The sequence below is a fragment of the Sciurus vulgaris genome (assembly GCF_902686455.1).
Source record: "Sciurus vulgaris genome assembly, chromosome: 15".
Taxonomy (NCBI): domain Eukaryota; kingdom Metazoa; phylum Chordata; class Mammalia; order Rodentia; family Sciuridae; genus Sciurus; species Sciurus vulgaris.
This window is the reverse complement of record NC_136476.1, coordinates 77,179,207-77,239,563: the sequence shown is the minus strand read 5'-3', so window position 1 is coordinate 77,239,563 and position 60,357 is coordinate 77,179,207. Positions and strand designations below refer to the sequence as shown.

At 51.1% G+C, this 60,357-nt stretch overlaps 1 protein-coding gene across 4 annotated transcripts; it reads right to left on the bottom strand.

The window, feature by feature from the left end:
* Positions 1-6,825: 6,825 nt before the first annotated feature.
* GSN (gelsolin) lies at positions 6,826-59,934 on the bottom strand. 4 transcript variants are annotated; one of them, XM_079113774.1, is made up of 18 exons: positions 59,862-59,934; positions 48,438-48,510; positions 31,320-31,524; positions 30,581-30,735; positions 24,244-24,405; positions 21,774-21,923; positions 20,648-20,737; positions 20,207-20,339; positions 18,903-18,991; positions 18,527-18,742; positions 16,878-17,011; positions 13,482-13,572; positions 11,577-11,747; positions 10,822-10,996; positions 9,860-9,984; positions 9,686-9,763; positions 8,041-8,101; positions 6,826-7,227 (listed from the first exon to the last, which is right to left on the bottom strand). In XM_079113774.1, exons 3-18 carry the CDS (start codon positions 31,513-31,515, stop codon positions 7,058-7,060), a joined length of 2,196 nt encoding a protein of 731 aa, XP_078969900.1. In that variant the 5' UTR covers positions 31,516-31,524; positions 48,438-48,510; positions 59,862-59,934; the 3' UTR covers positions 6,826-7,057. The 4 variants fall into 4 exon arrangements, with proteins under 4 accessions (XP_078969900.1, XP_078969898.1, XP_078969897.1 ...); XM_079113772.1 differs by lacking the exons at positions 48,438-48,510; positions 59,862-59,934 and adding an exon at positions 44,868-44,924; XM_079113771.1 differs by lacking the exons at positions 48,438-48,510; positions 59,862-59,934 and adding an exon at positions 32,995-33,160.
* Positions 59,935-60,357: the final 423 nt, after the last annotated feature.

Here is a 60,357-nt window from a genome sequence, read left to right as displayed (position 1 = left end):
CTGATTGGGAGGTCATGTGGCCCAGAGTTGCAAATCTCCTTAGAGAAGCTCTCCCAGCCTGGGTTCAGGCTGACTCAGGGCAAAAGCCAAATATTGGTTTTCTTGGCCCCTGTATTTCTCACTCTCTAAGTTTGATCTTAAACATCCAGCAAGCCAGTCTCACCAGTCATAAAGTAAAAATACTGGGCTTTAACTTTAGTGTTTATGACTTTACAGTTATTTACCCCCTTTTATTTAATTGGGGTCTATATTATTTTATCTGTCCTATAGGTGATAGCTTATTATCTCAAATTAAGTTAGGTTATTTGTTCTTTTGTTTGTTTGTTGCAGTGCTGGGGATTGAACCCAGGGCCTTGTGCATGTGAAGCAAGCACTCTGCCAACTGAGCTATATCCCCAGCCCTAGGTCATTTTTTCTTGAAGTCATACTTCTGCAAAACATTAATCAGGCAACAGTTATAGAGTTGAGAGCTTGCTGCAGTGACAGAAGTCGTATGAGTTCCACTCTCTGGCCACGAGAAGTCATTATCTAACTTATATGGGGGTCAGACTGTGTGGTAATAGAAAAGGAGCCTGCAAAGTATGAGATCTGGAGTCAAATGGAGAGGCCAAATGTTTCTAAGGAGACAGCCAAGGGGGTGGGAGTCGCAGAGAATTTTAGATTGGGCAGAGCCCATGGCTAAGAGTTCTCAGGAGCCTGGAGAAGGGAAACAGGGGAAGAAGGGGTGTCCCCACAACCTCTCTGATTTCCCACATAGGAGAAGACCATAAGTGATGGTTGTTACCATCCCTGACAGGTCTGCAGTCGAAGCTGAGGGAGACCCTGATTCAGCGCTGGGGTTTTCCTAGAGGCAGAAAAGAGTGCAGGGCCTCCGTAGAACAGCTCTGAGGACTCACCGCCAGTAGAAGGAAGGCTGTCCAGAGTCGAATTCTGTGGTGGGCGAGGAGGTCGGCAATGGAAGAGGCAGAGACACCCCGTAGTGGATATTGGCCAGGGAGGAGGGGGCACGGTCAGGGCGGCTCAGATCCCCATGAGGGGAGAGCCAGCAGGCAATGACCATGGATCCCAGGTTTCATCCCAGAAAGACTTTCCTACACAGAAACATTTTCTTCTCCCTTCTACTAAATATATTTTTGTAAGTAGAACCTTTTATTTTTCAGTATTCTAATTGAAACACAGTTGAAATTTTTGGATCCCTTTGTGTATAGAATTATACCTGTTAGAACTTAACAGTAAGCATTTTAACTTTGTAAATTAATCAGATGTCTCTAACACATTTGAGTAATCCCATACATGTCAAATCTACTGATTTTACTGTAAACACCAAGATATCAGACAAGTGTATTGAATAGTATCTGCTGTCTCTTTCCTGGGGAAGAAAAGTCCTAGAAACAATTGATATTAGACATTTTATAGATATTAATTTGACCACCTGGGGGCTTGTGAGGTAAGTAATTTCAAAGACATTTTACTTTCATCTGCTTACCCAATTTAAATTGAACCTTTTAAATCACATGAATTAAGATATCTGGATCCATTTTTTAAATTTTAATTTTATGAGTACTATATTTGGATGCACATATATACACAGACAACATGATATCAGACAATAGTATATACACATAACACAAAAGCAAAGGCCTTGTAGCTTTCATCTCCATTGCAATGTAACAAATGTCCAAAAATATCTCTACAGTTGAATAAAAATAGAACTGATCAAAAAAATCATTAACCTAGGTAAGTAGGATCAAAATCATGAGCTCAAAAAACATAGCATTTAAGAAAAACAAGAGTCCTAGAAGAAAAAGTGATAATGGCCATTAATTATAACACTAGAGAGTAAGAAAGGGAAAGGCAGGGAGAGGGGGTGAGAGGGAAAGAGAGAGAGAGAGAAAGACAGAGGGTGTTCTGTGTTGCAGTCCAGGAGAAGTTTAAAATGGACACTTTTTTCTTCAGTCTGAGCAGTAGGTCCCTAACTGCAGTCTACATTCCAATGTGGGCTTCAGCAAGGCTAGGAAGGGGAAATTGCCTAGGGCTTTTTAACCCTTTTTCCTGGTTGGTAATCAGGTCAGGTTTGGATGTAGAAAATTATGAAAGATTATTTCCCACTACTTTTGAGGAATGGGGCTGCTCTATCATACTCCTTACTGTGACATGCCACTGGCTGTTGGGCTGGTTGGGGTTACTCCCTCCACACTGGCCACCTCCCATAGGGGGACTGGAATATGTGTCCAGGACCTCATGGCAGGAGGACTGGGTGGGCTTGGCAGGGGAATGGAAGCAGAAACAGAATGGGGCAAAGGAGATAGAGGAGCAGGGGCTGGAGGGGCCTCTGCTGCAGGGGACCAGTATGGGGGTGGTTTTTTAGCTGAGTCAAAGTCGGAGGAGGGATTAAGATGGGGAGAAGAAGACAAAGGGAGGTGTTCAGGTTTGCAGGAAGAGCAAAGAAGCGCAAGGAAGAAAAGACTTAAAGATAAGGAATCCCTTTCCGTGTGCCTGCTCGCTCACAGAAGTTGTATGCCATTATGTGGCCATTTTGGATTGATTATCTAAAAGATAAGTTTTGGTGGTTTTTAGGCTGGTGGTCAGGTGAAGGGGTTTAAGATTGTCTAGTAGACAACCCAATGGTGAATCTACCAGAATGGAGGACCCAGATCCCATGGTGGGGACTGATACAGCCAAGTCAGTGTCCAGGGCATCCCGAGGTCACAGACTAGTTGGCTGGAGACGAGAAAGCAGCATGGTGATGGGGTCATCACCTGACCATCAATGTGTGCCGCACAAAAGCCGAGAGAGTTGAGGACCTGACGTCAGGATTTTCCAGAGCGAGCGTGAAGAGGAGCCTCAACACTGAGAGAGAATCTTCACCACAAAGATCGGGGACCCACCCGCCAGATAAGGTCAACTAAGGGGGCCAGCCATAGCTGTAAACGTCGTGGCTAGGGGAACCCCCACTCCTCAAGCGCCTCGAGGGCACCAGACCATGAACAGTCGCATCTCAGGTCAGCAGAGGAATGTTGAAGCCGACGCAGGGGAAGACTGCCAATCTGAAGCCGGTGGTGAATGTGGAGAGCGTCCGGAGGAATGGAGGATGAGACCAGCATCTCGGGCTCTGGGGCGACAGATGGGATTCCACCAGCCTAAATGGCGGTAGAAGAGCCCATCCGAGTCATGGCACCAATGAAAGCACCCAGAAATAACTCCAGACGCCGGAACTCACACAAGAGATTTTATTAAGCAGACAGACAGAGTGTCTTCCTATAGGGTGAGAGAGAGAGAGAGAGAGAGAGAGAGAGAGCAAGCAAAAGAGTGAGGAGGAGAGAGAGTGAAAGCCAGGAGGGGAGAGAGAGCAATAATATTCTTTATTTTCGGCATCAGGGTCCAAAATGTCTCCAATAAAATAGCTGTCTGCCCAGCATCCATTTACCTCTTCTTCCTTCTTAGGAGCCATGACTTTCTTCAGGTGTCCCTGCTCCTCTTAGAGCCATCTCCTCGGAAGAGGCGTTCTAGCAGCTGGGATGAATCGGCCCATGGATAACTCCTCATTTCTGACCCTGGTCAGTCACATGACCCAATGTGGACTCTTGAGGACTTGGGAGTGGCTCCTCTTCCCTTTCTGGGAACAATTCTAGAGACATCCGTTCCCTTTTCCTCTGGGCATTGCCATGCATATCAGGAGCCAGATATTTCACTACCAGACTGGGGAGGGCTGAGCCAGGAGAATCAACAGGAAGCCGAGACCCACTGGCTCGAGTCAACCATGAAGGCCCACGAAGGTTCCCTAAACCTTGGACTACCTTGTATGTGAGCACGGTGGTGTGCTCATGGTTTAATTTGGTTTGAGTTGGTTCCCCATTGCTTACAGCATAATGCATCCTATTTGACTGACAGCACCCAGGGCCTTTACCTCCATAAATGTATACTATGGGCAACACTTTTTAAATTTTTCATTTTTGAGCACTTACTCTGGTTATAAACTGTGTCAAGCATTTCCTGCTATATCTTTATAAAAATTCTCAGTGGCTAGACACTGTTCTTATTTTCGTTTTGCATCTAAGACAACAGTGAAGATCTTAAGATCACATTGCTAGTAAGTGGTAGAGCTCAAATTAGCACCCAGGCCTGACTTCAAGCCCAGCTATTACCCACTACAGTATGTCACCTCCCAGGAAGTAACAGATTAATTTAATATTACCATTTTGCAAATGGGGAATTATGGGTTCAGGAAAAAAACTTTTTTTGATGCTAGGGATTGAAACCCAAGCCTCAAAAATGCTAAACATGACTGTACCACTGAACTATACCCCCAGCTCAGGTAGTTTTTAATTAATTTCTAGTGACTTGCACAAAATAAGTACAAAGTAAATATCTGCTGAACTGACTTGCCCAAGATCCACCCAGGATCCTTCAAGGTCTGGCCTCTTTCTAAGAGATTCCTTTTGGGCACCTGTCCTGGGATTTCATAGAGACTTCTCTGTTGTGGGATAGTCTGAAATGACGGTGACTTCTCAGTTCTGGGACAGCCAAAGTCTAAAATTATTAGGAAGAGAAAATATGTGGTTGAAGTGAAACTGTTACTGATTCACTCTTTGCTCAGGAAAACCAGGAAGTCAGAGCAATTCAGTGGCCCCAGGCAATTTCCCTTCTCAGAGCATGGCACCGCTCTCCAGAGGCCACAGCCACGCCTCGCACGCCAGCATAGACCAGAAGAACTCTCAGGCGTGTCCACCTGCAGTGTGACCTCCTGTGAACTTCCAGGAAGTACAGTGGCTTTGTCTGACAGATCTCCACCTGCCTCTAGTGAATCCTTAGAAGTTTAGGCTGGTAACTGCTGATTTTGTTCCAGGACTTTACACTTGTCAGGTTGATTGCTTTGACCACTTGAAAGCAAGCTTTTGTGGGTAGTAGACGTCACAGGATCATGTCCAAACCCATTGATGTGGCATTTAAGGGCCCACTCACCAGTGGCTCAGCTCCAAAACCTAGCACTCCCCAGCATCCACTCCAGCCACACCGCTGTCTGTCCCTGAGCACACCCATTCTCCTTCCTAGGCTCTGTCCCTGCTGTACCCTCTGCCCATGAGGACTTGCCAATCCCCACGTTTCACCCGGAACATTCCTTCTCCACTACCCTTGTCATTTCTGTGATGAATCAGCATCTCTGGAGATAGGGCCCCTGGGGAATCATACTTTTAAAAAGCTCCCTGGATAATTCCAGGGCTCAACCAGCTTTGGAAACACCCGTGTAAACACACACACACACACACACACACACACATACACACACTCTTCCCAACACATAACCCTCACTCTGGTTTCTGTTCTTCTACAGCCCCACATAAAGGAGTTTCACTCCATAACTTGGATGGGGACAGGGTGCAGGGAGCTGGCATGGAACGGGAGCGGGTAACATGGTGCAGAGTCCTGAATGAAGGAGGGGTGAGAACAGGTTCTGTCCTCCAGCAGGTTCCTTGGGCTGGTTTGGAACCTCCATGGGGAAAAGGTTTTGAAGCCGTTCATGAAAATGTTTAAGAGGGACTTTTGACAGGCGGAGCATGGACACAGATTCAAACCCAAGGGATCACACAGGGCACTGAGGAATCCATCCCTCTCCCACGCCTCCAAAGTCTGCAAACTTGGGCATATCCAGAGGCAGCTCCAGCAGAGATTTCTCCAAACAGCTTTGGGGCAGCAGAATGAAGCTGTGGGAACCAGCAGTGGAGAGGTAGGTCCATAGGATGTGACAACTAAGACGATGCACCTTGCCCAATTTCTACAACAGAATGTAACTAAGGGCCCCAGATGCTGGCTTCAAAGTATCCCCACAGCTGCCCCAAAGCCATGCCCCTCAATGACAGGACACAGTGGGGACACAAGACACACCTGCTTGTGAGAGACATGCAACTCCTTCCTTGACTGACTTTGACTCTGGCCCAAAACATGTTGAATGAAGCAGATATTTGTACACTTATGTTCACAGCAGCATTAGCGCAACAGCTGAAAGGTGGAAATAACTCAAACGCGTCCCTTGGCGGATGCGTGGATAAACCAGATGAGGCATATCTAAACAATGGAATATTATCCAGCCACATAAAGGAATGAAACATTGGCACATGCTCCAACGCAGATGGATTTTGAAAATGCTATTCTAAATGAAACAAGTAAGGTACAGATAGCAGCTATCGTGTGACTCCACACAGACAGGGCAACTTCGGAGACGAAGTAGGACAGAGGGGGTCGAGAGGGCATGGAGAATTATCATCTAATTAATGTGCAAGGCACTTATGTTGTGGATTATGAAAAAGATGTGGGTACCGATAGTGTGATAACTACTCCAAATTATTTAGTATGTAATACCACTAAATTGTACACTTACAAATGGTCGAAATGATAAACACTCTGCTACATACAGTAAGCGACAATAAAAAACAACAAAAATAGGACCATATCATTAAAGAACACTTTAACTTTGGCTCAGAACTGCCTGAAAGTTTTGCCAAACCTTCCGGATGGTCAGGAAGGATGCTTCTGCCCAGCCCACTCTCATCTCCACCTAGGTCAGACTTGCATCCAGGTCTGATGGCCCTCCCAGTCTTCCTGTGTAGCATTCCCCCCAGGACAGTCTGAGCACATCTCATCTCAGATGAGCATCTGCTTCTTGGAGGACCAGGATTAGTACCCAGGGTGGATGTAGCTCATCTACTGGTTCACAGGCACATGCAAAAGTGCCTTTCTCAGAACTAGTAGGGACACAGGCAGGAAGACACTCTTGCTATCAGGTATGTTGGGGCTGTTGCACAAGCAGAACAGTTAAGGCATATGAAATTAACACACTTCAAAAAGCTTTTATTGAATTTAATTTTCAAAGCACAGATATTTGAGAAAATTCTGCAAGAACCCTGATATTTTGCAGGGCTGTTTTTGTCTACTGTAAAAAAAAAGAAAGAAAAAAAAAAATACCACCCGCACACACATCTGGCTCACTGTAAGATCACTTTGGGAGACAGACAGTTCTAAAAGGCACTGAATAAGTGACCCTGATGGGTCTTGTCGCTCCTCAGGCGGCCAGCTCAGCCAGGGCCCTGTCCAAGGGGTCCACAGACCAGTAGTTGTCATCCCAGCCAAGGAACCAGCCCACAAATGAGGGGGGCTCAAAACCTTGCTTCACAACGGTGATGGGGGTCCGCCTGTCCCGATTAGCAGGGTCCGTCTCGATGTACCGCTTAGCTGCAGACACACAGGTGGGAAAAAGAACCCCCAAGAATTCTTAGTGCCTCCCCCACCAGGGAGAGGGTAGTTCAGGACACGAGTTGCCACAAAACTCTCGGCCCTTCCTAGGGTATGTCACTTGGAAGATATGAAAGAACCTGTTTTTAGGTTCCCAGTCCCTAAATCAGCTCCATTAAACTAGTAGGGATCTGCTTTCTAACATCAGAACCCTGTCACATCCAGTTTTCAAGCATCCTGGAAACTGGATGCAGCTTCTCCTCTGGTCCTTCCTTCTCCTGGTTTTCCCTGAAGCTTCCTGAAGCAACTCAACTGTTTTCTCACAGCCTGCTATATAATATGGTTCTGGAAGGCCCTCTACAGCCCATGCAATACTTGGTCTGTAGCGTGGCACTATTGGAAGGGGAGGACATGGGGCTTTTTGAGAAGTCTTCTAGTCACTGGAAGGGGACAATGGGACCTTGCTGGCTCCTCTTTCTCTGAGTCCTAGTCCAGAGGTGAATGGCTTTGCTCTGCCACGTGTTCCAACCATGGTGCACTGCCTCACCACAGGCCCAAATGACACAGAGTCAACTGATCAGGCACTGAAACCTCCAAAACCATAAGCCAAACTAAATCTTTTTCTCTTTACAAGATGATTATCTCAGATATTTCTAACAGTAACAGAGAGCTGACCAACACACCACCTGAGGCAGGGCTTATGGGGGCCTGACTGTGGAGGAGGGAGTGGTCACCCCATGATGCTAACTTCCAGACCCACGCCAGAAGCTGTGCCCACCACCCCACGGCCAAAGACCACACAGACATCCTCACCAGATGTCAAGGCTTCTGTCTTTTCCTCTTCTTGGGAGTCCTTTCCAACCCAGACAAAGACCTGGAGGTATGAAATGGAAAGGACATGAGCGTACTGACCAAATCCCTGCTGGAGGAGGAACGGGGAGGCGCCACGTGCTGAACAAGACAGAGCCCTCGGCTAACTAACAGAGCCCATGGCTGGAAGGATGTGGAACAGAGGTCACAAAGTGGTAACCTACAAATGCACTGGCCCAGCTGCCAATCCACGTAATATCTTCTTCCACAAATTTAATAACCAATGATGACATCTAGATTCCCAACTTCTCTTAAGAAATTAGAGGATCCAGCAGCCGTGGGTGTTCACCTTCACTTGGATGAAGCTGGGCAGATCCAGTTTGCCTCAGACTCCACCACTCCTCAAGACTCCCTACCCCAGATTGACCGGGTACCATCAGACATTGAGTTGGAGACCCCTCTCAAAAAGTTCATGAACAATTCCTTTAAAAGCATTTATTTGTTCAACAAATGAGCAGCCAAACACATTCTTACTCATTTATTCATCCAGCATATATACATTGAAAGTCTACTATGTGCCTATCTCTGTCTTGGTCAACATGGGTCTAAGACTTGGGATAAAAACAGCTACCATTACCACCATTTTGTGCCTTCTGACAAATTTTGTTTCACATAAAAATCTATCAGCTGAGTTTTATGTGTCATCTGTAATATCACTTCCAAGAGCACCTGCCATTGATAAAATGGCACTGGACAATAAGATGCCAGACTTGACTGCTCTTTACTATCAGTGTGTTGTCTCCTAAAGTGGAAGCCCCTCCAAAGCAGGCACTCTGTCCACCTGGCTCATCACAGGATTCCCAGCACTCAGCTTTCTGCCTGGAAAACCATGGTGCTGAATGAAAGCTGGCTGAGTGAATAATAAACAGAGGGACAAACTGATTAAGTAGCCCACGGATCAATCAATGACATTTTGGTGCTGACCCTCCCAGCTAGGAACCCAAGAAGCAGCCCTGTGGCAGGGCAGGGGAGGCTCATGCCCTGGGGGCCGGCCACTCTGCAACCCCGAGGGTTCTGGGAGAAGGCGATCTGATGGGAGGGGTTAGAGACCTGTGAGGGCAAGGGAACACCGCTCCACTCAGTCCTCCCTCCCCAGCATCCAACACACAAGGCACCAGGCACAAATCAGGGGCTCGATGGGTATGGGAGGGAAGGAAGGAAGGAAGGAAGGAAGGAAGGGAGGGAGGGAGGGAGGGCCTTTTCACATCTGAGTCTGGCTCACCAGCCTCCTCTGTGAGAAGAAGCAGAGCCCAGAGCCCTTTAAAACAGAAAGAGGGGCACTTGCCATCCCCCGGGTGACCCAGGAGCTCAGCCTTCCTCACCAGCAGGCTTAGGTAAGTGCTTACCCGCTGTGAGGGGAGGGGGCGCGCCCAGCCGGCCCAGTCTGCACTGACTGGTGCTCTGCAGTCCTCAAGGGAGGACCCTCACTCCCATTTACAGTAGAGGAAACAGGCTCAGCGGGGAAACAACCGGGGACATTTCTGAGAACACTTGGTGCTGCCTCTTTGCAGGCATCTGGCAACTGCTCTTAGAGCTGGAAGTCCAGCTTCTCCCACTGCCTCTGGCCTTCACCTTGCTTCTCACTCACCTGGTCCCAGGTGTCCAGGAGCATGACGTCATCAGTAGCCAGGTCTTCCTGCATGAGCTCGCCAGGAACCTCTTCGATCTGGGAAGGACAGAGGGAGGTTCAGGGTGGAAGGGCTCGGCACCCCCCCTTTCCCCCAGAGGGAGCTGCGGGGCTGCTGCCCAGGCAGGGGCTCACCACAAAGCGGCCGATCTTGTTGGAGCAGGCAAAGAGGCGAGGAGGGTGAGCGTCCATCTTCTTGTCCTTCAGACGCGGGGATGTGCGGTAGGTGGCCTTCCCGCCCAGGGCCTCCCAGAAGCTGTCTGTGAGGGGAGGCCACAGTGGTTGCTGGGGGAGGCCACTGTCACACCAGCACATTTCCCCAGACCCGGTGGCAAGTGCTACCAGACCCCTACCGACTGCTCCGCAGCCCCAACTCCACCTAAAATCCCAGGGGCCGAGGGGAGGGGACCTGGGGGAGTCTGAAGATGATGAAAGGGAGGCCCTCAGAGGGTAGTCCTGGCAGCAGGCACGGCAGCACGGCAGCACTGCAGGACGGGATAATCATCACCTCTCAACAAAGGAGGCAGTGGAGGCTCAGAGGTCAAGCGACTCAGCCAAGGCACACAGCTGGTACACAGCAAACCAGGGTGCAAATCTGTTCTGACCTCCGTCTCCATGTTCTTTCCACTACACCTGCTCAGTCTCTGCCTGCTCTTTCACAAGAAAATACTGACACTTAAACTCACTAAAATAAAATATACACCAAAGTTTGGTTCCTCATTCCCAGAAAAAGGAAGATGTTCTTGACCTATGTTCAGCAAACAAAGGAGGCTGGTGGTGAGTCTGCCCGGGCATATTCTAAGGCTGAGGAGAGACAGCTGTGCCCCTCAGGCCAGCAGCCCTGCCTAGGTCTCCCGAGGCTTCCAGGGAAGTGACCTCCTCCTCCAGCAGCCCTCCCAGACTGCCCTCACCTGCGCTGTGCTCTCCTGTCTTTAACTCCTGGAGAGCACCCTCTCCCTGACCACGGCCCACATTTTAATCCAATTGCTTCTCTTTAACGCATGCCAGAGGATGGGCACTGGGGACAGGTAGGAAGATAGCGCCCTTGGCAGTAGGAAGGAGGGAGAGCTGACAGCGGCAGACCCCGTGCTTCCTACCTGGCTCGCTGCCTTCTGCCACCTGCACGGGCTGGGCCCGCAGCACCCTCAGCAGCTCCTGGGCCCCCGTCTTCTCAGCATCACTGGCTCCTGCACCCACCCACAGGTAGGCAGCCGAGGGCGTTTTCAGGACAAAGGCATCATTGGAGTTCAGCGCACCAGCCTTGGGCATCACCTGTGAGAAAAGCGCTCACCCCGTCAGGAACCAGATACAAAGCCCCAGGTCCCTCCTCACAGCCCAAGAGACCCTGCAAAGCGACCAGCACGTAGGTGGGGACGTGGAAAACACCCCAGCATAGCTGAGCGCACAAACTTTGGATACTGAGGGGTGTCGCTGACTCCTGTGAGTCTCTAATGCACAGTGATGAGCCAAGATGATTCTAGAATTTTGGGCTCCATTAACAGAGGTTGAGTGCTCAAAACAAAGGAAGTGATGGAGCACCCCTCTTCTCCAGGGCTCAGACCACATTAGAGAATTATGTCCGGGTCATTGCCTTCCACCGTGAAAGGGACAGCGCCATTGGAATGGAATCAGGAACAGTGTCCAGTTGTGCAGGGAGCGAGCAGTGTTACGGAAGATGTGCAGGGGCCCCTGGGTGTCCTTGAAACAGGCGGACATCTAAGACAGTCCTGCTGCCAGCATAGGAAGGCACAACCCCGCGCCCAGTCCCACCCACTCCTGGGCCTGCAGATCTGCCCATCAAGCCTGGGAGGCTCCAGGGAATCCCTCCCGGGATCCAGGACCTGGGCATTACCTCAACAGCCCGGGTGGCTCCAGCACTGCTGGACCGGACCTGGAAGAGGCGGGTACTGGCGGGGGCAGTCTGCCCACCCTCGCGGGAGGTGCCACCCTTGTAGATGATCATGGGCTTCCCGCCAAATAGGCTCATGAGATGGGCAGGCTCCTTGCCCTGGACCACACGGCTCTGGAGGGAGACAGGAGAGCAAGTCAGGAAAAGGGGGCAGTGCAATCAGTCCTTCTGTGTGGCATTGCACCCACACACCCACCCCAAACAGGGCCACCACACAGCCTCTGAACGTGACCCTGGGCAGGAAACCCGGGGTTGCAGGAAGGCTGGAGACAGTGCTATTTCCTGAGGTCCCCTGGGCGCTGCCTCGGCTGCTCCCCCTCTCCACCCCCATGAGGACTTGCCTTGCTGACCCTGAGTCTAGTCCAAGAACCAGGGGAGCCCGTGTCTGCAGATATTCCCTTAAATGGAAGCTTAAGGATTGGTGGTGGACATTCTTACAGAAGGGTGACGTCAGTTCCTGACACACAAGCCAGAGCAAAGGAGGCCGTCCAGATCTGGAGAGACCCCTCCTACACACAGGGCTGGGTGGTGGACAGGAGCTACACCAAGATCTGTCTCATCTGCTTCTGCCATGTGTCTTCCCTCGCTTCAAACCCAGGTGTGGTCCCTGCTAACTAAATCCAGGCAACCACTTGCCATGGCTGGGCTGGAGTTCATGTCAAGGCCCACCTGAGGGAGCACCTGGGCACCTGAGGGAGCACCTGGGCACCATCTCAACCTCCAGGCTTCTTCCTCTCCAAATGGTGCCCAGAGTTACTGCCAACACCGTTGTTGGGATGAATGAGCAAAGGCAGTGACCCTCTCATTGTCTGGCACCCAGACTGTCCCAGTCATCAGGAAGCTGACCCTGATTCAAATGCAGAGCCCCACCCACCCCCAGGGCAGGATGGAGGCAGCAGAACTCTTGTCAGCTTCTCCCATGACTTCTTCAGCCTGGCTCGTGGCCTTCCAGGGCTCAGTCAGCAGCCAGAGCAACCTTTTAACCAGAAATCCCTTCACCCAAAGGGAACTTCACCATTTGACAACTCCCCGCTACTCTCTGGGTCAAGGTCAGCATCCATCACTGTGGCCTCCATGTGATCCAGCCCCTCTGACCATCTCTCCAGCCTCAAGTCACAGTACACCCCTCCCCTTGATGCCATCACTGCCTCCACCTCAGGGCCTTTGCATATGTTCCTCTCTCCACCTGGAACGCGCTTCCCTTCACTCCTGGCTGGCCAACTCCGACTTGACTGTTAGGCCCCACCTGAAGAGTGCCTTCCCAAGGGCGGGAGGATGGCTTCTCAAATCTCATTACATCTTTCTGGACATTCATGTCCTTATACTTACCACGCATGTACACAGGAAGGGCCCTATGTGTCGGGCATGACTCTAACTGCTTTACAAATGTTCACTCTTACTCCTCAACCACAGGAATCCTTTGAGGTGGGTACCGCGATCGCCCCCATTTGGAGAACACAGAGGCACAGAGAGGCTAAGCGACTTGGCCAATGTGGCCCAGAGATGAAGTCAGCGTTCAAACCCACGTGGGCTGCTCCACACCCATCTTCTTCCTGCTCAGCCACACGGCCTGTCCCAATACTCCCACAGTGTCCTATCATTCTGCTGGCTGCACAGTCATGGTGTATGGTCCACACACCCATCCGTGTGCATGTGTGCCGAGTGTCTACCTCCCCCTGGACTGTAAGGCCCACCAGGGCAGGCATGTCCCTGGCTGCAGGGGTGATGTCAGGCAGGTGGAAGCCCTCCATAAATATCTGTTGCATGAATGGATGGATAGACAGTCAAGTGAGTGACCAGAAGGACAAGGTCCAGGCCACAGCCCAGAGAGGGAATGGGCTGGCTCACCTGGACAGGGGTTCCTCCCAGCTCCTCATCCAGCTGAGCAGAGAGGATGGCAGATGCAGCAACCTCATCCTGGGTAGACTGGGCGCCCTGCCTGTAGAAGGAAGTGAGACTCAGCACTGAGCTTTGCACAGAGCCCTGCCTTGAGAAACCCACAAATCTCCACATCACAGGGGGCAGAAGCGAGTTAAAGAAAGGGGCTCTCTCAAGAGAAACCAGGGCCAGGAGCCAAACCAAGACTGCCTGCTCTTGGCTTAGCACTGGTCTTACACAGATCTGAGTACAATGAATGGACTTCCTTATCCTAAATGTGCCCCACAGGGGCCTGGCTGGGTCATCCTGTGCTGGACAACGCAGGTGCTCTGAGACTCAAATCTGAGATACAGAAGAGTGGCCAAGAACATTTCACTATGTGGAAAGGCAGGTCAGAGAACAGCAAGCAGACATGAGCCCAGTTGTAGGAAAAGACGTCAGTCGATTCAGCCTGATGTGGACACAGGCAGAGAGGTCTGATGGATGGCCACCAAAAGATCGGTGATGACTGTCGTGAGAGGGGACAGTTAGGGGTGGCTGGGCTTTCTATCCCACCTCTTCCTGTGCTGCCTAAATGTCCCATTACCAATATATGTTATTCAAATAAGCAAAATCTGACAAATCAGTGTGCTACCACAGCTAATTGTTTTAAAAAGCTTTCTTAAGACTTTATACCATGTGCATTTAATATCTATTTTTAAATTTTTTAAGCTGCTTTCAAAAGTGAGAAGTTGTCTTATAGATTCATTCTATAAGATAACTGCCTGACGACATTCCTCAAAAATGTCAAGGTTGTAAAAGAAAATAAAACGGGGAGAAAGTGCCACAGATTCCAGGAGTCTGAGACAAGGGGCAAAGGCCATGTGGGATACTAGGTTAGATCCTGGACCAGAGAAAGGACACGAGTGGGAAAGCTGGGGAAGTACCAGGAAAGCCCACAGAAAGCAGGAGGCATTGTAACAATGGTAGGTTCCTGCGTGATGGTTATCTAGGACGTGACCCCAGGGGAACCTGGGTCCTGGTGTATAAGAACTGTCGGCAATTTTTGCAACTTCTCTGCAAGTCTAAAATTGTTTCAAAATAAAAAGAAGAATTACAAAATCCAATAATCAAATAAAAAGTCTGAGGCTAAGGCTGGGATTATGGCTGAGTGGTAGAGCGCTTGCCTGGCATGTGTGAGGCACTGGGTTCAATTCTCAGCACTATGTATAAATAAGTAAATAAAAAATAAAGGTCCATTGACAAATAATAAAAAATATTTTTTAAAAAGTCTGAGGCTATATATAAAGCCAAACACAATTTGCAGAATCTTGTTTTATTTTTGTTTTTTGGTTATTTTTGGTTTTTTTGTTTCGGCTTGGTTTTTGGTACTGGGGATGGGGCCACATCTAACCCAGGATCTCACCCAGGATCCCACCTGGCATTTACTCCTTGTCTCAGGATGGGGCTCTTGCACATACCAGGCAAGAGCTCTACCACTGAGCCACATCCCAGCCCCAAACACAAATTTAAAGAACACTGAGACATCAGGTTATAAACTATCAGGTTGATAAGCATCTAAAAATTTGACAACACAGTCCAGCGGTGTGGATACAGGAACAGGGTCTGTCACGTATTGCTGGTGGGAATGCGAAAAGCCACAATCATGCTCAAGGGAAACTGGTTGCATCTATCAAAGTGACAGATGCATTGACTCTTTGACCCAGAACCCCGCTTCTGGGAACTCTCTCTAGAGGGACTTCTCTACACATTCCACATGATGTTTGTTTAAGATTACTAATCTCAGAGATGCTTGTAATAGCTAAAGACTGGAAGCAAACCAAGTATGCATCAGCAGGAAGTGGGTTAAATCAGCCACAGCGCCGCCACCCAAAGAAGAGGAAGCTATGTAATGACATTGACTGGTCTCCAGAAAGAACTGAGTCAAAAAAGCAAAGTGTAGAACAATAAACATAGTACGTGGGGAAGGAAATCAGGAATATGGAGTTGCATTTGTTTACGTTTGCATTAAAGAACTACTGGAAGAATACGCAAGAAATTACCGGAAGTGGTTACTCAGGCAGGAGGGGGTCTGGTGAATGGGGTAGAGAAGGACAGAGGTGTGGATGAGATGGCTCAATAACACCTCTTTATCATTTTGATTTTGGAACTGACACAGAAGGGGACCCCTATAAAAACAGGACCCTCAGGATAAGGATAAATACCTCTCAAGGGAAAAGAGGCGGCCAGGCCCACTCTCAGTCTCCAGGGTCTGACAGCCATTCTAGAGAACGAGGAGCTAACAGTGAGCCGGCCTGCCAGGCCACGGGGCTGAGAGGATTCACTCGCCAGGGGATGGCGGCCGGGAAAGGCGGCTCAGCCTCCTGAGACTACGGCCAGCAGAAGCGCCAGCTCCAGCCAGCCAGGGCAGGGTCTGCACTTTTCTGAAAATAACAGCCTTGGAGACTCTCCCAGATGAGAAGGGCAACGCCAGGTGGCAAGGGGCAAATGCAGGACTCGGCAGTCACCCAAGTGACCCACAGTTGCTGTCACCTTATTAGCAAAGTAGAAGGCACATCCGGGAGAGACTTAAGATAGTAATGAGACATTGGACACCTGAGGAGGCGGGAGGAAGGGCGCAGATGCCACAGGACCCCCCCCACTCCCGCCAATGTCTGAAGGTGCCAAGAGTCCAAGCTCCTGCCTACTCCAGAGGTGCCATGAAAGCTCATCCCCTTTGCTCTTTATTGAGTCAACCTGGGATCACTGTCCCCCGTGTGCTGTCTCCCTCTGCCTTGGGCAAAGAAGTTCCTGGCCCCTTTTTCTACTGGAGCCAGCCGGACACCCTCCCTATCAGTGTGACGACCTGCTGGCTCCAGCGGAAGTCCCTTAACGAAGCCTGGCCTGCGCTGCAATTCTTTCTGGATTCAGTGTTCCTCCTCAACTCTGGACCCAGCAACTGGGTTCAATAACAGAACAATCTGAGTGTACCCTTTACTTTAAAAGGATTGCTTAAATAATTATTTTTAGTTGAAATATATAATAATTGTACTTATTTATAGGTATAGAAAACACGGAAGGGTCAACAGGAGTGTGCTCGGGACGCAGCCTGGACTGTGGGAGAAGTGTGATTTGTTTGCTTCCACCTGTTCACCACATCACTTACAATGCACGTGTCATCCTCTTTCAGTAAGAGTGAGTTAGATGCTGTTTGGAGAACGAGGACAGGTGGCACTGTGGGCTCTCCTGCAGCGGATGGCTGTCCCACCTCAGGTCCACACACCCAGACTTCCCTCCGTCCTGCTCATTCTCCCCCCCTTGCTGCCACACCCAGGGCCCAGTCAGTGACCCACACCCCCAACACAGCAGACGGCCCCAGGCCCTTACCAGTTGTAGATGATCTGTCCCTGGCGGCCACCATGGCGATAGTTGTACAGAATGATGTAGCTGTCACCTCCGTAGAACTGCCCGTACGTGGCAGGGTCCACAGGCACTTTGTTGGAGCCTTCGATTCTCCAGATCTGTCAGGGCAGAGCTGGGGTCAGATACCATGCAGCATCCCTGCCCCAACTCAGGCCATCTGGAAACCACGGCACAGAGGGCGACAGGCCAAGCTTCCACAGGTGACTCGACTTGGGCTCAGGATAAAATTAAATGATTTGCCCAAAACACAGAGTCTCCAAGGGGCGGGGCTGAGACTCTGGATCTTCAAACCACACCCCCGCCCCATGCTGGACCTCCCCCTGGTAAGGACTATCATGGCAGCTCCTGTCCTGTGTAGCCCAGTGGGGGTTAAGAGCCATGCCCAGACCCAAGATCAGGCCCCACCCCTTATAGGTCATGTGACCTTGGGCAACTTGCTGAACCTCTCTGAGCCTCAGTTTTCTCATCTGAAAAACAGGGATAATCACAGTAGCTTCCTGGAAGAATTGTGAAGCTCCAGAGTTCACTCGTGGAGGTCCAACACGGTGCCAGCAACCAGTTGACTACTCCATAGATGGCAGCTGGTCTTATGAATATAATTATTATTGTATTACTAATGTTTCTATTATCTGTATCATTATTGAATCACTGGGATTTGCAGATACCTCCAGAGACAGGGCCATCACTAAGTGACCTCAGAAAGACCCCTGCTGGCAGGTCTCTGCAGCACTTCCATAACACGACCTTTTCCAAGTGGTCGGGAGGCCCTGCAGTGCCACCTGGTGGTACAGCAGAGACACCATGTTCCTCCAATTCCTAGAAAAGGTCCTACAGTCTCAGGATCTTGGAAACTCTTGAAGGTAATGGAACAGGATTAAACCCCCACTTTATAGGCAAGAAAGTGAGGCTCCAATAGGTTAAGAACCTTGCTCCAGGTCACAGCCAGGCTGCCAGAGCTCCTTCTACTGTGCCCTGCCCCAAATATTTTCATTACATCCTCCCCAACCCACAGCAGCAGTGGATAAATAACAACACCAACGATAAAAGAGTCATAAATCAAAATGAACACCTTTGCTATTCCTGCCACAGGAATGCAGCCACAGTGGCCTGAAGTGGACTCTTCCTCACAGGCTTCCCTGAGCCCCACCCCCACCTCTCCTTTGCCATTGGGTCTCCCAAGGCTCAAGGGCATCACCTTCTCTCCCCTGAACTGTTACAATGGCATCCTGACAACTCTCTAAGTCCATTCACCAGCTTCACACCCATTTGCACAATGAGTTTCCAGAGCACAGAACTGAGCATATCTAAGTCTGCCTTTTCCAAAAGGACAAAAGAAAAAGTCCACTGGCTACAGGACCAAGTCCAGGAACCCGCACTCACAGCACCTCCCAGAGGATGCGGTCAGCACTAGCCTGGGACAGCACCCTTGTCCCCAAACAGCGAGTCCTGCCTGCAATGCCCACCACTCTCCACCCCTTCTCTCCACGGCAAACCCCTACTTGAGCCCTGATACCCAACCCAAGTGACCCTGTCCCTAAGCAAATCACCCCAGCCATGCACCCCACTGCCCTGGTGGCCTGGACCAGCCCAGCCACCTCACCCCCCAATAGCACCTGTTTCTGGCCGGTGCCATCGTCATCCATGGCGTGCTGGGCGGCCATGGCGGTGGAGGTGTGCAGCGTGGCAGCGTCGAAGGGCACACGCTCCACGTTGGCGATGTGGCTGGAGAGATAGGCCAAGCCTGGGCCGTCCGTCTGGTCTGGGTCGCGCCAGTTCTTAAAGAACTGCTTGAACAGCGGGGTCTCGCCACCCTCAGGAAGGACTGAGACCTGGGAAGGGGAAGGGGAGAGGTAGGATGTGGCTGGGTGCCTGGCAGGGGTCCTCCTGGGAGCCTCAGATACCCAGTCCACACTGAGGGTGGGACACCACTCGCTCCCCAGCGTGTATCCCCCAAAATGGACCCATCCCTCCCGGTCCCCCAAGACTCACCTGGGTCTGTTTGGGGTACTCCATCTTGGAGATGAAGTCAGAGGCCGTTTTGAGGGCAGCCTTCCTCTCCTCCGTGTTGGCCTGTTTGCCTATTGGCAGTCAGAGAAGGCAATGGAGGATTGGGATCTAGGATCCCACTACAGCCTAATGTCCAATGATCCAGAGAAACGGGTAGCCAAACTCACCTCCCTACTCTTTTTAGTCTGTGGAGAGCCAAGACGAGACACCCACCCCCCCTGCCCCAGGAGCTGAGGGCTCCCAGGGCTCCTGGGGTCCAGCTGGGACCCTGGTCAATGACAGCAATCACAAAACCACTGTGGGCCATTTACTGAGCACGTACTTTGCGCTCACAACTATACATAGATGATTTCATTCAATCCATACAACACTTCGTGCAATAAATGTCATTACTGTTGCTATTTACACATGAGAAAATTAGGGTCTTAGAGAGGCTACATGACTTGGCCAAGACCACTCAACAACTGGGAATCCTGTGATTCAGACTCCCCACCTCCATATTCCAGCCTCCCTCCACAGTGAGGGGATCTGTCCCACTCTGCAGTCTCAAGTTTATCTCAACTCCGAGGGCTCCTGGCTACTTAGTACCCAGACTTCCCATTGCCAAGGTCAAGACCAAGGTCAGCTAGTCCAGGCCCAAGGGGTCCAGAGAGTATTTATAGTAACAGCCACGAGCACGTGCTAGCTCTCTGTCCATCTACTGTCTTTCTCCTTCTGGCCTCTTCCCTGGAACTAGCCTTAGAGCTTGTGGGGAGAACACAGAGGGAGACTCTCAACATCTCAGGCCTCTCAGAAACATCTGGGCCAATGTTTCCCAAGAGCCTCCCATAAAATATTCCTTGAAGAGTTTTGTGAACTTCAAGCATGATGCTTCTCTGACAGAAATCAAGCACCTTCATGAGCAGCCCCAATGTACATCAGCACATTTAAAGTCTAACGTTTAACATTATCCAATTCCCTGTAGTCCGTGAATGTATCTGACCACAGAGCTAGACATTTTTTCTGTAATATCTACAAGACACCAAAGAACCTCTCGGAGAACTGACATTGTAACACACTTGGGAAATACTAACATGAGTTCACATAGGGAATCTGAGGCCCAGAGAGGATTAAAGAAAGCACCCAAGGTCACACAGCAAGTCAACTGCAAAGCCAGGGTAGTCAATAAGACTCCCGATTTCCACAGCACCAGGGTGTCTCCAAAATTCTGCCTTCCCAGGAGCTCCTGACAGTCATAAGAGACCAATCCGAGAGACCAGGTGAGACCGTGGCCCTGCCCCCAGTACCTTTCCAGACAAAGATCTTCCCGTCCCTGCCATGGTCCAGGATGAAGCAGTCCTCTGACCTCAAGGCCCCCTGGGCAAAGGGGTTCTCATCGGCCACGAGGGAGACTGTCATGCTGCCTGCTCCATTGGAGACCTGAGGGGACAGGGAGATGAGCAGGGCACATGAGTGTCAGCAAGAGGATGCCCCAAGCCCATACACGGAGCACTCCAAGTGATAGCCACGCGTTTGTCCTCCAGCTCTGAGCCCAGTGGGTCTTATTTTTCTTTTTCCTTTTCTGCTCTGCCAGGTCTACTGACTGACACTCGGGAGCAACATGGAAATACACAAGCGTTCCCGAGACAAGAGAAAGCAGAGCCCAGCCCCACATCACAGACCCTGCCTTGCTTAAGGTCCCACAGCAGAGGAGCTGGGAGAGCCAGGTCTCATGCTGAGGAGCTCACCTTGTAGAGCTTGGCCAGCTTGCGGTTGGCCGCATCCTCCTTGGCTGTGTCCTCAGTGCCTGCGGGCAGAGCTGGCTTGGGGCCCAGCACCTGCAGGAGATGGACAGAAAGGGTGGCCGTGAAGGAGGGCTCCTGAGAGAGCTCCCCTGGCAGGCAGGGCCACACAGGCATTCAGAGTGACCGTCCAGGTAGAGTCTGTCCCCTATAATATCCCACATCTGTTCACAGGATTCCCGTGTGAGGGGCCCAGCTGGATCTGCTTGTCAAAAGTCCTTCCCTGACTGTCTCCCTTCTTCCAGGACAGCCCTTCAGGCAGGTCCTCTGCCTTCCGTTAGTGCTGGCTGCAGCTCCTGAACACCTCTGACCACGGGCTTCAAGAGATGGCATGACAGGGCACACAGGTTATCACTCTCAGCTTATGGAAGGGGAAACTCAGGTCCAGAGAGACAACATCACTTGCCCACTTTGTGAGATGGCTAGCTAAGTCAGATTTTGGACCCTGATCCCTGCTGACTTCAGAGTCTATGTTTGCTCCTCCATTCTGGGCCTGTCTGGCCTTAACAGCCCACTTCCTGTCCTTCCCAAACCATGGCTGATGATCAGGCTCCCCTTCTCCATATAACGAACCTTCTGCTCTTTCCAAAACCTGGAACTAGATGTTCCTAGGCAAGTAGGAGCCAAAAGGGGGTGTGAAAATTGCCTCTTTTGATAAGCCACAAAACACAATGGCTGGCATATCATATCATTGACTGAACAGGCCATTAACTATCAGGAACTACCAAAGGAGGAATTTGGGGACTGGGTCTCGGTTGTCTCAGCTGACCCCCAGGAGATGCTGACAGGCTTTCCTCCCTGGCTCCTTTGGAGGACTTGGCCCTCCTCCTGGAGGGTGTGGCTCACGCTCCCAGAATGCACCACATCTATGCAATTCTCAGGGGGGTCTAGGGGTTGCCAGGGAAGCTGATCCTCCACACTCCCTGAAGGGTTCTGGCCTGGTGGACAAACAAAAGGCCTTCAGGAGGAGGGGTGCAGAGCATAGTTCCCTCACATTCCCCTCCAACGGCCTAATGTGTGAACTGAACGCACAGCAGCCCACCCCTGCCCACCCACCCGCGTCCCACAGTACCTGGAGCATGGCCTCGGGCTCTGCACCTTCCTCAGACACATGTACTTGGGCCCGGCCGCTTCGCTCATTGTCACGGATGCCCTTGGACACCTGCGTGGCCTTCAGCCTCTCAAATCGGTTGCTGTTGGAACCACACCACTGGTAGATGTTCTGTAAGACAGAGATCCCAGGAAGTCAGCACCCCAGACTTCATGTAAGCCCTGCCCGGTGGCGTGGCAAGGAGGCGGCCATGGGTGCGTGCAAGCCCACCTTGTTCTGCGCTTGCCCAGGTGAGGCTGGCAGGACACACACATGTGCACGCCCCAAGTACCTCCAGGGTGATGCTCGCACTCCAGGGTGTGGGGCTTCACGCCTGGGGATATGTGTTCTTCCTAGATACAACCACATCACCGTTATGCCATTACAGGTTACACACTAACCTGCCTGCTGCTAGGGTTTGAATATGGTTTGTCTCCTCCAAAACTCATGTTGAAATTTGATTGCCATTGTGGCAGTGTTGGGAAGGGGACCTTTAAGAGGTGACCAAGTCATTGAGAAGGATTAATTTCTTTCTCATGGGAATGTATTCATTCTTAGGAAAGCAGGCTTTTTTTTTTTTTTTTTTTTTTTTTTTTTTTTTTTTTTTGTGGTGCTGGGGATTGAACTGAACCCAGGGCCTTGTGCAAGGCAAGCACTCTACCAACTGAGCTATATCCCCAGCCCAAGCAGGCTGTTTTAAAGCAAGACTACCCCTCGTGTCTTGTCTCTTCTGCATGCTCCTGCTTGAACTTCCTGCTTCTGCCACATTACAAAGCAGCACATAGGCCCTTACCAGATGCAGCCACCAGATCTTGGACTTCTCAGGCTCCAGCACTGAGAGTCAAAATTTACTTCTTTTCTTTATAGATCAATCAGACTCAGGTATTCTGTTACAGCAGCAGAATTGAACCAAGATACCTGCTGATGGGAATATAAATTGGTCCAGCCACTTTGGAAAACCATTTGGCCATAGCTACGAAATCTCACTCTACCTCACCCTATGAGCCAACAATCCTCCTAGGAACATATCTGTCAGAACTGTACTCAAATGTCCACCAAAGGACCTGGGCAAGGATGGAGCCCAAACCAGAAACCACCCCAAGTGTCCATCAGCAACATAAAGGATAAATACATTGTGGGACACCATGCAAGTGAATCTTATATAGCAAGAAGAATAACTGCATTACAAAACGCAACAGACAGATGAATCTCACAAATGCAATGTTAAGTCAAGGAATTCAGCCATGAAAGACTGAGGTTTGCCAAATGTGTAGTTGAGAAACAAGTGAAACCAATCTATGTCTTTGAGAGAGTTCCAGATGAGGATGGCCCTGTGGGTAAAGAGCCTGGAAGATGGCAACAGAGGCCTTCCGGTGAGCTTGTTTCTCGATCTGGTGTTACGTGGGTATGTTCGTGCTGTGAAATCCACTGAGCTGGACACTCAGGACTCACACACTTTTCTGTGTCTGTTCTACTCTATTAAAAAGCTCACGCTAAGTCATGGGGGCCATCACACCACGGGCATACGTGCACATGAGTCTTGGGGCGGAATGTCCTGCAGGGTCCATTTGCAGGTTTGTGCTCACACAGATCTGTGAGGCAAGTGCGTACAAAGCATCACCCATTTATAGGGTAGTGGGGAGTGCATCCCACACTCACTGTCATAAGTGATATACATGTGCATCCATGGGTATGACACATACATGTGGACCCAGGTCTACACATGAGGGCATTTGCTACGGTGCAGATGTCCACGCTTGGTGGGCAGGAGCCTGTGCTTTTACCCATGCCTGACATATACTTTCAAGTGGGTGTTTATGTCAAAAGGTACACAAGAGTCACTCAGGAAACTGAGGCGGGGGATCGCAAGTTTAAGGTCAGCCTCACCAACTTAGTGAGACCCTGGGTTATTCAGGCATGCTGGTACATGCTTGGAATTCCAGGGACTTGGGAGGCTGAGGCAGAAGGATCGCAAATTCAAGGTCAGCCTCAGCAATTTAGCAAGCCCTAACAACTCAGTGAGATCCTGACTCAAAATAAAAAATTCCAAGAGGATGTGGCTCAGTGGTTAAGCATCTCTGGGTTCAATCCCTAGTATCAAAAAAGCAAACAAGCAAACAAAAAAGCCCCTGGGTTCAATCCCAGTATGGGTCAGGGGGAAGGTACACAAGAAATATAAACAAAAGTGTCAGGGAGTCTAGGTGTCAATCAAATTCCTGTGCAAACAAGGTGTACTCAGGTCTATGCACATGTGCCCGATGGGCTTGAGTCTACACGTGTAGGAGTCTATGCATGCTGGACACATCTGTCCATGGGTCTCTGACTACCCACAGGGCACAGGGCCTGCTGATCCCTGGGGTTTGCCCTGTTTGTGAGTGTCTTTGCACCTATTTATGAGTGTATCCATCTCCCTGGTGTCAGCAGCCCCTGGGAAGGGTGGGGCAGGACTCACGTTGCCCAGGTCCAAGATGAAGCAGTCACCATTGTTGAAGCTGTCCCAGGACACAGGCACCTCAGTGGCACGGACCACACGCCGTCCTTTGACCTGGAAGAGTCTCTGCACCACCACCTCGTTGGGCACCACATGCTTGAATCCCGATGCCACACCACCTTTCTGTTGGGGGAAGGAGGCAGCATTAATCCAGGGTCAGGGTCCAGGGAAGAAAGTAGGAAGAGCATAGAATCATGGTGAAGGGAACTCTGCCTGTACAGCATCCCGTGACAATCAGTCAATGCAGAATTCTCACATCCTATCATTTGAGACATTCTTATGCTCATTTCAGAGAAGGAAACTGAGGTTTAGAAAAGGAAAGAAATTTGCCCAAGGCCACACAGTTTTAAGTATTAAATTCCCTACACACTGTGTCCCACTGAATCTCATATTCACTCCACTAAAAGACCCCTGGAATTACTTCCCTAAATCAAAAAATTGCAAATATTCCTTTCTCAAAACCAGCATTTCCCAAGGAAAGTTCTATGACACCCAACTCCCCCATGAGACTCTGTAAGGAAAGGGTTCCATGATCAGAAAGTGTAGGGGATGGTCCTTACTCCTCACTGCTGACTGCTACACAATGCACAAGAGCTAAGCGTAGGTGCTGGCAAATCCCCTGCTTGCCTCTGGCATTCCCTGACCTGACTGAATCAAGAGCCACCTATCTCCACCACATCCTGCCTCCAGCTCAAGTGCTCTGCAAAACCTCCTTTGGGAAGCACTAAGGCACTCTAAATCCTTCCCATCCTTCAAGGATTCCTGGGAAGTGTTTGGGCACTGGCCCCGCCCACCCATCTGCCTGTACCACCCAACGTAGCCTTCAGAGGTGCTGGGGGTAAGGGATAGTTACCCTGCTGGGACAGTGCTGGGTGGCTGCAGGCATCACTGGTCTTGTAGCAGGCCTTCAGAGGGCTTTCCTGCTACAGCCCAAATGCCCCTGGCTCAGCAGAAACCCAAGGAAAACTGGCTGGGGTTTCTTCCCACCAGTTACAGATCCCAGGGCCAGAGTAAAAAAGGTCCTAAGACCGCACCCCATTTTACCACGGTGAGCTGAAGCCCAGAGAAGTGAAGTGACTTACTCATGGGCTCTCAGCAAGCCTGCGGCAGTCAAGGCTGGCAACTTTGCCTCCCGCTCCCGCTCTGATACTTCTCCCTACTCCATGCGACAAGAGGGTAGAAGCGGAAGGGCTTCCGAGAGACTGGAAATGCAGCCACCCCACCAGGTCCCCCTCTGCCTACTTCTCTCTGCAGAGATGTGCAAAGTCTGATGCAAGCCACACTCGCTGAGGGCAAGGAGGCAAAGGGAGCTGTCTGAATCAGGCCCCTGTCATTTCCACTCATAATACTGTGACATGACAATGCCCACTGTGCGGGACATTTTGCAGGCATCGTCCATGAGAGAGGTATCATGACCCCACCTCACAGAAGAGGGAAGCAGAGCCCACAAGTGAGGGGCTCGCCCCAGACTGCACTGCTGGCAGATGGAGGAGTCAGGATTCAAACCCAGCATGTAAGACCCACGTTCTTCCCCCAGCATCAGGCTTCCTGCAGCAAAGGTTGCTGGGGTCACCCAGATGGGAGGCAGGAACAAGCCCCGCTCTGAGCCATTTTTCAAGTGCCAGGAGCTGGAACGCCCCCTGGTGTCCCTTCTTGGGATCAGCACAGAGCCTTTCCACATTCCCTGGCTCGGTGGAGCTGTCAAGCCCTCAGCTGACTCTGCCTTTGTGCCTGGCTTCAAGGGCCTTGGAGGGAGCTGTGGGTGCCACTCTGTGAACGACCTCGATGTGCAGCAGGGGGAGGCTCACAGCCTCCACTCTCGACTTCACTGCCCACAACTAAGTAGCAAGCAACAACCCGTCACCTTCCCCATCATCCGAAGAAACAAGATGGGGTGCTGGGGTGCAGGGCTAGGTCTAAGGGGGCTCAGGCACTGGGTGGCACTGATGCTTGGGATCTGAGAGCAGAGCAGAGTGCCAAGGACATGGGTGGGAGCTGATGGAGGGGAGCTGGCTGGGAGCAGGTGAGGAGCAGCCAGGGAGGAGGACGCACCGCACATGACGGCTGTGCTCCACCAGGGCCAGTCCTGCCTTCCGCACACGCAAGCCCACGAGGTCACCCCATTTGCTTGTGTCACCCCATGTCACCAGCAAAGAAAAGGAGGCTCCAGGAGAGTCCAGACCAAAAGTGCTGGGGTTCCCGCTAGTTGGCAGCGGTGCTGGGTTTCACCTCTCGGCTCTCCAGTCCGGGGACAGGTCGGTGATCTGTCAGCCCAGCCCTCACCTGGAGCTCCACTCAGCTGGACATCAAGGGAGAGTGGATCTGAACGACTTTTCCAAGAGGTACAAGGACCCACCAACTTTTCCTACTGATTCCTCAGAGACAAGGAAATGAGGAGGCAAGAGGAAAGGAAGACCAGGCACTTTTTAAAAAAATACATCTCTATATAACTAAACAAATAAAAAAATTAAGTATAAAAAAATACACCCCTAAAATTCTTAACTGGATGGAGCATGCCTTTTTGTTTTTGTTACTAAAAAATTGAAAACCCTAGCAAGGCACAGTGGCGCCTGCCTGTTATCCCAGCTACATGAGAGGATGAGGCAGGAGGATAGTAAGTTTGAGGCCAACCTCAGCAACTTAGCAAAACCTTGTATCAAAACAAAAAACAAACAAAAAAAAGGATCGGGACCAGGTGTGTTGGTGCAGGCCTGTATTCCCAGCGACTCAGGAGGCTGAGGCAGGAGGATCATGAGTTCAAAGCCAGTCTCAGCAACTTAGTGAGGCCCTAAGCAACTCAGCAAGACCCTGTACCTAATAAAATATATTTTTAAAAGGGGAGGGATGTGGCTCAGTGGTTAAGTGCCCCTGGGTTCAATCCCTAGTACCAAAAAAAAACAAAAAAGGATTGGGTATATAGTTCAGTGGTAGAGAGTCCCTGGGTTTTGGTGTGTGTGTGTGTGGGGGGGGGGGGGGGTTGGCAAGATAAAAAACCTTTTTCTTAAAAAAGGAAAAGGGTTACTTTATGTCATAAATCTCAATTCTCAGGACTTCTCTGTATAAAATTTATAAAATAGAATAATACTTGATTTCTCATGATTGTGGCCATGAGTTTCCTAATTAACTCCTTTACTCTTACTGATCTAGGAAATTACACTTGGCAAGGTTAGTTAACATAAATAAATAAATGCTCTGAGAAAACACTACTGGATTTCCAAAGGTACGGGGCAGGAATTTTTTTGGAGGTTACTCCTATTTTTTTTACTATAATCTTTAGATTCATTGTTGCTTTCTATCTTTAGATTCATCTGTTGTTTCTTTTCTCATCATTAGGTGGGAAGAGATTGGTATCAAATAATTTGAAATTCAATAGGATAAACTGTTTAAAGAGTCACTTTCCACATTGAAATGATGAGACAGGTACGTTCATGGAAAGAAAGAAAAAAAAATGAACTGCCACTTGGAACATATTTACAAGAGGAAACCCGTGGGGGACTTTCACTGTCCACAACCTGTATACTTCTGTACCATTGGATATTTTGCATTAAACTTGCATCTTTCTTACCATGAGAAGGGGAAAAGCAATAGACATTTACATGGAAAAAAAAAGAAAAACAGGGTTAGGGATAAGGAGGGTGGTAAGAATGGAGGAAGAAAGGACTGTATAGAGGGAAAAGAGGGGTGGGAGGGGTGGGTGAAAGGGAAAATAATAACAGAATGAATCAAACAAGATGGCCCTATGTAAATTTATGATTTTTAATTAAAAAAAAAAAAGAGTTGGGTCAAAATACACATGCCATTTAAATTCTGAAAAATACTCCATAAAATTTTTTAAAAAACAAAAACCTCCTGTTATCTTTCCCCATTGAGTAGGGTGAATTTAACAGGTTTATAATAAACAACTTGAACTTATCCCAGTCCACATGCAAATGATATGCCACTTGGTATAGAACTTAAAAACAAAATACTTCTATTTCTTTCTTTCTGGCCAAGTATTATAGATTTTATATTTTACAGATTTTTATTTTTACTCTATATGATCAATTATCTTCTTAAAAGAGTATAATAATAAAAAGTGTTTTCACACTTAAAAAAAAATCAAACTGTTTATAAAACGACTAAAAATTTTTGGCAGGGCTGGTCCCCTCTACCTTCTAAACTCAGGCGTTCCTTTTACAGTAAAGGGGAGAAGACAGTTTCCAATGATTCTCTGCGTTTCCAACTGTGTTTCTAGGTCCAGGGGCTCCTGGCCAGGTCCTGGATGGGTTTGAACAAAGGGTTTCAAATAACCTCGCCCCAGGGGGTCCCCCCTTCTGTCTGAAGTGAAGGGAAGGGGCCCAGCAGCATGGGAAGGTGAGGGTTCTGAACCATCCTGCACTGTGCAGTGACTAAGGTTGGGGTGGGGGGCGCTGTCAGAACAGGAGGGGCCTGGCCCAGCCAGCCAGCTCCTCCCAGCAGGCCCAGTCCCCGACCTGCCCCTTCTCACACTGGAGGTCAGACTGGCTCCCAGGAAGGGGCTGTCACAGGAACAAGTCTTGCATGACAAGCCCTGCTCCTTGGGCATCCATAATTGATGAGGGACCCTGCCGAGAACCCGGGCTGGGCCTGCCAAGTGCGGGGTAGGCCTGGGGACTTGCACAGAGTAGCAAACAGGACCTGCATGGAACCTCACATTTCCACCAGGAGCCAGTGCCTTTCAGGACTGAAGTGCCAAATCTGATCCCCGGTTGGGATCCGTCTTTCTGAAGCATTCCTCAAAACAAGGTCAAGAACATCCCAGAAAATCACCTGGGGGTGGGGGCGGTGAGGGAGGCTTGTTAAACATGCAGACGCTAGCCCCATTTGAGCTAAGATGCAAGATCAGGGAATCTTGAAATGTCTGCTCTGAATCAGCTCTGTGCCAGCCCCTTCACACCTGGGTTTGAATCCCAGTGCCAGCTGTGTGACCTTGGGCAAGGAGCTTAACTTCTCTGTGCCTTCTTTTATCATTCCAAAATGGTGCTAATCTTACTAATTACCTCATAAGGTGAAACGAGTTAAATAAGTATAGTGCCCAGAAGAGTTTTGGACACATAGTAAGCAACACAAGTTCCAGTGGTAAGAACCTACCAGCTGTGGATGTGGGCAAATTAGTTCATTCCACTGAGCCCCAGTCTCTTATATATCTATGAAATGGGAATATGACAAACCACCCTAAAGGCTACAGTTAGAATTGAATGCAAAGGCCCAATACCTGGTTATGGTCATGGTTCTGATCACCCTTATTCATTTCTAAAAATCGGGGAGTAAATAAGGTGTGGTGGCCCAGGCCCGTGATTCCAGTGACTAGGGACGCTGAGAAGGAAGGAGCACAAATTCAAGGACAGTCTCAGCAACTTAGTGAGACCCGTCTGGCAATGAAAAATAAAAAGGGTCATGGATGTGGCTCAGTGGTAGAGTGCCCCGGGTTCAATCCCCCGTACAAAAACACCAACCCTGGGGAGTCCCTGACCTGCTCTGCCACATCCTCTGAGCATAAGGACTTCCATTTCTGTGACCACATGAGACCTAGTGCCTGAGAAATGGGACTAGGCAAGGCAGCTGAGCAGACACCTGCTCGTCCCTGGACGCCCTGAGGATGTGACCACCATCTGCTGCCCACCTGCATGCTCTTCCTGGCCTGCCCATCTTCTCCCTCCTGGAGAAGGGACCCGCCCTCCTCACCGAGGCACCCCAGGGCTCAGCCCAGAGCCTGACAGGATCCGGGGAACACAGGCCTGGTGGGTGTGAAGCTGGCTTCCACACTTGCTGGTTTCGTGACCGCCCTGAGCCTCAGGTGCCTCACCTGTGAAGTGGAGCTCTACTCCCAGGACGGCCACAGGGCCTAAGCCAGACGAGGGACGTTCCCGGTACAGTGCCTGCTGCACCACAGCAGAGTAAGCAGGCACCGCTGGGACAGGGACTTCAGAACTGCATGTCCCACGAATGAGCGAATGGAGGGTGTGAGGACGCCGGGCGCACACCTTGCCCGCGTTGCAGGGGGTGACCTGACACAGACAGGGCTTGACGCCTACCCTGGCACCCTGGTCATTTTAAAATAAGGAATCAAAGACTCAGAGAGAGCAAGCATGCGATCTGTCCAGGATCCCACAGCTAGCTGCAAGGGCATGGGGTCCCCAGTCAGAGCTGGATGACTCCGAAGCCTGCCTCCCACCTGCCAGCCCACCGCCCTGCGAAGCGGACAGACAGGTGAACCCGAGTGAGCCCCACCATGACCGCATTGGTCCCGGCCGCTCAAGCAAGGGAGGGCCCAACCCACCTTGTACTTCAGGCCGGACTTGAAGTAGCCGAGGAAGGTGGCCGACTCGAAGCCCTGCACCTCGCGGTGCTGCACAGCCCGGCCGTTCAGGTAGTCATCCAGCTGCACGGTGAAGATGGCGGCCGCCCCGCTCTCATCCTGGCTGCACTCGTTGCCTGACAGACAGACATCAGAGCAGCATGAGACTGGCTTCCCGAAAGCTGTTCCGGCACCCTGGGGGCAGGAGGGTGGTGCCTCCAGCATGGCCCTGGCCTCGCCACAGGATCTGGGCAAGCCTCTGCTTTCTGTGAGCCTCAGTTAGTCCACCTGTGTAATGGGGCTGGGGCCCCACACCACTGCAGAACAGATCTGCAGTCTAGAGAACCGGGCTCCTAGCTCCACAGATCAGACTGCAGGGGGTTTGACTGGATCTGGGCCAGGGAAGCTGCGGAGGGTCCTCTGTGTCCTAGTCACCCACCATAACTTCTTTTACCCTCACGGCCCTCCTTTGAGGTAGTGCAGCTGTGTATCATGTCCACGCCACAGGGACACTGGTGACTTGCCAAAGGTCAGATTACAGCTGGGGTCAGAATGTGCCCAGGCTAGCCCTGGAGTCTGGGGACACATATCTACTAGCCAAGAGCCTGCACACACTTAGCACTCGGTCATCAGCGCGACTCCCGGGTACCTCCTGGGACCACAGCTCAGAGGTCGCTGCTGTGGGGCTGGGGCTGGACAGCAGCTGGGAGGGGCGCCTCACCCAGCCAGTAGTGAAGGTCGTACTGCAGATTCCCGTTCCTCAGCTGCACCGTCTTCAGGATGACATAGGCGTCGCCAGTGAAGAAGTCGCCATAGAGGTTGGGGGGCACTGGCACCAGGTCGAACTTCTCCACGCGCCAGATCTGCAGGCCGGGCTCCTTCCCTGCCTTGAGGAACTCGGGGTGTTCCACCACCATGCTGCTGGGCTGGGGAGAGACGGGGTAGAGCCTGAGCAGGGGCACCAGTCTGGGCGGGCAGAGACCCCGGGCACGAGGGAGGGCGGGTTCCAGCACCAAGAGCGTCTCACTTGAGCCTCCCGCGGCCGGGGGACCCCTTTCTATGAGTCAGCAAACAGGGCAAGTCATAGGCTCCAAATCCTGTGCCTTGGCGAGCATCTGTCTCTCCGGCTCAGCTCCCTGATCTGCTTTTTCTGGTGATGGGAGAGGCAGAGGGCTCCACCTCCCTTCTCCCTCCCTTTTTATTGCCAATTGGCTGTGATGACAGAGGCACAGAGAGGTGAATGGACACCCAGATAGGAAACAGCAGAGAGGGACTGCCCCAGGCTACTCTGGGTCTACGGGTAGACACCCTCAGATGGTAGTGATACATCTAGGGGTCCCCAGGGGTTCAGCCTGCTCCGTTCCAGCACCATCATGGCTCTTAGAACTAAAGGGTTCTCAGAGAGCTCATTGCCCACCCCCGCTCTACAGATAGGGAAACTGAGGCCCCAAAAGGGAGGGACTAGCCCAAGGTCACATAACCTGTTTGCTTTTGCTCTTTGGAAGTGGTAAGCTTGCGCCTGTCCCATCTATCCCCATGGCACACTCAAGAAGGGACTGGATCGACAAGCCCAAGTGGCCTCCTGAGCTGTCTGCCTCCTCCCTCCTGCCCCCCAACCCCCACCCCCAAGTTCCATTTCTTGGAAAAGGCGGAGAGGATGCAGCCTGGGTCTGCAGGAGCCTGTTGGAGAGGAGGAGTCAGGGAGAGGGGGAAGGCTGTCAGGCATGCACTAGGGAGCCGGAGGGTTAGGCTGGAGTCAGGGGGTGGAAATCAGCAGGCGCAGGTCTCCTCAGGCCGGAGGGGAGATCTGGTGGAGTCAAAATCAAATGGGAGAAGTCAGAGGGACGAGACTTGGATTAGAGCTCAGGCAGAAGAGTGAGGGGTGGAACAACATAAAACCAAACAGGAGAGGAGGAGGAAGGAGGGCAGTGGAGACAGCGGAGCGGGGAGAATAAACAACAGCAATGAGGCTAAGCAGATGGAGGTGAGATCACACAAGAGGTAGGAAACTGGAGCAAGAGAGAGAGAGATCTAATGGGGAGGAATCTGAAATGGAAGAAGAAATCAAAGGAGGCAAGGAGAGAAGTCAGGCGGACAGGAGGAGAAATCAGACACGAAAAAGAGAAATCAGGCGGCAGAGATGGGTAAGAAATCAGAAGGCGACGAAGGAAAAGAACTCCGGCCAAGGGGTGGGTTAGCCTGTAGGGAGGGAAACAGCCACGGCCCCAAGGCTCCCACCCTCACCCGAGAGCCCTGGAAGCAGCGAGATACTTACAAAGCAACAAAACAGTTTTTCCATTCTAGACCTGAATTACTCCCCTTTTCCTAGCGCTGTATCTGCAAGAACTTACAATAGAGAGTTACTCCGGGAGCCCCGGGGCCCCCCGGGCACTCACCCGCGCCTCGGACGCCCGCCCCTGGGGCGGCCGCGCCTGGGCCGCCCCGCGCGATGCGGTGGCTGCGCGGACCCGCGGCGACAGCGCGCACAGCGCCAGGAGCAGCGCGCGGAGCAGCGCGGACGCGGAGCGGTGCCGAGCCATGGCGGCGACGGTGGCAGAGCACTCAGTCCGCAGCCCCAGGCCCCGGGTCGCAGACCTTAAGTAGCCGCCAGTCCATCCCGCCCAAGCAAGGGACCGCCCCTCAGGGAGGGCGCAGGGCTGGGCTGGGCCCCTGCGGGCCCGCGGGAGAGGCGGGGATCTGTTCCGGATCTTGGATACATCTGGGTTCCCACCCGGACCTACCCGATTGGGCGCGGCTGGCCCTGAACCCCAGCTCCCCGAAGAAGACCCAGCACAGGGCCTGGCATACAACCGGTGAGCTAACCAACTCAGTGTGAGCTAAATGGGTGCGCGAAAGCACCACGGAGAGCACAGCTCAGCCTCATCTTCCTGTGCAACCTGCACAAGCCCTCTCTCTTCCCTGCACCTGTTTCCAGCAAAAACAACAACACCAACGACGACGACGACATGAACTAACACTGAGCTTTCCACTGGTGCATCAGAGTGGTACCAAGGGCAGCCCATTTTACAGAAGAGGAAACTGAGTGCAGAGTGATTAAGCAACCTGCACGCAGCTAACAAATGCTACCGTCAGGCTCAGAACCCCCACCTGGGCACCACACATGCCACCAGCTCCGGGCAGGTGAAGCATGCCACACTCAGACACCTGACTAAAACTACGAACTTCTGGGCTTGCGGGTTCACTCCAAGCAGCCTTTCTTTCCATCTTTTAAAAATGCTTTTCTTTTCAAAAGTTTTATTTTGATCAAAACCTAGTCACATAGTCCTGCTAGGTTGTTCCCTCTTGACACCATTTACCTCTGTCCCTGGGTACAACCATTTCTATCCACCTTTCTTAGCTGGTGTCTCAGGGCTGGCCTTCTTGTCTCTGAATAACACACCCTTTGTGCTTCTAGAAGTTTCCCGTCCATTTGGGGCATTCCCTATGCGCTCTACCTGGGCAAGACAGGGTCTGAGTCTTCTCCCAGTCCCAGGCTCATAAGTGGGACACGGGAAATCTAGGTTTGAGTCCTGGAAGTTACTTTCTTTCTTCCATGCCTAAATCTTACACTTACGTGGGTATAGAAGTTGCTGAGGACTAAATCCATCCACGTGTAAACAGCCTGGCTTGCAGATGGGTCAATGAAAGTGTCCCTCCCCTGTCCCCAAATCTATAGTCACCCATCTCAGCTCCTTAGATGGCTTCTATCTAATCGGGTTGAAGTTTGTCTTTTCCCACCTACAATTTCCTCCCATTTAAAAGGGCACGGAGGTGGGGGGACCAGATCAAAGGTTAAGGGAACTCATAAAAGGCAACTGAGTCTCTGGGGTTATACGGAGGCTTCCTGGAGGAGGGGCTGGAATATCAGAGACAGCGGAGACTGGAAAGAAAAGGTATTCCAGGGGCAGGAACCACATGAGCAAAGGGCAGGCAAATCTGGGCCGCCTATGGTGAATGCTGAGGGTCCAGTCTGCAACGCAGGGAACAGAATGATGCTGCCGGAGAGGGTGGCAGGTGCCCAGAGGCCACACTGAAGAGTCTAGATTGTATCCAGCATATCAAGGGGTGCCTGAGGTCTCAGGGCTCCAAGGCCTAGTAAGTTCAACCCAAGCCCCGCAAAGCCTGAAGTAGGCTGCCTGGGCCTAAATTCAGAGAGTTCTTCCTTCTTCCAAGCCATCTGGAGAATTGTCAGAAACCCCACTGCTCTCAGGTGCTTGACAGAAGCATAAACCAGTTTCATCTCTCTGGATAACAATTTGATGATATGAATTCAAAATGCACAATACAACATTTCCTAAGAAATACAAACAGCAAAATATACGTGCAAGGATGTTCACTGAAGCATTGTCTGAAGAAAACTGGAAAAGACCCAAATGTCCTGGTTAAATAAATTATGGAGCTGCTATACAATGGACTACTATGCAGCTGTGAAAAAAGAATGAGCTGGATCAGACTGTGCCTGGCACATAGTAGGCACTCAATAAGCAGAAGATCTCCAGATGCAAAAAAGCAAACTATAACAATGACTAGAATGTGCTTCTCTCCTCCTTTTTATGAGTTTTTTTGTTGTTATTGTTTGTTTGAATGTTTTCTTTCTTTTTCTTTTATTGCACGGACCATTAAGAAGCCAGTAGATGCCAACCTGTCAAGGCAGTTTGCTTGTAAGAAACGAAGGGGAAGATTTTCCTCATGGACATAGCCAGGGCTGCCTGAGGCTACAGGAAATGCCCAGGTCACTGCAGTTGGCAAAGGGAACTCTTTAGGGTGATGAAAATGTTCTAATACTGAATTACAGTGAAGATTACACAACTGATTAAATCGACTACAAATCACAGAATTGTATGTGTACAGTGAATGAATTGTTATGGCACGTCAATTATACCTCCTGATACTTACTGAAAACATTGTAAAGCATCACAGTGGGGTTTGAACATTTACAAGTATATATTCAACATATTTTTTTAATATATGAAGAGCAATACCTTTTAGAATACATTTAAAGCAATACTTGCTCATTAGACAATTTTGAAAATTCAAACAAATAGGAAGGAAAAAATGTCCCTGTTTTCCCAGTCCCCAGAGTGAACTCCAGCCAGCAGCTGGCCCGGTTGAGCAGCCTTCTGGAGCAGTGTGGCCTGGACTGGCCAGTTGGTGATTAACAGAGGGGTGTTTTGGCTTGGCCTAGACCCCAGGGGTCATAGACCGCCAGCCCAGGGTCGCCGGACCCAAGTTAATGATCACAAAGGCCCTATACTTTGCCTGCCATATAGCTATGGACCTGGCTGTAGCCCTGGAGAGCTGAACTCCAAGCCCCTGTCCCTGCTTCCTGGGAGCCCAGAGCCTGAAACACTCGCTACAGGGCATGGAGAAGTGGCGGCTTTGATGTGGCAAAACTGTCCTACTTTGCTTCGGGCCTGGAATAAGATGTATGAGTTCTGGGGAGCGGGGAGTTTGCTAGGGCTAGCTCTGCCACTGACTTCCTGGGTGGCTTTGGACAAGTCCTCTCTAGGCCTCAGCATCTCCATATGCAAAAGACAGGGTAGGTCCTATGCTCAGACTCTGCCTCTTTTCTAGCCCCGGCATTCCCAGGTACTGGCTGTGCAATCATACCCAGAACCTACATGTCTCTGAGCTTCAGCGTGCCCACCTGGAAGATGGGGCACTGGACCAGGTTGCCTCTGAATCAGGTCCTTCTGAATCAGACAGCCCAGAGCCCCTGACTCGGGGTGGGGAGGCTCATGACAGCATACTCTCTCACCTCTGGGCCCAGCTGAGGCAACAGACTCAGGGAAGGACAGTCATTTGTCCAGAGTCACTCAGCTAGATGGAGGCATTGCTGAGACTCAAACACATGTCCGGCTGGCTCCAGAGCCCAGTCTGGCTGAGGGGATCAAGCAGGAGTCCCTGGAACTACCTGGCCCAAGCAGGGAGCGACAGGGCCACATGCAGATGAAGGGTTGCAGTTGCTAAACCAGTCACACCCAAGTTAAGCTGGCCACCAGGAGTGTTCAGGGCCACCGTCTCTGCCACACCTGCCAGGCCAGGGCAGGAGGCACCGCAAAAGTCCTCTACCTCTCCAGACACCCCATGTCAGTGTCCAGAACAAAGGTGTGTCCCAGGAAAATCTCCAGACCCTTGCTTGGAGATCCCCTGACCTCTGATTTTGGCTATCCCTGGATGCTCCTCAGCACCACGCAACAGCAGGTAGCTTGCCATAGCATGGAGTGTACCGCCCACATCCCTCTGGCAGGCCCTCCTTCCCCATAGGTGGACCCAGGACCTAGGCCCTCCTTCCCTCTGCACCTTCAGGCCAGTCTCTGTGTCTCTGTGGGCCTCCCAGGGCAGCTCCCAGACACCAGAGGAGGTGGCCGCCCCCTCACCCTCCACTCCCAGCCACAATGTACAAAAGGCCTTGGCCAAGCCTGGAAGACACCACCCTGTTCTTTTCTCTTCACCCCAAACACTGTTGTTCTTGCTTTCCCAGGCAGCCAGCCATTCGTGGGAAGCCCTCTCTCAGAGCTTGTTTGCTTTTGGCTCATCTCTCTGGACCTCCTTGTTCACCCGCCACTCTGGCCTGGGATTTTGCTAACAGGGACAACGGTCAGTAAACAGAGAAGCCAGTTATGAAACCCAGGGAATCTGGACAGGGCCTCAGCAAATTCTGGCTTGCCCTGTGAACTTGAAAGAACACAGGTTTTAGAATCTAGCAGACTCAGCCCCTGTGATCAAGGCCTCAGTTTCCCCAACTATAAAATGGGGAGAATGGTACTGAGCTCGTGCAGCAAGGAGAGGGCCCAAGGCATGACACACAATAGGAGTTCTTCTTCCAGAGGCCCAAGTTCAGCCCCTTGCACTGAGAAAAGCAGCACGCTGGGGCAGGAGAAAGGTTATAGATTCCACAGTGGGACTTGGGCTCAGGTCTGGGCTGTGTGACCTGGAGCAAGTTCTTTCCCTCTGTGAGCCTCAGGTCACTCATCTGTAAATAGGGACAGTGAGTCAAGCTCAGCTGCAGGGCTGTCCAGGGAACAGGCACAGCCTGCTAGAGTGCATGGCACTGAGCAGGGCTTCTTAGCAACCACGGGCATTAGTCCCTCCTGTCTTGGTGGACGATCATACCAAGAACAAGAGGGGTGATGTCTCAGAGCCAGAAAGCAAGAGCCTGGCAGAAATCTAGAACTCAGGTCTCTTTGACAACCAGGCCAGAGCCAAGGCCTGATCTGCATGTGACAGGGCTCCCTGACAGGCCAGCTGGGCATCTGGGCATCTGCCTTGGCCAAGGCCATCCTGGGTGTGGGAAACTATTGGGAAGATGGCCAGTGGGCTGGGCTAAGCCTCCATCTGGGAGGCCAACTATCCCAGGGACTGAAGCCACTGGCCCTTTCCCAGCTTCCGGAGCCAACCCCACCTAGAGCTGAGAGCCAGGACAGGACATTTGGAAAGGGCCTGGCCCCACCACTTCCTGACCCTGTGCCCTGGAAGCAGCGAGATCTGGCCATGGGTGTGAGCCTGGCACCCTTTTTGCCAGGACCCATTTTGGCAGCCAATCTCCCCTTGTCTGGGGGAGGAGCCCTGGGAGACTTGTCAGGCCAGCAGCTGGGGCTACAAATGGCTGCAAACGACTGTGTTCTGGTCCCCTGCCACTGGCACAAATACCAGTCAGCAGCAGGACAGAGAGGCCCAGAACCGCAGAAGACACGGGGTGGAAGAGGCGGGGTCCATGAGGCCCCAGCCAGAGCCAGAACGAGCAGGAGAAGCCAGGGAGGCAGCTACCCAGAGGAAGGACTTTCCAAGAGGGAGAAAAACAAAGGGAGTAGCCTTGTGTTTGTGATTTTGCAAACAGAAACATCTGGGTGTAAGTTTCTGGTCTACCACTTAGCAGTTGAGTGGCTTTGAGTAAGACACTTTGGTGCTTTGACCCTTGATTTCCTCATCTGTAAATGCCTTATTCCCAGGATTATGGTGAGAATTTAATAAGGTAAAATATGTTTGGGACTTAGCACAAGGCTTGGTGCAGATTAAGCATGTATAAAGAAAGCTGCTATTATTGTTAGGCGGTACACTTGGGTGAGTCTGTATCTCTCTGAGACTTGATTTCTTTATGCATAAAGTATGGTTAAAAATACCTTTCTTGAATGACAATTGGGAGGGTGAAATGAGACCATAAATGTGAAAGATCTTAGAACCATGCCTTTCATAAAATAGATGTTCAAAGACGCGGGTTTCCAAAAGCAAGGTCTCAATGAGACCTGTATATTTGGGTTCACAGCAGCCTCATTCACAGGAACTAAAACATGGAAGCAAGCCAAGTGTCCATGGGTGAACGAATAAGTAAGCAAAATACACCTCTATACCACAGAAGGTCACTCAGCCTTCACATCGAAGGGAATTCTGCCCGTGAATCAGCCTGGAGGACATTATGCTAAATGACATAAGCCATTCACAAGAAGACAAATGCTCATAGGAGGAACTCAGAGTAGTCAACGTTCTGGGACAGAAAGTAGTCTGATGGCTGTCAGGGGCTGTGGAAGGGGACAAAGTTTCAGTTCCACAAGAGGAAGAGTTATGGAGATGGACAATGGGGTGGGGAACTGGTGGGGGTTACACATTAACAATGTCTTTAATATCATCCAACTGTTCACTTAAAAGTGGTTAAGGTGTTAAGTTTTATGGTGTATTTTATCACAATTAAAAAATAAACTGGGAAAACATAGTAGTTCTCTTCTCTCTTCTTAGAGGTAATGAGATGTCCCAGTGGTGACCCAGCCAAGAGGACTCAGAGGACAAGCAAACCAGCCCATCTCTAAGGACCTTGGGGCCCTGGGATTCAAGGATGCTGAAAGAAACAGCAAAAGCCAATAATGTTGTGCATGGGGCCACAAGTCCCCTCCTGCCTGTCTGGGGATCAAGTTCATCCTTCACCGGGATCCACCAAGGTCAGCTGCCATCCTAGTGGAAGCAAGGATGCCTGCCATCAGATGGTGCCACATCCTCCTGCGGCAGGCTCAGATGAAGCCCTTCTCTGTCCTCGGGCCCCACACAGGCCGGGTTCCCGCACTGCTGGTTCTGGCAGGAAGCTCAAGCCCACTGGCTGGATGTCACTTTGTACCTGCAGGCAGAACTCCCTGAGAAGAACAGAGGCAGGTAGGGGGGCTGGGGTTGTGGCTCAGAGGTAGAGCACTTGCCTCGCATACATGAGGCACTGAGTTTGATCCTCAGCACCCCATCAATAAATCAAATAAAGGTATTGTGTCCATCTACAACTAAAAAAAAAAAGAGAGAGAGAAAAGAAAAGCAGGTAGGTGCAGGGAAAGGGTGGGAGATGACAGAATCCAAGAGCACAGACTGAGTCTCCTTGAGGTAGCAACACAAGAATGACCAACAGGGTGACAGCTGAATGACCTTCCCACCAAGGGACCACCAGGCCATGTCCAGGAATGAACCTGAAGAAAGCCCAAATCCCTACCACCAGGGGATGCAGGCAAGTGGCTTCTTCTGCAACACTTGAGTTTCCTTCTCTATAAAAGGCATAATGATTCCTACCCTGTGGGGTGTCTGGTAGGATGGAGTCCCTGACACTGTGCTTGGCACTGAGCAAGTGCTTGGTAACCCTGACATCCAAAGATGACCACCCTGTACCTGTCCAACCCTTGCACATGTCAGCTCAATAGCCCCCACACCTACCCTGGACCCCAGAGTCTTTGCATCCAAAGAAAGGGAGAGCTGGAGGGTTCCAGCCCAGGAACCCCAGGACCAGAGACCTGGGGTGGGGCTGGTGCTAAAGAGGGAAATCATCTCAGGAGAGGCAGCCTTGCTACTCACCCCCTCCCCTCCTTTCTGAGCTTAGCCTTCCTGCCCCACCTGAGGATCCCAGTCCTCGCATTCACTAGTTGGGTGACACTGGGCAAGGCACTCAACCTCTCTGAACTTTTGGTATCCTCAGGCACAGACTGGTCAGATCATCTCACAGGTTTGCTGGTCCTTGACACCAGTAAAAATCAATTACAAAAAACTCCATGAGACAATGAAGGTCAGAGGAAAAGTAGCAGATGGGTAGGATAAAGAAGTGTAGGATCCAAGTGCCATGTAGACAGTGATCAGATTGAACTGTATTTGGTATCTGTGCTAAATGAGATTTTAGCTGTCCTCACCACAAAATGGATAAAAATAATGGGTAATTATGTGAGATAATGGATATGTGCACTTGTTTCACTACCTACATATATCATATAACATCATGTTATATTCCTTAAGTATACATAGTAAAATTTATTTAAAAAAAAATACTACAGCATCCAAATACTATAGTATCATTAAAGACTGAAATTTATCTTAAACTTTGAGCTATAATAGCAAACACTCAAAAGATTTTTTATTGTCACTGATTCTTTGAATTCTAACAGGTTTTTTAAAAAGTACGTTCCATCCTTTTAACCTACAGAGGCACAGCACTGGAAAGCCGTCGCCCCTCTCAGAACACCACCCTGGCAGGAAGGAGGGCTCCAAAATGGGTGTTGCCTTCTCTCCCAGGGGCTCTTGTGCCTCACCTCCAGCCAGGTACCTGTCAATCATCCATATCATCCCACAGATGCCTGACCCTCTGCAGGCTTCTGGAATGCTCTGGGATACCCTTGGTGGCAGGTCCCAACCAGGATCATCCCACCAGGATAGTACCTAAGGGCTGAGACCACAGCAGAGATACTCAACTGCTCCCTCTGTCCCTCCCTTACACCCAGCCCCCAGACCCCCACACCGGCCACTAACCCAGTTCGGCGTCCCCATCTTTCCCCTGGAATCACTGCACCAACTTCCTCACTGGCCCAAACTCTTGCCCCACTCAGCCCTTTGCCCCTAGAGGTTGTGTTATTTCCTGCTGGCGACTCTACTACGGCCCCCCGGGCAGATAGAAGTCAGGACTCCTAAGCTTGGCCCTCCACGATCTGGTGCCCACATGCCCTTCAAACCTCATTGCCCCCTGAGCACCACCAACATCCTCTGTGCCATCTAACCTGATGTCAGTATGACCTGTTTCCTGCTGCCAGAGGCCTGGGGGCTGGCCAAGGCTCTGCCTCTGCATGAGCTTAGACAAGCTCTTTGCCTCTCTGAGCCCCAGTCTTCTCCAGGCTAGTGGGGCCCTTGTGCAGATAGGACTTATTTTGGTAGTGAGTTCCGGGTACTAGGAGGGATCAAGAAATGTGTGCCTGCAGTCCACGGCCTCCTCCCCCGCACTGCCACCGCTTCCACAGCAGCTGTTACCAATTTGCTTCCTGGATCTCCTGCTCTCCCCTCAGCCCGGGAATGCAGACAAGCTCAGAGCCAGCAGCGGCGGCCAGGAGGGGAGCGAGGGGGGATGGATTAGAGGAAAACTACCAGGCCCCAGCACCTAGCCCAGCCAGTGCTGGCTAGCAGGCTCTGAGAGGAGATCTGGGGAATGGCAGGCCCTTCCAGAGTGTGGACTGGGCCCCATGCCCTGACCCCTCTCTGAGCTCGTGGTGGGGGTTCTTGGAGCCCCACTGCTCCTCTGGGACACTCCCACTCTTTGGCATCCAAAGAGCTGGGGAGGAGGAGGGAAGAAAACAGGCAGCCCTTTGTGAGGAGAAGAAAACTGGCTCCTGTCACCGCCTGCAGGGGCCCCAGGCACCGACATGATGGAGGATCCCAAATGAAAAAGGGTCCCACCATTGCCTCAGAGCCTGCATGGTTGCCACAGCTCAAGTCCCATACCCTTGGGACCCCTTCTCTGTATCATGTACGTTGTACTGTGCCCAGTGTCACATACACCCAGTAAGTACGCCACACGCTAGGACCTGTGTTCCTCACACATCATCATCCTGTGTGTCCACCTGGAGGCTGCATCCCACATCACTTAAGCCCCAGATCACAATTCAAGTACCCCGTCATGTCTGTCGTGTGCATTTGTACCACCTTTCCAATCCCAAGCCCACATCTAGATCTTATCCCTTGGAAATACATGTCATCAATCTGGTCCTGGATCCACACACTGAGGCACGATTCACTTTCAAAGTTGGAGGAGAGGGGCAGGTATGCAGTATGGCGATTAAGTGGGCCATACTCTGGGACAGACTCCCGGCCATTATCCCCTACCTGACTTTGCAAAAGCTATTCCCTCCTCAGTGCCTCAGTTTCTTCAGCTATTAAAGTGGAAATGATGTGAATACTCACATACTAGGGGATTGAAACAGATAATGCATTTGAGGTGCTTAGCCCAGTGCCTGGCACAGAGTGAGTGCTTTAAAATGTTGGCAAGGTCTGTTTAACAGATGTCCTGTGTGCTGAGCACCAGGCGCCCACATGCCCGGTTCTTACTGTGCATGAGATACTCTGTGCATTTTGGTGACATTCAAACAACCACCTGCGAGGAGGGTGTGATTATCCCCTTTCTCACTGAGGAGAAATCCAAGGTTCAGAGCAGGGCAATGATTTGCACAAAGTCACAGGACCAGAAAGGGTGACGCTGGGAGAGGAGAAGGGGGCTGGGCACTCAAAGAGACAGAAAGCAGATCAGTGGGGGGCTCAGGGGCAGGGTGAGGAGGCTGACTACAGGCAGGCACAAGGAGTATTTTGGAGATAATGAAAATGTTCTTGAACTTGATCATGAAGATGGTTGCATAACTCTGTAAATGTACTCAAAATCACTGAATTCATGAAAATGGGTGAAGGACATGCATGTAAATTTACTTCAGTAAATTATGTAAGTTTTATTTCAAGAATGCTGTTTAAAAAGAAAAGAAAAGGAAAGCCCCAGCCTTCTAGTGTACCATTCTGCCCAAGTCCCCCGCAAGAGAAGTGAGCTTTCCAGAGCTACCACTTGGAGGCACAGCGGGGAGCAGCCTGCGTCATTACCCCAACACCTCTGCAGACTAGGGTGCAGCAGAATCCCTAGGGAGTTCAGGAAAACTAGATGCCCAGGCCACCCCAGCCTCTGGGTCTGTAGGTCTGGGGTGGGGGGCCGGGACCTGGGGTTTCTCATACTTGGGGAAACCAAGGCCAGGCAAGAGGGAACTCAGCAGGCCTACTTGATCAGGCAAAGAGACAGCCAGGACTAGAATTGGGGCCTCCTCCTTCTCCCTCTCTCCTTTCCCTCCACCTCCCTCCCACGACTCCTCCTGCCCTCCCTCAGCCTCCAGTGACTCAGGCCTCTGAGTCATCCTGTGGCACCACAGAGGAAACTTCTTAGAAAAAACAATCCCAAACAAAGCTTCCCTGATCTGGGGAACAGGATAGGCCCAAGGGGCCAAGAGAGACGGGGAGAGAGAACACAGGGTGGAGCAGGAGGCCCAGACTCCCCAGACCTGATCTCTCCTCTTGGCCACTAACCCGTGTGGGGCCTCGATAAGGAACTCCCCAGCTCGGAGCCTGTTTCCCCACCTGGAAATAGGACCTCCCACTGCACACAGAAGTTCATTATGGACCAGGCGCAGCGTTAAGTACTTCACACACATTATCTCTTTGAACCCTCCCCCAAACCCGTGGCTGGCTTCATCCCATTTTAGAGATGAGGAAACCGAGACTCAGAGAGGTTCAGCCGAAAGCTACACAGTCCAGAAGTGCAGAGCACAGCTGGCATCCAGGACTATCCGACTTTGAAGCCGGACTCTCCCTCCAGCATGCCTGTAAAAAGCGCCTAGTACAACCAGAGAAACAAAAGTTGTACCCCATTTGTGTACGATGAATCAAAATTAAAAATAAAAAACGTCTAGTACAGAGGGGCACGCAGATCAGGTGTCACCACACCTGTCACCACGCCCAAGGCCTGCCATCATGACAGGTGCTCAGGCACAAACGCGGTCCTCCTTCCTCCCTTCCTTCCTTCCTCAGTGTCAGGCCTCATCTCAGGCCTTCCAGGCCCCTGGGAGCACACACAGGAAGACAGGGAGTCAGTCACCCAAGTGCTACGGGCAGCAGGAGCACCAAGAAGGGAACTCACAGCCAGAGGGAGCACGGACGGGGAGCACCGCAGCAGAGCCCTGAAGGATGCGCCCACGTGGGACCTGGCACACCAGGTGGAGGGAAGGCGGAAGCAGAGGCTTGGCAGTGTGGCGGTGTTGGGTTTGGAGAGGTGGAGCTGGAGACGCGGGAGCGAAGCCCGGCTGCTACAGTCTGGCTCCGCGTGAGACAGTGGGGACTTTGAAAGCAGGATGAGGAGAGGGTGGGAACAGCTTTCATCCTTGCAGAGGGCCTGGCTCCGCCGACCCCCTCCCTTGCTCCCAGGAGCCCCTCTTCTGAGCGCTCCAGATCCCTTGCTACTCACCCATGGGTCACAATTGTCCCCGAGGGTTTCCTCCTCAGCCATGGTGGGGCTGGGCAGAGGGAAGCAGCCTTCTGACGGCCAACCTATTCGTACTGGCCTATAAATAGGACCCTTGGGCTTAGTCCAAAATAGCTGTGCCAGCCTGACTCCACAGACCTCACGGGCATGCAGTTCCCGACTTGGTCTTTCTCTTCCACACAATTACAAACCAACACCCCCTCAGGGAACCATGGTCCGCACCGGGCTTCGCTTTCTTAAGCTCCAGATCATTGGAGCTCTGCCTGGGCCCCTTTCCTGCTTCCTACCTCCGAGGACCCTGGGCCAGTCACGACCACTCTCTGCACCTCGGTTTCCCCACATGTGAACTAGGGAGGTTGGAAGTAATGCCCTCAGGTCCTCTAGCCAGGATGCTCCCCAGAGCTGTTTGGGGACAACCCCTGCCCCTCCAAGGTCCATTTTATTCCCTCTTCTAGTTGACTCGGGAATTTTAAAATGATCAGCATTGGAAAAATTAGAATAAATAATCAGATTCGAGGCCCACACTGAAAAGACCTCAGATGTGCCACTGTTCCTCTCTGGACCCCAGATTCCTCAGCCATAAGATGAAGATGCCATCCCACGCACCCAGCACTGCGAAGGACTCCACTGTCCCCATCACTTAGTTCTCGACAATCTTACTGCCCCATTGCACGGATAGGAAACTGAGCCTGAGAGGGACTCAGGAGCTACAGTGGCCCAGCTCTGGGCAGCTCAGGAAGGAAGTGGGGGCAAAACCAATCAAGGGCAAGGAATAGAAAGGGGCACGGAGGATCTTTCCACGTGTGTAGTGAAGGCGACTGACAAGGTTTCACCAGTGACACTGTTCTTACCAACCAGCTTCCAGCACTGCCCTCACTGACCCGTGCTCCCCTCCTCCTGCTATCGACGGTTCTGAAATTCCATTGGTCAGGTCATTCCTGGGCTCAAGACCCAGTCATGCTCTCTGGTGCCCAGAGGGCCAGGGCCAGACATTCAAGGCTCTCCCAGCCCTGTGTTCCAGGTCACCATTTGCCACTTCCCACCTCAACTCCCAAATGTTAGTCTCTAGTCCCCAAGCACTGGGGCTCCTCCAGGCAGCAAATGCAACCCCCTTTCTGGAGTGCCCAGCTCCCCTTTTCCCCCACTGCTTATCTCAAGGGAAGAGGAAACCCTTGCTGGCTCCCTGGACCCCTTGGCAGCGGAAATGCACTCTGGGCACTAGCCACTACTGTCTCCCTCAGGGACGAGAGCAGCTCTCCAGGGCAAGGCAAGGGTGACTCAGCTCCCCCTCCAAAGTCAGCGAGGTTTGGCCTCCAAGTGAAAAAAAATAGAAAGAGCCAAGAAAATCCGGGAAGAGTGCTCATTCCCAGGACTGCCCAAGGCCAACCTCCTATCATGGTGCAGCATCAGGACACCCCAGTGTGGAAGAACCAAAAATTACAGCCTCAGGGCTCAGGATGGCCCTCCTGCTGTCTCTCTTTCAAGGGTTCTACTAATGAAATTCCAGCAAGTCTCTACCCAACTTAAAAACTTCCAGTGGGTCCCAGTGCCTAGCATAAATCCCAGACTCCAGGGCCCACGTGACCTGGTTGTTCCCGGTCCCTGGACTCCTCTCCCTCTACCACCCATTCCCTCCCTTCTTCAGTTCCTGAAGGATTCCCAGGCTCCCTCCTGCCTCTGCCTCTGAGCCTTCCTGGCCATTTGCTCTGCCAGGGGGATCCTCCCATCCACGCTCGCCCCATGGCCTCCTGGTCCCTCCTCAGGCAGTGGGTTTTCCTGGGAGGCTTGTCTGACCCATCCAGAAAAACCCCACCACCTCCCCCACCATTTCCTTCATAGCTGAAGAGAGAACGAATCTGTGGCACCAATACCCAGGCTTTAAATATCTGTCAGATTCAGGAATGAAAGAGTAAGCGAATGAATGCACGAACGGACCTATTTATGAAACTCAGGACAAGAAGGTGGTCAGAATCCCAGGGAACATTTGAGACAGAAAACCTGGGTCCCAACTAAGATCTGAGAGGTTGGGAAAAAACAAAACAAAACAGCCTCCCAGGAGCAAAGAAGAGGGGGTTTCAGAAGGAGAAGCATCCATGCGCCAGAGATGCGGACAAAGAGACCCGAGGGCGTGACCGGGACCTCATTAGGGTCTCCTCAGTTGAACCAACTGAGACTCCTCCAGGAAGAGTGCTCATTCCTGGAGATTCCCGGAGACTGTGAGGTGGGTAACTGCAGGGGACAGTGGAGTGACGGGGTAAACAGGCAAAGCTCTCAGGTGACAGGCTGGGCCCCAGCAGACCTAGCCCTGCAGGGTCTGCAGAAGTGGGGCAGGCAGAAGACAAGGTCCCTGTGCCATCGTTACCAAAAGCATGCACAGAGTAGAACGCTCCATGAGCAGATGACTGAGGCAGATTGGCTTTTGGAGGATTCAAAGCAGAAGCATCAGAACTGAGACACGATCCTTGGGCAGCTGAAGTGGGACAAGGCCCCTCTCTGTGCCCATGGGTCCTTCTAGGAATCCCTGGCTTTGAGGACAAACCTGGAGACCATCAAAAGGCACTTTCAGTCCAGCGTGAGGACACATGCGGGTAATCCCAGAGGCTGAGGCAGGAGGATTGCAAGTTCAAAGCCAATCTCAGCAATTTAGCAAGACCCAGTCTCAAAATAAAACATAAAAAGGGCTGGGGATCTAGGCTCTGGGGAAGAGAGACAGGGCTGCAGAGACAAGCAAGCTGTCTGCACTCATCCCTTCCTCCTTCTGGCCACCAAGAGTGACGCCATGAGCTGGCAGGTGCTCCAGGTTCTACAGACTTCCTTCTGTTCTGATTGGCAGGGTTGTCCCCTGGAAGGGTTCCTTCCTGTTTCCCTCTGGCATCCTCGAGCTTATTTGGTCCTCAGGACAACTTTGTCAGGTAGTGGGGGCGGGCCCCGATGTGCTCATCTCTTGGGTAGGGAAACTGAGGCCCACGCTGGGAAGGGAACCTGCACTCCTGGCATCCAGCCCAGGACTCCGCCCTGGCCCCTGCGCCCCACCCACCTCAGCTGCTCACCTGGGAATCTGATAGTCAGGCGGCCCCACCCTGCCAGCCACCTGCAGGTGTGACTCATTCACACCCTTGACTCACTCTTAGGTGCTGCTCCTACGGTCAACAAGCCAGGGACCTGGGGGCCACACCCCAGCTTTTCAGGCCTCTCCAAAGCCTCCAGGCAGAATTCCCGTCCCTCTTCCTTACAGGGAATTGACCCTTCTACAGAAGAGCTATCAGAAGCCTTGAGAAGGAAAGTCACTTCACATCACCAACAGCTGCACAGCCGGCGGGGAGCCAGGCCTTTGGGCACCCGCCTTTCCTTGCCTCTTCCCTGCAGGACCACCCAGCCCCCTCCGGAGGTAAGGGCCAGAGACCTGCTCTGAGCCTTAAGAGGAAATCCTGGGACTCATTTTGGATCCACCATTGCCACCAGTGGCCGCTTCCCCCTGGAGTCCCTCCAGACTTCCCTGGGCAGCAGGATTGGGCTCAGGAGGACGATGGGTGTCTGCCATGCTGCACCTACCTTACAGGCTGTGCTGGGACAAGAGCTGCTCCCAGGGGAGAGCGAAGCACGGGACCAGGGGAGTCAGCAGCACCTGAAAAAGAAGGGCCCAGAACCTCAGCCCATCTGGCCCCTCCCCACTTGACCTCCCAAGCCCTGCCACCTCCAGTAACAGGGCACTCACTTCCTGTCAAGGTTGCCAACACCTGCTGCTGATGAAAAGATTTGTCCCTAGGATGCACTAAAACCCAGCGCCTGCTGGCCTCAGTGCTGCACTCTGAGGTCACCCAGAATGAATCTGTCCCCCTGGTTCCCAGTTGCTCCTTGGACACTTGAAGACAGTGATTCTTGACAAGTCAAGAATCAAATTGTATCTTTCTCATCCTGGATGTGAGCAGTTTGGGAACCCAATCTGTGACATGTGACATTCCCACCTACGTATTGCTTTATTATTGTTCTGCTGCTCTGTGACTGCACATGACTGCCACTGTCTGGTGATGGGTCTTCCTCTCCCACCAGGTCGCCAGCTCCTGGAGGGCAAGGGCTCTGTGAGCTGCACCTCTGAGGCTTTAGCCCAGCCCAGGACCTGACTCGTGGCAGGACCAGTGGGGAGATGTCAGGTGAGCAGATGAAGGACCATCCTCATCCTTCACGGGTCCCACTGTGGACTGTGCAGCTCAGCCCCCCAGCACCTGCTTTTCAGGGGCAAACTGGAGCTTTGCCCTTCCTCACTACCCAGAGTTCTTGTGTGTGTGTGTGTGTGTGTGTGTGTCCATGCCTCTGCCGCTGAGCTATGTCCCCAGGCCTTTTCAAAAAAAAATTTTTTTTTTTTTTTGCCAGGCTGGCCTGGAACTTGCAATCCTCCTGCCTCAGCCTCTGGAGTTGCTGGGATTACAGGAATGTGCCATCATGCCGAGCACATATGGAGAGCAGCTGAGCAAGCCCATTCTGCCCACGCTGGAAGACTGCTCTGCCCAAACCAGCTTCTCTGAGCCAAAGGGAGAGTCCAAGATCTCAAATGAGTAGGGCCCTGCAGGCTCCTGGGATTAGGACACAAATAAGCCCTGTTCTCAGGCTGACGGTAAATGGCCCAGGCATTGCTGGTAGTTTCTGCATTGTCAATGACACAGGTGGACAGCAGTGGACCTGGAATCAAGGTAGCCCAAACCTAAGAGGCCAGAGGTCAGATATTTATCTGGGCCCCTGGACCTGGTGTTAAATGGCACCTCTGTGAGCCTTTCTCAAAAAGTCTGGGAGAAACTTCCCTGCTCCAAGGGATATAGGTCAAAGCAAAGTTAGGTTTTATCATTTCTGCAGAGTGATGAATGGCCTGTCATGCTCTGCCAACTCTGGAGGAGATGGAACTTATCAAATCCAGCCCCCTTCTCTGCTACACACCCCAAATCACACGCTCACCTGATGTGATGTCTGTGTTCCCAACCTGCTCTGTGCCACCTCCCTCTCAGGGTCCCCCTCTCAGCAAACAGCACCACCATCCATTGAATATGCAAGGGACCAGGCCGGATGCCAGGGCATGTTCCTCCTCCACCGGCTGCTCTCACTGTCCCTGCTCACCACCTCCTGCCAGCTCAGCCTTTGACCACCTCCGAAGTGGACCCCTTTGCCTCACCCCTGCCGCCAACATCTTGGTCCATGCACCATCTCCTCTCCCCTGGACAGCTGCAGTCGTCCCAGATTGGTCCTCCTGTTTCCCCTATCTCCCCTACAATGCCATCTCCCCAAAGCAGGCCCAGACCAAGTCACTTCTCTGCACAGACTCTGCCATGGCTCCTGCATGGCCCCCAAAGTGCATACGTACCATCCTTCTCAACGTCCACCCTTCAGGATCTGCCCTCGAGATCTACCCCTTGAGCTGCAGCTCTCACCAGTTCTTGTCTTCCACCTGAGCCCCGCCAGGCTCCAGCCAGACACAGCTGCACTCTGTCCCTGAATCCTTCACGCAACCCTTATACAGACTATTTCCTCTGCGTCCCCGCTGCCCCCAGGTCTTCCCTGTCACATTGCACTGGAATGGTCTATTTCCACATCAGCCACTGGTATATCCCAGAGCCTAGCCTCGGGCCGAAGCCACCACAGCTTCAGATTCACCAAAGGAAGAAAACAGCAAATCATACGCTAGCACACACACATAACACGCGTGTCTGCACGCGTTCCTACAGAGCCCGCTGAGAGTTCAGATGCTGCCATCTATGGGCAAGAAAAGCATCTCATTTTCCCTGAGACTGGACAGCAGGAGGCCCACTTTTCAAACTTGGCTGGGTTTACAAAGAGCCCGGCTAATTCTAAGTGAGTCTGTTTTCCATTTTGGACCTTGAGGCTACAGCCATTTAAAAACAAGGTCCATAAACCACTGACGCTAGTCCACTGCCCACAAGCTCCCCACGGGACCAGAAAAGACAGAGGTTTCTTCTCAGCTCTCATAACCCCAGCGGGTGCTCGCTTGGTGCCTGTTGGCTGATTATAACTTCCAACACAAGGCGAGGAGCATATTCTGAGATCCCATCCAGATGGGAAGTCCAGCCCAAGGTACAGAGCGCATCCCTAGCATTACCTGCAGTCTTGTTCAGGGACCCTGCCTGGATCCCAGCTGGCTGGGTTTGGCCACCTGCCAGCATAAGAAATAAGCAAAGATGGAAAAATGCATAGTGAACTTTATGCTGTTTGATCTCACTGGCGAGAAGCAGCTAGGTTGCCCCTCCCTAGTTCCATAGAAGCAGTTACAATTCATACAAGTGAAAGTCAGGTGATGTACGTGTGCAGATTTAGTTGACTGAAGAGGGACAAAAGGCAGGAAATGCACACAGAAGATTTAGTTAGCCTGTGCAGGACGGATAGGGCAGCTGGGGTGGGGGGTGCAGCTGGGGGAGGTGCAGCCCTTTGCTTCCATTCTCAGCATGAGAAAGTTGCTCCTAGGGCTGGGGAGATAGCTCAATCCGGAGAGTGCTTGCTCTGTAAGCACAAGGCCCTGGGTTTGATCCCTAGCACCCAAAAAAAAAAAAAGTTGCTCCTAAATTCAGAGGGGCCCCCAAAGTCAGTCTGCTTCACTAGTCACAATGTGCAACTGCTGTAGAGCTTCCCTTTGAGTGGCTACTGGAGGGAGTGGGGGGAGGCTGGGTTTGAGCCTTTTTTCATTCTGTGGGACCACCCCCAGTTCATTGGGTGGACTTTCGGACTTGGTGTCCAGTAACACCAAAAGGATTCAAATGGCCACCCTCAAGAAGTCATCACTTTCTGTGCACCAAGTGTTAAAACTCTATAGTCGCCATGCCTCAGCTTCATGGTAACTCTGCCAGGTAGGTAATACTGGTCTTTGTCAAAGCAAAGACATAGACTCAGAGAAGTAAAGTAATATGCTAGAGTCACACAGCTAAGATGCCTGGAAGTTCCCACCAGGCTGCCTCCCCCACGCCCTGGTCTCACTAAATGCCAAGCTATAAGGCTAGGCCTCTTACTCAAGAAAAACGCAAAGCTTTGGTTGCTGTAGATCAGAGGTGGCAAACCTCTTCTGCAGAGGGCCAGATATACTTTAGACTTTGCAGGCCACTTACCTTGTGCTGTATATCCTTCCCTATTTCTTTTCTTTTACTTTTTTTTTTTTTTTTCTTTTTAAAATAACTCTTTTAAAGTATAAAAAGCATTCTTAGCTCAGGGACATACAAAACAGACTGGGGCCTCTCCAGGAGCTAGTTTGCCTTCATGGATACATAGAGAATAATGTTTATGCTCTGAAGCAAAAAATCTTCTGGTGGAAACATGTATCCAAGCCAAATGCTAAGCCCTCTGCCGAATTTCTCCCCCTTCCAATGGCTTCCTACTGAGTCACTCTCTGCTGAAGAAGGCCCTACCTCACTCTGCAACCGGGCAGTAAACCATTTCAAGGATTGTTCAGATTCTAGACACTCACAGTTACGGGTTAAAGAGACAGTCTGCTGGGAAGAGAAAGGGAGCAAATATGGTGGATAAAAAGAATCTTAAGACATTGAAAGATCCAGGCTCCTGGCTCAAGTGTAGCTCAGTGGTAGAGCACATGCCCAGCATGCCTGAGGCCTGGGCTCCATCCCCAGCAGCAAGACAGATCTGTGCTATAGACCAGGTCCTGTTACTGGAATATCTTTTACGTCCAACTACAATATTTTTTTTTTTTTATTAAACCTAGAGGGGATAAGGAGCCTGAAGACATTTTTCATAATGACCAAGCATTAAGTCACTGATCTCACACCCACACCAGGAGGCAGGACAGCTCCAATCAGACCCTAGACAGGTGGAAAAGTAGACGCCCGGAAGGGGGTGGCAAGTGAGGGGACAAGAGAAGTTGCCATTTCCAGTTCTCGGAGGTGGAGACAGGGATAGGTTAGAGAGAGAAATGACTTACCCAAGATCACACAGCCCAGACAAACTAAGGACGTGACCATGGCCAAGTTCCTTGATCCTCCTAGGGCTTAGGTTTGGTCACAACTGAAAGCATTTTGGTCGAGGTACTTTTGGAATCTCACAGTGGTAGAACAGCAGTCAGATAGCCTGCTGTGTGCTTCGGGGGAACACTTGTTCTCTTGGGGTGTGAGCATTGGGTTCATGAGGTGCAGGGATGGGGCCGAGCAATTTCTGATTCCTAAGAACCAGCTATAAAAGTGGAGTTTGGAAAGAAACTGTTGTTTTGAGGTGAGGAGGCAGTCAGGAGAAGTGTCCTCTGCCAAGAGTGACCGCAGATATACCAAAGTCTCTGGGGTGGGAATACAAAGTCCAATCCTTCGGTTATAAGTGCGGGGGCAGAGGAGTGACCTGGCATGAGCACTGGAAGGGAGGCTTAGGATGTGGTCCATTTTATAGATGAGGATCCTGAAGCCTTGAGAGAGGCCAGGGCTTCTTACCAAAGAATTTTTCCCTTCAGCTGATAATATACAAGTACGCGGTATTAACTAAGAAAGCCCAAGGGTTGGGGATGTAGTTCAGTGATAGGAAAGGCTCTGGGCCCAATCCCCAGTACTGCAAAAAACAAAACAAAACAAAAACAAACAAACAAATAAAATGCAGATGTGTACAAATGATTGATTTGGTAATAATCAGTCTCCTTACAAATAGTGCACTTCCTTTTACAAACGGAATTCATTACAAAAAGACTCCATTCTGGTCTTTGATGGCAAGGGCCCTGGTGCAAAGTTTCTCACACTTGAATTTGCCCATGAATCCCATGGGGATCTTGTGAAAATGCAGATTTGAATTCAGTAGGCCCAGAATAGGTAGGGTTACCAGATAAAATGCAGGATGCCCACTTAAATTTGAATTTTGGAAACACATTGAAAGTTTTTGGTAGACGTATGTTCTAAATATTGCAAGGAGGATATTGTGCTTAAACAATCACTCATTTTTATATGAAATTCAAATTTAACTAGCGTCCTGGGTGTGTGTGTGTGTGTGTCTGTGTGTGTGTGTTTAACTTGCTAAATATGGCCACACTAAGGGCAGAGCCTGAGATCCCACAGTTCGGAAAAGCTCTCAGATGAAGCCAGGTGCTGAACTGTATACAACCATGAATTCTATGGTCTTTTTTTAAAACTGCAAAAAAAAAAAAAAAGCTGGGCTGATAGATCCTACTTCTGAAAGAGTATTTAGAAAGAAAGCAGTCATTGGAACTGGAATATGCTTGCAAGAGAAACAGAGATACCCTGGGGGAAGGGGGCAGGGCCACAATTCTACCCACAAAAGTTTACCTCTTAAAGAGCACTGTTCAACTGACTGAACTCAGGAAGCCAGGAACACATGGGCAGGCCCTCCTGGAGTCCATAGAAGGGAATGACCTACCCCTCCCTGTTCAGGGCAGTTTTGAATCAAATGAGAGAATAGAAATTCATGGCACCTGAATGACTGCTCTTGCCACACATCATGTTGTGCATTTTTAAAATTCCTATGAACTCAGTGTTGAAATCCTAACTTTACAGATGAGGAAACCAAAGCACGGAGAGGTGACTTGCTCAAGGTCTTATTGCAAGTGCAAAGCAGAATTGGAAGGAGAACCAAGTTCTCTCTGCTCTCAGCCTGGAATCTTAACTCTTTGGCCTTTCCTGCCATGGGACTGTGCAGATACAGAAACTTATGATTCGGATGCTCATTACACAGTGTTTATAAACAGCCTAAATATTTAATAATAGAGGATTGTTAAGCAAACATGGCATATGCACATCAAAGATGGCATATTAGAGAGTGATAAAAGTCTTATGGGCACATATCACTTGCGTAATTTAAAATGGTAAGGTTGGGGTGGAATTTAACAGGAGAGCATTTGCCCAGCCTGTGTGGAGCCCTGGGTTTGATTCTAAGTGCTGTCAAAAAAAAAAAAAAAAAAAAAGGAGGTAAACTTTTTCTTTTTCTTTTTTTTTTAATAGAATGCATCGTTTCACTTTAATCCCATCATCTATTCAGAGTGAAATAAGTTAAGTATGCATTTGTCTACTTAGATATAGTATACTTAAAAAACCCAAAAAAGTCCAGATAGAAAATTTTAAAACAGTTATGACCACAATTACATGGCATAAAAACAAAAGTACTGAAAATATCAGAAAGAAAATATGCCCAAATGTTAGTGGTATTGCTTCTGCTTGGTAGAATTTCGGATAGTTCTTATTTTTTAAAATATTTTTTTCATCTAAATTTTCCATCATAAGCATTTATTATAAGGGGGGGGAAGGTTCATGGAGGAGGACAGAAAAAAATACATATGCCACCAATGTCACTAAGCCACTGCCCCATATTTAACTAGTATTTAGAGTGCCAACAAGAGCCCAGTCCAGCCACAGCCACTTCAGCCAGACCCAGCCCCACCCGAAGGCTCACATAGATGGAATATACATACATTCTTTGCTTGGCAAATAAGCCAGACCCAGATGACATATTTGTTGAAATCGGACAGTAACAAAACTATTTGTTTAACCAGCTCTGCAGAATAAATGAAGCCACTCCCACAGGCCTGGTTCCTTCCCCAGAGTTCCCTGCAAGACTCCGTGGCTCAAACCCTTGGAAGAATGGGTTTCAGGGACACTTCACCGCCCAGGAAAAAGCTGTGCTCATTCCTTAATCCAAGGACTGAATGCGAGAGAGGCAGAGGTGTTTGTGATGCAGAGAAAGCAAGGCCCAGCAAGGGGAAGCAGGAGGGCCTGGAAGGAACCTGGCTGTCCAGGGCAAGGGAGCTCACAGCTCCGGGCCTCAGTAAAATATATGACCCAGTGACCACCTCAGGGATATGATGAGGCTCAAAGAAAAAAAAGTTATTTCATTGCTCTAGGCAGAGCCTCAGTTTCCTCATCGATAAAATGGAGTCCTCTTCCTTCATAAGGCTGTCAAAAAATTAAACAAAACAGTGCAAGCAAAAGGTAACACACACAGCTAACATCTATGCACAGTGGCATCATTAATATTGCTTGTTATTAGAATAAGGAATAGGATATGCAAATGAATCCTAGGCCGCAACTTCCTGTCTGCAAAATGGGGCCATCAATTCAGCCCCAAAGGCCAAATTCAAGAAGAGCTGAACTTAGGTGCATGACTTCTGTGAGCTCATTTTGGGCTCTCAGACATGCAGATGCCATGCTCCTGTGGGGAACACAAAGCTTTTTGCTGTGGAGGCCATCAGAGTTGAAAACCTGTTGTCCAGCCATGGTGTGGATAGAGTCTGGGGTCCAGAGAAAGGCATACATCAGCCCAAGTCACCCAGCACTCTGTCAGTGGCAAAGCCAGGACCCATGCCCAGGCCTCCAGCAGCTCAGCCTTGCCCACCACACCCACTGCTTTTCTCTCCCCTAATTGCTGATGTGGTCCTGGACAGAGCAAGGGTGAGCAGGCCTACAGAGGGGACGGGGGAGGGGAGGCTGGCCAGCAGCAGGAACTGAGCTGCCCTGTGGTCTCCAACTTTGCAAACCACATCAGGCTGAAATATGACACACACGCGCTCAGCTGAAAGCGAGGAGATATTTTTACTTAACATCCCTCAGCTGCCTAAACACTGGTCTCTTTTTTTCCCTCCCCCCAAAAAAGGCCTACCTCCTGGGACCTGCTTTTCTCTGCTTTAGCCCATGCTTTCTCAGGGAATAACCAGGGGGACAAGGGGATCCACTTTCCCTGGCTTCTCTAGATAGATTTCCAGAACATGGGCTCAAATAATGAAGAGAGGGGACCAGTCATTGCTGGGCTTCCATTTCACAAGTGACTTTGTCCATCAAAGTCTGTGTCCAGGAGCCTTGATTTCCTGAAATATGCAAGAGATTGCCTAAACTCAGGGGCCCTGTTGATGGTAAAGAAAAGTATGGGTTGATAATAAGAGGGGCTGAGCAAACCCAGGTCGTGGCACTAAGTCCATCCTCTTAACAGTCATAGTAGACACCCCTCCAAACACACCCTCCACCCACTTCTTAGAACGTCCAGACTAGACAGAACCTGTGGGAGAACCTTTAGTGCAGTAATTAAGAGCTACAGCTCTGTAGTCAGACCTCTGGAATCCTGATACCATCTCCTTAAATAGCCACACAAACTGAGGCAAGTTATGTAACCTCTGGAAGCCTCAGTTTCTTCATCTGTAAAAGGGAGTATCATATCTGCCCCAGAGGATCAGTTATGAGGAGTCAATGAACTAATTAATGTTCCAGTGTTTGGTATATTAAAAGGTAACTTTTGACGATGATCATCATCACCATGCAGACCAAAATCCTTCCACATGACCGACAAGGAACTGAGGCTCACAATGACGGAACTTGCCCAAGGCCACCCAGGACTGCGACTGTACTCCTCAGCCAGTACTTCTAACTCGCCTCATGCAGGTGGTCTCTAGTAAGCAAAAATACACACTCGGAAACTGTAGACACAGGCCTTAAACATATCTTGAAAGAAAATGAAAGAAAGAAAAAAAGAAGAAAAAAAAAAGAAGAAGCAGAGACAGTACCTCAGCAGAAGTCATCTCTATGATCTGGACACGTGTCACGAAAGACCCAAACTGCCCTCATGGCACTGCATGGCTAAGAAACTTGAAGGTCTTTGGTCAACAGCTCTTGCTTGTAACAGTCTGGCCAAGCGAGAACACCACTCTTAACAGTGGCCACCTCTGAGGAGAGGAGGATTAGGAGGGACAAAGTTGTGTCTGAACGCTTCTCTATTTTTAAATCGTAACAATTTTTTTTTCTTGTTTTAAAACTAACAAAGAAGAAGAAATAAAACAATACTGAAAATAACATAGCAGCTTTACCTGGCTCGCTTTTTCCAGTTGCTATCTGTTTTTAAATGAAATGTGTGGCAGGTTCTGTCTGAGACCTTCAGCTGGGCTTCCAGAATCTGCCACTCTGATCTATCCCACAGGCACTGCTCTGGTTCAGACCTGCCCACCCTTCCACCTGGACCAGGGAAAGCTTCCTCTAGGTCTCCCTGCCTCCACCATTGCACGCCCTATACCAGCCATCAGATAAATGAGAGTTTTCATCACTGTTCTGGTTGAGACCTTTTTCAGTTTCTGTCTTCAGAATTAAGTCCAAGTCCTTAGTTTATAATTCAGCTCCATCTTCATTTACAATCCCCACTCCACATTCCTCCCACCGTCCATTGTGGCCACAAGGATTGCTCAGAAAACCTCAGTGCCTTTGCACAAACCGTCCCTGCTTCTTAGAATAGCTTTTCTCAGGATCCACTTTTTCCTAGTAAATAACTACTCACTTCTGAGATCTGGTTCACCCAGAATTAGTCACCCATCTCACAAGCTGAAGCTGTGCCAACCGCTGTAGATGGGAAGTACCTTGAGGACAGAGAAGCTTTGTCCTCCTTAAGTTCCTGGGCCCCAGAACGGTACTACGATGGGGAAGAAAAGAAGGAAGGAAATGCCATGACAGGCTAACCATTCTGCTCCCCCCCGGGATCATGTTAGTTATTCCACAATAAAAAGACTATGGAAAATTCTGGAGTAAAGTTCCCTTCCCTGGTTCACACGGAAACCTTTGCTTCTATGTAACTCACCCAAGCGACAAACCAAGTTCCCCCAGCTGCTTACAATTTCTCTAAGCATTTATAAATAGGGAGGCCCCAGAGAGGAAAATGCAGCTTCAAAGCAGCTGGATGCCAATTGTGCCTCTTCCCATCCTTCCTCCTCTGTCCCAAGTCACTTACCCTTAATATCCCCCAAGAAAAATCAGCCAGCACCCCAAGGCTATGTGGCGGGTGGGTTGGGTCCTTCAGTGAATGGAAGACGGAGAAAGAGCCGAGAGTCCCACCAGCCAGGAGTTAGCAAAGGGCAGATTGGCACCGGGGTCCTAGCGCTGCTGCCTTACTATGTGATTAAGAGCCCTACGAACTCGGGCCCTAGAGGTTTCTCACTGTGGAATGGGGATGGGGGTGAGATTCCAACGAGCTACGATCAGTATAAAGGGCAAAGGGCGGGAGGTCCTGGTGCCCTGGTCAGAAATGTGTTCCTGGGAGAACAGGACATACAGGATTAAGTCTTTGAAAAGTACTAGAAGCCAAACAAAAGCGAGAGAGGCACCTCCCCAGAGGCCCCGCCTTCCACGTAGCCGGCTCTATCCCCCGGACAGCCAGGGATGAGGGCTGGGCGTTTTAAAGGTCTCCCCTCTGCTCTGCAGAGGGTGCGAAGGCAGAATAGAAATGGATGTCTGAGCAGAGGGGCTGCAGAGAAAGCCAACACCTCCTCACCCACACCCCAGTCCTCAGAATTCCCAGGACTGGGGCTCTCCCTGGGCGCTGCCGAGGGCCGCTAGCATGCACAGGACAGAGGGAAGTCGCTGAACTTAGGTTGTGGGGAGAGTGGACCTGAGAAGAGATGGGAGTCCTGCGAGAAGGGGTTCCAATCTCTGTCTTCAACTCTGAAAGAAGTTTGCGCGTGCGTCGGGCAAGGTAACGCACACTGCACAGCCTGGGAGGAGACAGCGCCTACAGGTAACAGTCGCATGCAGATTTCAGCCCAGTACAAGGAAGAACTTTCTAACAGTCCTGGTACCAGAAAGAGGAAGGAGGTGGAGGCCCCCATCGCCAGGGAGAGTAGGCAAAGGTGTTACCCAGGAGGGGAGGATCCGCTGCGCAGACTCCTCAGCGAAGCCACCGCCCAGATCGCCGGCGGGCAGTCACCTGCCTTCTTGGTCCAACACCCCAAGTGCAAGGGAGACCCGGGCCCAGTTCCCCCACCCGCGGGGGCGGGGCAAGGTTAGCTCTGGGGCTTGCAGCACAGCGGGGCCTGTAGGTGGAGTCCCGGGCCCCTCCTCCCATCCTGCCCAGCCCCGGGCCCACATTCTTTGCTCCCCTGGAAGACCCCCAAAGTGGGCAAGGAAGCCCTTATCCAGCAATGTCCCGCGGCCGGGTCGAGTTCCAGGCGCGCGCAAGCTGGAAGAGGGAGTGGAAAGACTCAGATCATCCCGCGGTCTCCGGTGCCCGGGCGGTCACCCCTACCTGCTACTGTGGCGCTGGCGACGGCGGCTGCTGGGTCCAGCTGTGCTCAGCTGGTTCCGGGCGGCGGGGCGGGGGCGCTGCGGCGCGAGCAGCTGGGGTGGGCAGGGCGCGGGCGGGAGCCGCCCTCGGGGCGGGGCGGCTAGGCCCTCCACGGTGGGGGGAGGAGCATCAGCCCCTCCCGTAGGTAGCAGGGAGGAGGGAGTCTCTGGATCCCGGCTGGCGTTCGTCCAGTGCACTGTGTTTCACTTTATGAAACCCCTCACTATGCCCTGCAGGAAGGCAGCAAGCTCCCTGCTTTACACGGGAGGAAACTGAGACCCGGAACTTGGAAGGGTGGTCTGAAGGGGCCTACGGGTCGGGGGGCACCCGAACAGCTCTGGAACTGGGTTCGGGCCAAAGAACTCAGTGGGGGTGGGCAGCGTGCAGGGCTCAGCTGGGACCAGCCGGGACAGATTTCAGCTCAGGACCGACTTCAGGAGGTAAAGCCCTCTGATGG

Bases quoted from the DNA above. Each gene is read 5' to 3' on its own strand.
- GSN (XM_079113771.1), bottom strand. From the start codon at position 33,138: ATGGCTCGGCACCGCTCCGCGTCCGCGCTGCTCCGCGCGCTGCTCCTG. The intron at 20,738-21,773 runs GTACTGTGGGAC...CATCTCCTGCAG, and splicing joins AGCCCGAGGCCATGCTCCAG to GTGCTGGGCCCCAAGCCAGC. The intron at 13,573-16,877 runs GTAAGGGCCTGG...TTCCTTCTACAG, and splicing joins GGACAGATCATCTACAACTG to GCAGGGCGCCCAGTCTACCC.